Genomic DNA, 72,089 nt, shown 5'->3' on the forward strand with positions numbered 1-72,089 from the left:
ACTTAATACTGGAAGGGGTTCGGATGATAACCTGATGGTGGACTTTTTAGGCATAGATGCATGTTGGATAGTGGTCTATGTACTTTGTCGTAATGCCCAATTAAATCTCACAATACTCATCATAACATGTATGTGCATGGTCATGCCCTCTTTATTTGTCAATTGCCCAACTGTAATTTGTTCACCCAACATGCTTATTCTTATCGGAGAGACGCCTCTAGTGAACTATGGACCCCGGTCCATTCTTTTACATCGAATACAATCTCGCAATACGTGTTCTCGTTTTCGCAAACAATCATCATCCACACTATACATCTAATCCTTTGTTACGCAAGCGGTGAGATTGACAACCTCTTGTCACGTTGGGGCAAAGTAATTTGGTGTGTTGTGCGGTTCACGTTGGCGCGGAATCCCGGTGTTGCGCACTACACTCGCCGCCATCAACCTTCAACGTGCTTCTTGGCTCCTACTGGTTCGATAAACCTTGGTTTCTTACTGAGGGAAAACTTGCCGCTGTACGCATCACACCTTCCTCTTAGGGTTCCCAACGGACGCGTGCTGTACGCGTATCACTAGGCTCATCAAGCAAACCCAAATATTTCTGCGTGTGCAACATGTCTTACACCCGTTGTATGTGAACGTAGAATGTATCACATCCGATCATCACGAGATGCTTCAAAACAACAAACTTTTGCAACAGTGCATACGAGGGGAGAACACTTTATTATCTTGATATTAATATGAGGGATCATCTTATAATGCTACCGTCGCGATCTAAGCAAAATAAGATGCATAAAAGGATAAACATCACATGCATGGATAATGTGATATGATATTGCCTTTTTTCTTGTGTCTTTGATCTCCATCTCCAAAGCACACGAGCATGATCTCCATCATCGATCACCAGCATGGCGCCAAGTGACAAGGGATTAACTTATCAATGCCTACGTATTGTAGACTAGGGTTTAGTTGGAAGTAGAGAGCAAGTAGATCTCGAAGGTTTCAGCCGAAAAGTACTCGATGATTATGAAAACTAGGGTTGCGTGAGACAATGAATCGATCCTTTCTTTGTCCCTCGACTCCCCCTTATATAGGAGGTGGAGTCGAGGGATTCATATTGCACAAGTTACAGAGTCCGGGAAGGTTTCTAACTCCTCCCGCAAGATTACAAATAACGCTTCCTATTACAACTCTAGCTTTCCTTAATAGTATCTTGGGCTTCCGAGTCTTCTTATTCTTCGGGTAGTGGGCCTTCAGTAAACCCTGGGTACTATCTTCGGCAGGCCCATTGGGGATGCCTATGTCAGTAGCCCCCGAGATTTTGCTTGAATCGTAGAGTCAAGGAAAATCTCCACTGTTTATTTTTATTCGACAACCTGAAAACCTTTCTATATTTCTTCACATAAATTTCTATATTGTACAGGGATAATGGTAGTTGGGGCTAGTTCATCTGACGGATCAGGTACTAGTTAACTGCTCTAGTGGCAATCCGCAAAAACCTACTTCAAAATCACGTCCCTGGACATGATCTCGGGATACTTGGTGTAAACTTCGACGGGTGCCGCTTAAGGTCTTACCATTCAGTCGAGTCCCGGTCATATTTATCGGGTACCTAACGCGTCCGTTAGGATTTTTCTTCGTATCCGTTGATACGGATAAAAGTAGCAAAACCGACGTCGGAGACGGCGCCACGCCTCACGAACGGATCCGGGGTCTTACCTTCGCAAAGTTTTGCGGCATTCAGAAATTGATCGCAACTTTGGCGTTCTGAGAATATATTGTCGAGTGCTTATTCGGCTGTTGGAATGGCACATTTTATTGAGTCAAAGATGACTTATATTTCTCTCCCGATGGGAGTATATGCAGAGTTATTTATAACTCGAAATATACTCTTTTGTTCTTCTATCTTTCTTCTTTTCATTCTTTTTTTTTATAATTTCATCGGGTACGCGAACAGCGTTCCCGATGGGAGTAGCCCCCGAGGCTACATCCAAGGACTTGTGCTTGGTTGTAGGCTCCACGCCTTATGCCGCTATATTTTCTTTCTCTCCCGAAGTTTTATAATTTCTCGGGTGCGCGAACAGCGCTCCCGATGGGAGTAGTCCCCGAGGCTATGAACAAATATTTGTATTTGATCATAGGCTCACGCCATTTCTATTTTGTCTTTCTTGATCTTTTTCATTTCTTCAAAGTAGCCCCCGAGCATTTGCTCAAAAACTTGTATTTGATCAAAGGCTCTCAATATTTTTGCATGTCGCCTTTTTATGCAGCTATTGAGTCGAATTTTCCCCTCTGCCAGGGTGACATTATTGCTGACGATAGCCACGATTGCGAGTCCGAAAATTGCGAGAAGTTTTCTCCCGCTGCATTGCGGGCCCAAATTATCCATTATCTTGACACGTCGTGTAGGTGGGGGACACACGTCCTCCGCTTTTCCTGGCGCACGTACCGTAACTTCTCCAGTGTTAAAATACATTTTTACCCCTGTTTCCACGTGGTTATCATCTGCTACGCACTTTTCCCATCCAACGGTCCGCCGCTTCGCCGCACCTCTATATAAGATCTCCTTCTTCTTCCTCGAGCACTTCTGCTCGCGCCGTCCTCCTGCTCCTCTCTGCGAAACCTTCTCCTGCGCCCCACAACTCCCTAAGCTCATCTTCTCCAAGCTGCACTCATGCGCCATTGTTGATGCCACCGCGTCGATTGATCAAGCACAGCACGCCTGAGTCATCAATGGCCGCCGCAGATCTGGGAAGCGCGGAGTGGGAAAGGTCCAAAATTTCCACCCAGGACATCAATCTCCTGAAGAAGCTGGGGATCAGCAAGAAGCCCAAAGCGCTGTGCTTCCCTAGTGAAGAAAGCTACCCAACCCCTCCAATGGGGTATCGGGTAAGTTTCGTCGACCATCTCATCCGCGGTCTTTCCGCCCCTATTCATCCTTTCCTCCGTGGATTGCTTTTTGTTTATGGTCTCCAACTTCACCACCTGACGCCCAACTCTATCCTCCATATCTCCATTTTCATCACCCTCTGTGAGGCCTTCCTTGGCGTCCATCCTAACTGGGCGCTATGGAAGCGCATTTTCTTTTGTCGCCGCAATGGCTCCCCCAATGTCGCCTATAATATAGGCGGCGTTGTTATTTCCGTACGCCCCACAGTCGACTACTTCGACGTCAAACTCCCTGACTCAGTTCAAGGGTGGCGCAAGAAGTGGTTGTACATTCAAGAGGAGAACCATGGATGTGCTGAAGACAACATCCCTCCTTTCGATGGCGCCGAGAAAATCCTTCGCCGCCGCTCCTGGGACGCAGAGGCTACCGAAGAAGAAAAAACATCGACAGAGGCCTTGATGACTCGCATCCGTGAGTTGCAAAATACTCGCGGCAAAGAATTGTCAGGTATCCAAATCACAACGTATTTTCTAAGAACCAGAGTGCAGCCTCTTCAGGCTCGCAAATACCCTCTCTGGAAGTATGCTGGCGATAAGGACGCAGATCGGTTGTCTGCGGATTTGGAGGTCAAGGACTTAGAGAAACTTGTCCGAAAAATCTCCTCTCTCAGCAAAAAAGATTATGTCCCTTCTTCTTGTCGTGTAAAACCGTACAGCGCCACCAATGCGCTTCCTAAGGTAAACTTTGTTGATTGATTTGTTATTGCCTTGCTATCTTTTTGTAACTCCTTTTTTGACATCTTCCCCTGTTTTTTGTATAGAACCATCCAAATCTTGTCTCGCTTCCTCCCCTTCCTGAAGGTGGAGAAGTCGAGGAAAGAACCGTTGTCGACGACAACCAAGATGCCCCCTCTTTTGTGAATGAACCCGTAGATTCGCAAAAATCTGCGGGGTCTTCTGAAAAGGAGGCTGCCTCTGAAGGCACTGCATCGGCACAATCTCCTCCTCCTGCTGTTTCTCCAAGGAACAAAAGGAAAAGGAATGATGTCGAAGATTCCGGCACTTCCAAAGCCGAAGAAGCTGCTCCTTCACGTCAGAAGGCAACTTATGATCCATATCTTGAGTCCCTCATCAGTTCGTAAGTCACCCCTCTTTTCTTTTTTTTATATTTTTGTACTCGAAGATTTTTAGCCTATCTTGTTTTTTATGCTGCCAACATTTAATCGCAGTGATGATGAGGAAGAAATACCAGCTGTTGATGTGGCTGCTCGGACGAGTACGTCACATACTTTAGTTGTTTCGGAGACGCCAGTTGAAGGAGAGGAATCCTCGCCTCCTCAACAAAACGTCGGCGCTCCTACTCCTCCTTCAAGCCCCCTTGTTCCTTCACCAAAAAGGACAAGGATTGAAACAATCCCGGAGCCTACCCTCCAATTAAGTAGCTCCTCTAACCCTCTCTTGGATGATGTAAGTCCTTAATTTTCTTGTCACTGTCTATACTTCCTCTTGTTTGCTTCTTTATGTCATCACATTTTTTCCATATCGACATTTTCCTTCTTTATCCTTCTTTGACAGCCTATGATCAAAGAGCTTGTTCGCATCGGTGCCCAATTCATTGGGTACCGAGAATATGCCAGCAAGACTGAAGGTAATAATTCTTTGCTGGCCCTTGTTTATAACTTCTTGCTCCTGTTTTGTCGCAATTTTGACGATTCTTGACTATTTTGGCAGAAAAACTTGCGGAAGCTAGCAAGCTTGTCGACACGCTCACTCAGAAATTAGAGCAAAGTGAAGCGGCTCGCAAGAAGGCTGAATTTGATGCTGGCAAGGCCAAAGCGGAGGCTGATAAAGCCAAGGCAGAAGCTGCTGGTGTCAAAGATCTGCAAAAAAGGCTTGAAGACGCCGAAACTTCTTTGAATGAGCATAAAGCCGCGCAGGCTACTCGTGAATCGGCGATCATCAAGCGCTTGAACACGCAAAATCGGCGTTTTGTCGGTAATTTTGTCAATCCATTCTATTTTTTTTCTTTTTTTTACTGTGTACCAACATATATTTTCCGCGACAGGTAGGACAAACCAAGAATTTGAGCTTGAAGATCCCGACAACGATCCTCTTCTTGATGCGCTCGCTGTCCTTGAGTTTCATGGAACCGAAGCTCGCGAAGGCATTGAACAGGCTGACGCAGGATTGTTACGGCTGTTCCCCTATTTCTTCCCGAAGAAAGAGGAACCCAAGACTTTCCTTGCTCTCGCCAAGGACTTCAATCCACCAGAGGATCTTGGTCTGAAGATGCGCCAGGAGAACATGAAGATTGCTATCGAAAGTACTGTTGCCTTGGTCGCTGAAAGCCAACAAACTATCGACTGGGCGAAAGTAGGCGACACAGAACAAATAGAGCAATCAAGATGGCGATCGTTGATCAAGGCAGCAAAGCCCAACGCGAAGAAAATCCTGTCCTATCTCGGAATCAAGCCATCTTCAACTCCTAGCTCATCCAAGCCGGAGGTCTAGTTGAATGCCCCTTCTTTTTATTTTTCCTGTTTCTTTAGCTATTGTCGCCATATAGACTTTGGCGACAATTATCTTAGTAATCCTTTTGAAGAACTCCCTCTGTAATATCCATGTAAATTTCTTGAAGATCAATGGAATTTTGTCTTGTGCAATCCTTTGATATTGAATTTTCTTTTCCAGTTGATATTTGATAACTACTCTGCGAATCCTCATTTCGCCGATACTTCTCCTGCTTCCTCCTTCTCGAAGAAAACATTAGTGAATGATAACCTCATCGAAGGTTCTTCAGGACAACATTTGTCGCAAGATTTGCAAGAACTGCGCCAACAACTCCAATCCATGAAGAAACAAACTCTTGCGATGATGGAAAAAGTTCGACAAGCATCCGAGAGAGAGAATATTGCTCTTCAACAGGCAAAAGAAGCCATTGCTGCGAAGGAAGCCGCCGTTTCTGAAGCCAAGAAGGCAACCACTCGAGAGGATTTTATGCTCGACTTGATGAATGAAGCTAGTGCAGATATGTCAGGTATGCTTGTTGAAATCAAAGTTTCGTCTGTCTTCCTGTTGTATCCCCTTAAATTCCTGTGTTTTTGCCCAATAGGTTCCTTTCTTGACGTTGCTGCTGAAGACGAAAGGGTAAATGCCAGGACAAACCTTCTTGTCAACCTTTCTCTTGATCATGGTTCTCTATTCTGGGCCACTCCCGAGCAGACCCGTCAAATTGTCAGGTTTCAAGACCGTGCTTGCCAGGTTCGCGAGTTCCTTGATTCCTGCACTAAAACGCTGTCCCTGGTTTACAAGACAATGTTTCCTCGGAACGAAGCGCCCGACACCCTTCTTGGTTTGATGGAGAAATTTCGAGATGCTCCTCGTATTCACAACTTTGTTCGAGCTCAGTTATCTGCTGGAGCAAGATTTGCCATGATCATGATACAAATTTGCTATCGAAATTTAGACTTGACGAAGATTGTCTCCAAATGCCTGGCCAAGCAGTCGAAGCGAAAAAGGAACATCGACAAGATCGATGAAGTTGTAACCCCTGTAGCTGAAGAGATGATGGATGCACTTCTTCGGTTTGACTCTGAATTTTTCGTCAAAGGAAGCTATGTTGAACATACAACAACCGCTGCAAATAGCAAAGGTCTATCCATAGATAGTATATTAGGCACTAACTGAATTGTGCTATATTGCGAAAAATTATGTCTATATTTTTGTCGAATTCTTTGTGTTGCCAAAGTTGTCTATATTGTAAATTGAAGCCCCTGAGTGTTTCGGTGGTAAATCTCTTTGTTGTGTTATGCGAGGTTGTAAACCAAGGCACCCATATTATTTTTGAATAAACTATATTTGCGGGTACAAGCCCCCGAGCATTTTGTTCCTTTGCTGATTGCTGTTTTGTACCTTCTTTTTATTTGGCGAGGTATTTGATACCAAGGCGAAATATTTCTGGTCGGGTAAATTCATCTGTATTGTGTTTATATTGTAACTTTTGAGGTGTGAACCTCCGAGCCTGTCGAAGAAAAAGGATGTATCTCATCACTATCTTTTATTATATTGCAGCACCGCGAGCCCGCCTCATTAAAAACCTTTCCAGCCCCACTCGGTGCCCTGAAAAGGAAAAGAGTGCGTCTGAAAACTCGCGGGCGTTTCAATACATTGTATTTTTACAAGGGAGGACTATATTTTTAGCTCTAAGCGTAGAACCGCCTGAGCTGTGCCACGTTCCAGGGGTTTTTCTCGGGAGCCCCCGTTTTCTTGTCCTTGATCCTGTATGCTCCTCCTTCGATTACTTCTGTGACGACGTAAGGGCCTAGCCATGGCGACTCGAGCTTTTCAGTACTTTTTTGATTTAGCCGTAGGACCAAATCTCCGACCTGGAAGGATCTTGGCCTTAGTCGTCGACTGTGGTAGTTTTTGAGGTCCTGCTGGTACTTGGTGACTCATGAGAGTACTTCATCTCTAGCTTCATCAAGTGCATCGACATCGTCCTCCAAAGCTGTTCTTGAAGTTTCTTCATTGTACTCTGTCACTCTTGGGGAATCATGCTCTATCTCAATTGGTAGTACTGCGTCAGCTCCATGAACGAGGAAGAACGGAGTTTCTTGTGTCGCCGTATTTGGAGTTGTTCGGATACTCCACAAAACACTTGGCAATTCTTCTGGCCAGGTATGTCGAGCCTTTTCAAGTGGTCCAAGCAGGCGCTTTTTGATACCGTTGCATATGATACCATTGGCTTTCTCGACTTGGCCATTGGTTTGCGGGTGCCCAACTGACGCGAAGTGCAATTTAATGCCTACTTCCGCGCAGTACTCCTTGAATTCCTTGGACGTAAAGTTACTGCCATTGTTTGTGACGATGTTGTGAGGTACTCCAAATCGAAAAACGATGCCCTGCACGAATTTTATTGCTGATGTTGCATCTGGTGAGTTTATCGGCTTCGCTTCTATCCACTTCGTGAATTTATCGACAGCAACTAGCATGTACTCGTATCCTCCTGGCGAAGCTTTGTGTAATTTTCCCACCATATCAAGTCCCCATTGGGCGAACGGCCAAGATAGTGGTATTGGCATCAGCTCTGCCGCCGGAGAGTGGGGTCTGGCGGCGAATCTTTGGCACGCGTCGCAGGTTCGTACTATTTCCTTTGCATCCTCGATTGTTGTCAACCAGTAAAAACCGGCCCGAAAAACTTTGGCCGCAATAGCTCGACTGCTCGCGTGGTGACCACATATTCGCTCATGTACATCTTTTAAGATTATCCTTCCTTCTTCGGGTGTAACGCACCGTTGCAGTACGCCCGAAATACTTCGCTTGTATAATTCCCCTTTGACCACTGTGAAGGCTTTGGATCGTCGAATAACTCGCCTTGCTTCAACTGGGTCGTCAGGTATTTCTTTTCGTAGGATATACGATATGTACACTTGCATCCATGGAACTTCTACCATCATCACCAGCTCCTGGTCCTCTTCTTCGTCTAGAGCTTCTTTGAGAAGCGCCGAAGTTTTCTCCTCCTTCGTTTTCTTCTGCGCCTTCTTTGGCTTTGTGGATCTCTCGGCTATTTCTTCCCAAAACACTCCTGGCGGTATTGCAAGGCACTGTGATCCGATGTTTGCAAGAACATCGGCTTCGTCGTTGCTCAACCTGCTGATGTGATTTACTTCGCATCCATCAAACAGTTTCTCGAGTTCATTGTATACCTCCTTGTATGCCACCATATTGTCGTTGACTGCATCACATTGGTTCATGACCTGCTGAGCTACCAATTGTGAGTCGCCGAAGATTTTCAGTCGAGTTGCACCGCAGGCTTTCGCCATCTTCATCCCATGTATAAGGGCTTCATATTCTGCCTCATTGTTTGACGCATTTGGAAACGTCATCCGTAAGACATATTTTAATTTGTCGCCTTCGGGTGATACAAGTATCACGCCTGCTCCAGCTCCTTCTAACCTTTTGGACCCGTCGAAGTTCATAGTCCAGGTTCTCGATAAATCTGGAGGCCCTGTATTTTGTAGTTCCATCCACTCTGCAATGAAATCTAGCAGAATTTGCGACTTTATTGCCTTTCTTTTTTCATACGTGATGTCCCGAGGAGAAAGTTTTATTCCCCAAAGGGAGACACGACCTGTAGCCTCTGGATTGTTGAGTATATTGGATAAAGGCGCCTCGTTAACCACTATTATCGGGTGTACCGAAAAATCATGCCGCAACTTTCTTGCGGGTGTGAATACTCCATATGCCAGCTTCTGCTACTGTGGGTACCTCTGTTTTGAAGGCGATAATACTTCACTTATGAAATATACTGGCCTCTGTACTCCATGGAGTTTTCCTTCTTCCTCTCTTTCGACAACCAACACCGTACTGACCACCTGGGGTGTAGCCGCGATGTATAACAGGAGAGGTTCCTTCTCTTTTGGCGCCACCAAGATTGGTGGTGTCGAGATTGCACGTTTAAGATCCTCGAAAGCTCTATCTGCCTCTTCATTCCACTGGAACTTATCTCCTTGCTTGATTAAGGCGTAAAATGGTAACGCCTTTTCTCCCAGTCTGGCGACGAATCTGCTTAAAGCTGCGACTCGCCCGGTGAGCTGCTGTACTTCTTTTAACTTTGTTGGCTTTCTCATTGTGACGATAGCTTGGATTTTTTCGAGATTAGCTTCAATCCCTCTTGCTGAGACTAGGAACCCGAGGAGTTCTCCTGCAGGGACGCCAAAGGAACACTTCGTTGGATTTAACTTGAGACAAAATTTGTCGAGATTATCAAAAGTTTCCTTCAAGTCCTCGATCAATGTTGTCCCCTTTTTTGATGTTATGATGACATCGTCAATGTATACTTGTACGTTTTTTCCAATCTGTGTTGCTAAGCACTTCTGCATCATCCTCTGATATGTTGCTCCCGCGTTTTTCAGACCGAAAGGCATTGTTCGATAGCAAAACACGCCATAGGGTGTGATGAACGCTGGTTTGACTTCATCTTCTTCTTTCAGCCTAATCTGGTTATAACCAGAGTACGCATCCAAGAAGGAAAGACGTTCACATCCTGCCGTGGAGTCGATGATTTGATCGATCCTCGGGAGGGGGAAGTGATCCTTTGGGCAATGTTTATTGAGACACGTAAAATCGACGCACATGTGAAGGACTTTAGTGTTTTTCTTCGGTACCAACACTGGATTTGCTACCCATGTAGCCTCTGTATGCAGCTCTTTGATAAAACCAGCTTCTCGTAGTCGATCTATTTCTGATAGCATAGCTTTGCGGTTTGGCTCCGAAAAACGCCGCAAAGGTTGTTTGATTGGTCTCGCTAGTGGATCCAAGTTTAGGTGGTGCTCGGCAAGTTCCCTGGGTACTCCTGGCATGTCAACTGGACACCATGCGAAGATTTTCCAGTTCTCATGGAGGAACTCGACGAGCGCGCTTTCCTATGCGAGGTCCATGTCTTTTGCGATGGACGTCGTCTTCTTCGTGAAGGAGATATGCCCTAGAGGCAATAATAAAGTGGTTATTATTTATATCTTTATGTTTATGATAAATGTTTATATATCATGCTAGAATTGTATTAACCGAAACATTAGTACATGTGTGATATGTAGACAAACAAGAAGTCCCTAGTATGCCTCTTAAACTAGCTTGTTGATTAATGGATGATTAGTTTCATAATCATGAACATTGGATGTTATTAATAACAAGGTTATGTCATTGTGTGAATGATGTAATGGACACACCCAATTAAGCGTAGCATAAGATCTCGTCATTAAGTTATTTGCTATAAGCTTTCGATACATAGTTACCTAGTCCTTATGACCATGAGATCATATAAATCACTTATACCGGAAAGGTACTTTGATTACACCAAACACCACTGCGTAAATGGGTGGTTATAAAGGTGGGATTAAGTATCCGGAAAGTATGAGTTGAGGCATATGGATCAACAGTGGGATTTGTCCATCCCGATGACGGATAGATATACTCTGGGCCCTCTCGGTGGAATGTCGTCTAATGTCTTGCAAGCATATGAATGAGTTCATAAGAGACCACATACCACGGTACGAGTAAAGAGTACTTGTCAGGAGACGAGGTTGAACAAGGTATAGAGTGATACCGAAGATCAAACCTCGGACAAGTAAAATATCGCGAGACAAAGGGAATTGGTATTATATGTAAATGGTTCATTCGATCACTAAAGTCATCGTTGAATATGTGGGAGCCATTATGGATCTCCAGATCCCGCTATTGGTTATTGGTCGGAGTAAGTACTCAACCATGTCCGCATAGTTCACGAACCGTAGGGTGACACACTTAAAGTTGGATGTTGAAATGGTAGTACTTGAATATGGAATGGAGTTCGAATATTTGTTCGGAGTCCCGGATGAGATCCCGGACATCACGAGGAGTTCCGGAATGGTCCGGAGAATAAGATTCATATATAGGATGTCATTTTATGTGAATTAAAATGTCGTGGAAGGTTCTATGGAAGGTTCTAGAAGGTTCTAGAAAAGTCCGGAAGAAACCACCAAGGAAGGTGGAGTCCACATGGGACTCCACCTCCATGGCCGGCCAGCCCTAGGTGGGGAGGAGTCCCAAGTGGACTCCCCTTAGGGGGCCGGCCACCCCCACATGGGAGGTGGAAATCCCACCTTTGGTGGGAGTCCTAGTTGGGCTAGGTTTCCCCTCTTATGGAAGGTTTTTGGTTCGGGTCTTATTCGAAGACTTGGACACCAACACTTGGGGATCCACCTATATAATGAGGGGCCAAGGGAGGGGCCGGCCAACCCCAAGACCACAAGCTGGCCGCCCCCTTGAGTGGCCGGCCACCCCCTCCCAAACCCTAGCCGCCCCCTCTCCTCCATATCTCCCGCGTAGCTTAGCGAAGCTCCGCCGGACTTCTTCACCGCCACCGACACCATGCCGTCGTGCCGTCGGATTCAAGAGGAGCTACTACTTCCGCTGCCCGCTGGAACGGGGAGGTGGACGTCGTCTTCATCAACAACCGAACGTGTGACCGAGTACGGAGGTGCTGCCCGTTCGTGGCGCCGGAACCGATCGTGATCAAGATCTTCTACGCGCTTTTGCAAGCGGCAAGTGATCGTCTACCGCAGCAACAAGAGCCTCATCTTGTAGGCTTTGGAATCTCTTCAAGGGTGAGACTCGATACTCCCTCGTTGCTACCGTTTTCTAGATTGCATCTTGGCTTGGATTGCGTGTTCGCGGTAGGAAAATTTTTGTTTTCTATGCAACGTTATCCTACACTTCGGGTCTGTCGGGTGAATCTGTACCTCCTTAGAATTTTTCTCAGCGTTAAAAGTTGGTTCTTTGTTTGGCCTTCCTACATCTGGCAGCACATCATAGTCAGTCGTAAGCCTTGACTCCATGTATTCTGCTTGCATCCCGAAAGTTTCTGATAGTCGATGAAAATCCTTGTCGCATTTATCGGCCAAGGCGAAGCTTCCCTTGACTGTAATTGGTCCCTTAGGTCCAGGTAACCTCCACAACAGGTACGTATAATGTGGTACCGCCATAAACCTAGCATATGCTGGTCGCCCCAACAAGGCGTGATATTGTGATGGAAAATCCACGACTTCGAACTCCAGCTTCTCTATTCTGTAATTTTCTCGGGTCCCAAACTGAACGTCGAGATTGATCTTTCCCAGCGGATAACTTGGCTTTTCTGGCGTAATTCCATGGAAACGCGTGTTAGTTGGCTTTAAATTTGCGAGGGAGATGTTCATCTTCCTCGGCGTGTCTGCGTACATAAGGTTTAGGTTGTTGCCACCGTCTATGAACACTCGAGATACATCGAAACCCGCAAATACTGCTGGTAATATAAGTGCTGACTGCCCTGGTCGAGGAACTTGCTGTGGATGATCAGCTATTGTGAAGCCAATGTCTTGCCCTGACCAATTAAGATACTCGACTGTTGGTGGAGGCATCTTCTCTGCCATAAACACCTGTCGCGAGATTACTTTCTGAGCTCTATTGGATGGCCTGCCTTTCTGAATCATCGAGACCGCTCCATGAGAGTTGGGATCAACGTAAGGTGGTGGTGTTGGTGCTGCCGCTATTCTGAGCTGATGTCGATTTTCGTCCGTAATTGCGGGAGGAGGTGGCAAGTGAATCTCACTCCTGGGTCCTTGAGGATTTCTGTGTGCTGCCTGACCATTAGCATGCCCTGCCCATCTTATCATTGCCTGGAAATTTCGGCAATCCTTTTGCAAGTGTCCTGACTGTCTCTTGCCATTATTGTCGAGATAAAAATGCATCTGACATGGTCCGTTCATCATCTCTTCAGGGGACAAGAAAGGTCTCTGGAACCTTGACCATGTATTTTGCCTGTTGTTTCGGGAATCATCTCTATTGTCGCCTTGCTGCTCGTTGCTCCTTTGATAATTATCTCTATTGTTTCCTCCAGTATTTCCTCGAAAACCAGCCGAGATTTGGCCAGGCGTATCGTAATTCGAGTACTGCCGAGAAAATCGGCGCCTATTTTGAAAATTTCGGTTGCGATCCTCTTCTGGTGACCTATGCCTTTTGTTGTAAACAGCATCTTCTCCATCTGCCCATTTATTTGCTATTTCCATTAACGCGGATACTGTCCTTGGGTTAGTTCTCCCCAAATCCTCGACAAAATCTGCTCGCCGGATTCCTGCGACAAACGCATCGATCGCTCTCTCGTCAGATATGTTTTCTGCCGAGTTTTTGATAATGTTCCATCTTTGGATATACTTTCTCATTGACTCATCATGCTTTTGTCGACACGATCTCAACTCCTCTAGCGATGCAGGTTTCTTGCAAGTAGATCTGAAGTTCTTAACAAACACCTCCTCAAAACTGTCCCAGCTGTCGATGGAACCTGGGGGAAGCTTTTTTATCCACGATCTTGCAGCTCCACTCAGATGTACTTGGATGCTCTGCATAGCTGTTGCTCTAGTTCCTCCTATCAACTTTACCGTCTCGAGGTAATCGATCAGCCAGTCCTCTGGATCTTGCAGGCCATCGAATTTTTTGAAATTGTCGGGTAACTTAAACCCTGAAGGAACTCGAGTTTTCCGGACCCTCCTTGTAAAGCACGGCAGTCCGCACATATCCTCGTCGTTTAATTCTGGGGAATGCCGATGTTCCCTTCTATTTTGTCGTGCTCTGTCCACCCTTGCTTGTGCTGCTGTGTCTCTTGCTCCACTTGGTCCTTCAGGAGCTGCTGCTGCTGCTGCCGCAGGTCGTGGACTATTTTGCCTTGCTGTTCCTTCGGGAGGTGAAGTTGTGAACGTTGTTCCCATAACTCCAAACCCTGCCATAGCCATGTTGTATAGTGCTTCTTTTGGATCTCCGGGAGGTGGTCTATTTGCGAGGATAAAAGCTTGTGCCGCCATATACCCAGCTTCCGGTGTTTTGGGTATGATGTTCCCTCTTGTATCTATCGACATAAAAGACATGTCGAGGTTTTGAACCAAGTGCTCTCTTTCTCCTTCAGGTATATGTTGCAACCTTGATCTTGCTCTGTTCCGAGCTTCTCTATGGCTATCTCCCAAAGTTCCAGATTGTCGACTTAACTCCGCTCTTCGCCTGCTTGATGCGGAAGCTGCCTCCCTTCTTCTGTTCAAAGTAGCTGTCTGTTTTTCCAAGTCCCTTGCAGCTCGAGCGAGTCTATATTGATATGCTTGCAACTCTTCTGGCGTGGCTGTTGTGGCCATTGGTTCTGAGCCATCCATAGCTCTTGCGGCTCTATCCCATGCTGCTTGCGGGAGTTGCACCCTGTCACGAGGCTCAGGCCCGACGTATTTATTGCCTAGATCTTGCCGCAGATTAGAGGGATCAACGTATGGATTTCCCAAATCGTCGAAAGCCTCAGATGTTTCCTCCTGGTCGCGGCTTGGCTCTCCGATAGCGTAGATCTGGTGGTATTTTGTATTCCGATCTGTGCTATATTTGGTGACACCATCATAGAGATTGGTGAAGACCTTGCCCACTGTAGTGGATTTGTCGATGAAGTTAAAGCTGTCGACACTGCTCGAGTCATCGCTTATATAGGAGTCCGCGGATGACTCGAAGGACATGTCGCTGAAGATCTTGGCGAGCTTTTCGCTTGCCCTGGTGCTGATGAAGCGTGGCGATGAAGTCTCCTTCTCGCCTGACTCGACTGATGATGTCGAGTTTGAAAAATCGGAATCGACCGCCGATAATCCCGACGAGATCGGAATTTCGAGACGATACGCTCCCTCTTTCTCGACGCGAAAGTGGAATCTTCCGAATGTCATCTCCATAGGCTCCTCCAAATACGCATATGCATCCAAACGGGAGGGCGGGTGAGGAACAAAATCGACAGGACCAGTTGCGATCTGTTTACCTCGATCCATTGCGTTGCTTGCAGTTGATGAAGTCGACGATCTTGAACGTGCCATCGAGATCAGATCCTTGACGCCTCTAATTCCCACAGACGGCGCCAATTGACAAGGGATTAACTTATCAATGCCTACGTATTGTAGACTAGGGTTTAGTTGGAAGTAGAGGGCAAGTAGATCTCGAAGGTTTCAGCCGAAAAGTACTCGACGATTATGAAAACTAGGGTTGCGTGAGACAATGAATCGATCCTTTCTGTCCCTCGACTCCCCCTTATATAGGAGGTGGAGTCGAGGGATTCATATTGCACAAGTTACAGAGTCCGGGAAGGTTTCTAACTCCTCCCGCAAGATTACAAATAACGCTTCCTATTACAACTCTAGCTTTCCTTAATAGTATATTGGGCTTCCGAGTCTTCTTATTCTTCGGGTAGTGGGCCTTCAGTAAACCCTGGGTACTATCTTCGGCAGGCCCATTGGGGATGCCTATGTCACCAAGGTCCATGGCGCCGCTTCATGGATGTCCACCATCCATAGCAACTATTAGAACTACTAACTCATAGTAATGAAATAAAGCTATTATATGGTGATTGACACGCAGGTCATGGAACAATAACGACAACCATTAGGCTCCTGTCGGTTGCCACATTACAGTAAGGATCATCTCTTACATCAAATATAAACATAATCACATAATGACCATATCGCCCCTGCAAAAAACAAGTTAGATGCCTCTAATGTTCTTTGCATGTTTTACGTGGCTTGGGGCTTTCGAATAAGATCCGATCTTACCTACGAACAAGAACCACAACGCTGATACAAGTGTTGTCAAGTGCAGATTGTAAATTGGATCTTAACTATGGTGGGAGAAACTGACACCCGCTGAGCCACTTATGCAATACAAGTTACATGTCAAGCGTGGAGCATGTCTCATGAACGCGGTCATGTAAGGTTAGCCCGGGCCGCTTCATCCCCCCATCCCGCAAGATGCAAAGTACATGAAAAGCAAGCGACAACAAAAACATCAACACCCACAAAACCATTATGTTCTACTTGTGCAACAGATCTACGCATAGACACGGCTATGATACCATTGTAGGGTTCGAAGCATGGAAAACAAAAAAAATCTATTGCAAAGACGAATAAATCCAAGATCAAATCTATGGAAAAGCCAAGATCTAATATGTGAGATCGGAGCAACGAGATCGATGAGACACTAACCCTCATAGATCCAAAGCCTTAACGAGATCAGATCTCGTGGTTGATGTAGACGATCCTTCCAGTGCTGCAAACTGGCAGAACTTCCGTACTCGGTCACGCGTACGGTGTCAATGAAGTCCTTCCTCTCCCCGTTGAAGCGGGGTAGCGGAGGTGGTAGATCCCCTCGGAATCCCACCAGCGCGACAGCGTGGTGGTGGTGGTGGAGAATCCCTGCAGGAATTCGCCTAAGCCGGAGCAGGGAGAAACAGGAGGGACGAGAGGTGGCACCTAGGATTTCAGGTGGGAGCCTTGGCAGGCCACTCGTCCCCTCTTTATATAGTGGGGATGGTCGGCTAGGGTGCCCCCCAAGCCCAAACCCATCTAGGGTCGGCGCAAGGGGGCTTTCCTTCCCCCCAAGCCTACCAAAATTAGGGTTTCCCCTAAACCCTAGGGGGTATGGCCGGCTTGGGCCTTGAGGGCTGGTGCGCCTGGCCCATTAGGGCAAGGCAACATCCCCTCGGCCCAAGTAGCCCCTCCCGGGGTCGTGGGCCCATGGTGGACCCTTCGGAACCTTCTAGAAGCTCCCCGGTCTTCCACTGGAAAATTCCCGAACTTTTTCGACCCCAGAAAATAACTTTCCTTATATGAATTTTATTCTCGGGACCATTCCGGACCTCCTCGTGGTGTCCTGGATCCCATCCGAGACTCCGAACAACATTCGGTCTCCAACTCATATTCCATATGTACTATACAACATCGAACCTTAAGCGTGTCACCCTACAGTTCGTGAACTATGCAGACATGATCGAGACCCCTCTCCGATCAATAACCAATAGTGGGACCTGGAGATCCATAATGGCTCCCACATATTAAACGATGACTTTGTGATCGAATGAACCATTAACATATGATAAAGATTCCCTTTGTCGTGTGATACTTTACTTATCCGAGGTTCGATCATCGGTATCTCTATACCTAGTTCAACCTCGTTACCGACAAGTACTCTTTACTCGTACTGTGGTATGTCATCCCTTGTAACCATGTCACATGCTTGCAAGCTAATTAGATGACATTCCACCGAGAGGGCCGAGAGCATATCTATCTGTCATCATGATGGACAAATCCCACTCTTGATACATATGCCTCAACTCATACTTTCTGAATACTTAATCTCATCTTTATAACCACCCACTTACGCAGTGGCGTTTGATGTAATCAAAGTACCCATTCGGTAAAAGTGATTTACATGATCTCATGGTCGAAGGATTAGGTTACTATATATCGAAAGCTTATAGCAAGTTTAACTTAATGACTTGATCTTATGCTATGCTTACTATGGGTGTGTCCATCACATCATTCACCTAATGATATGATCTTGTTATTAATAACATCCAATGTTCATGATCGGGAAACTATGATCATCTATTAATCAACAAGCTAGTTAAACGAGAGGCTTACTAGGGACTCTGGTTGTTTACACAACACACATGTATCAATGTTTCCACTTAATACAATTATAGCATGTGATGTAAACATTTATCATGAACACTAAGATATAACAATAACTACTTTATTATTGCCTCTCGGGCATATCTCCAACATTAACAACAAAAACAACAACGACAACAACAACAACAAAAATAAAAACAACAAAAATACGTTATATGTGCCTCACCATAAGACTCCCCATCTCCTCTCCTCCAGTACCTCCCGCGCCAGCGACACCTCCAGGTTGACATCACAACAGTGGTAACCGGGGGTCATCGCGTCGTGGTAGCCGAGCAGTAGGAGGTGCAGAGCACGCTCGTCGGGGATGAGGGAGGGCACAACTAGATGGGAAGCAAATGGCGCTCGCCGGGAGGGGCAAGGGCCGCTCGCCGGGGGAGAAGCAAGGTTAGCATGTTTGCTGGGTGACGCGGCCGGTGGGGGGAGCAGGGCGGCGGTCGCCGGTGGAGGAGCATAGGCTCATCGAGGGAGGAGCAAGGAGGCTCGCTCGCCAGTGGAGAATCTAGGACAGCGCACGCCGGGCTGGAGCTGGGCAACGCGTTCGCTGGTGGAGGAGCAGGGGCTCGGCGGGGGTGGAGCTGGGGCGGCGCTATTGCCGGTGGAGGAGCATGGGCTCGTCGAGGGAGGAGTGGAGTGGCTCGCTCACCGGTGGTTGAGCTGGGGCGACGCTTTCACCGGTGGAGGAGGAGGGGCTCAACGGGGGTGGAGCTGGGGCGGCGCTATCAACGGTGGAGGAGCAGGGGCTCGTCGGCGGAGCAACAGCGTGCAGAACCTTGGATGGCATGCTCACCGGGGGAAGATCGCCATCGGTGGGAGCTGGAGAGAACGATGAAAAAAAGTCTGCGTGTGCAGCGTTAGGATAAGGATCGGCGGGGCCCAACCACATGCAGGTTGCGTGTCCACTCTCCATAGAGATTGCAACTACCAATTTTTGTGCGTTATCGGTGGGTTGATGGGAAGCGTTGTTCTTTTTCTAAGGCTTAGTTGGGATGTTTGTATTGGAGCTTGCCATTGTATTGGCTTGAATGTCACTAGGGCTCTGTTTGGATGTTTGTATTGAAAGGCTTGGCATTGCATTCGGTGGAATAACAATATCATGGTATATTCGCATTGAGACCAATGTCAATATTTTTGTTTGGATGTTTAGATATTCGTACCTAGAATTGAAATCCTAGTTGAATGTCAAATCCTGTTTGGATGGTCAAAGTGATGTATTGCATTTGTATGAGAATATGATCATGACACATGTTTGAAAATGATTTCTTGTGTAAATTTTGGATAAATTTGATTGATTATATGCATAAAAATTAATAAAAGGAAAAAAGACAATATATTATATAAAATTGTTACATCATCTTATAACTTCAAACAAACACATAGGAATTAACGATAGTTCAAAGGAGAAATAATAATATTCTTATACATGCAAGCAAATGGAGTGAAGAACGTCTTCTTCTTCCTGCGCGTGCCGCGGCAATTACAAAGAAAAATTAAGATACAGATATGGGGACAGGAGAGGGACTGAGGGAGGGCGCACGCTGGCGGCCCAGTACTAGTATGATTGTACTCGTGCGGTGTACCTAATCGTACTTGTGCTTAAACTGATAAGTACTTCTATTTTAGTGTATTTGGTGCAGCTTTTCCCTTTACTCGGTAATTGTACTCACTCGTGTGTGCGACTGTACATGTACTTGTTTGTGTGTGCCACTGTATTGTGTATCTGTACTTGCTCGTGTGTGTGACTGTACTTTTGTATCTGTACTCGCACGTATGCAGCTGTACTTTTACTTGCTTATATGTGCAATTATACTTATGTACTTATACGTGTTCGTGTGTACAGTTGTACTTCTGTATCTATAATCGCTCATTTGTGCATTTGTATTTCGGTATTTGTACTCGCTCGTGTGTAGTTATGCTTACGTAATTGTACTCGTGCTCTCTAAATAATTGTACTCGTGCTATATGTGTAGATGTATTTGGGTGTCTACTTTGTTGTATTTGTCATTCGTTGTACTCATGCTCTGTATATAACAATACTCGTGTGATGTATCTAACAGTACTCGTCGGGGCCCACACACTAGGCCGGCGCGGCCAGGGCCTGGGCCGCGCCGCCCTAGCGTCTGGCCGCCTCGTTGCCCCACTTCGTATCTTCCCCGGTGTTCTGGAAGCTTCGTGGAAAAATAAGATCCTGGGCGTTGATTTCGTCCAATTCCGAGAATATTTCCTTACTAGGATTTCTGAAACCAAAAACAGCGAGAAAACAAGCAATCGGCTCTTCGGCATCTCGTTAATAGGTTAGTGCCGGAAAATGCATAAATATGACATAAAGTATGCATAAAACATGTAGGTATCATCAATAAAGTGGCATGGAACATAAGAAATTATCGATACGTTGGAGACGTATCAGCATCCCCAAGCTTAGTTCCTGCTCGTCCCGAGTAGGTAAACGATAACAAAGATAATTTCTGAAGTGACATGTCATCATAATCTTGATCATACTATTGTAAGCACATGTAATGAATGCTGCGATCCGAAGCAATGGTAAATGACATGAGTAAACAAATGAATCATATAGCAAAGACTTTTCATGAATAGTACTTTCAAGACAAGCATCAATAAGTCTTGCATAAGAGTTAACTCATAAAGCAATAATTCAAAGTAAAGGCATTGAAGCAACACAAAGAAAGATTAAGTTTCAGCGGCTGCTTTCAACTTTCAACATGTAAGGTAAATACATCTTGGATGGGGTGGTCACTTTGCATGAAACAATCCATGAGATGCATCGTAAAATGTTGAATGGGTTCATACTCAAAATCGACTTTGAAAAAACCTATGATAAAGTTAAATGGTCTTTTCTTCAACAAACACTCCGCATTAAAGGATTTTTTGATGAGTGGCGCGCTTTAATTTATAACTCTGTTTTCGGTGGAAGTGTTGCCATAAAAGTCAATGATGACATTGGAAACTACTTCCAGGCGAAAAAAGGGTTGAGGCAAGGTGATCCCTCTCCCCAATGCTTTTTAACATTGTGGCGGATATGCTTACAATTATAATTGAGCACGCTAAGGTCGATGGCCAAATTGAAGGTGTGGTGCCTGATAACCCACAAGTATAGGGGATCGCAACAGTCTTCGAGGAAAGTAAAACCCAAATTTATTGATTCGACACAAGGGGAGGTAAAGAATACTTATAAGCCTTAACAACTGAGTTGTCAATTCAGCTGCACTCGGAAAAGCTCTAGTAACAGGGGTGATGTGAAAGCAGCAGTAATATGAGAGCAATAGTAACAAGTAACACGGTAAGCAGAATAGAGTAATACGTAGGCAATGGCACCGTAAAATAGTTGATACTACTTCTAATGACATATAGAACGAGTATATGATGATGAGAGATGGACCGGGGTTCCCAGCGATCTACACTAGTGGTAACTCTCCAATAACAAGTGACAAGTGTTGGGTGAATAAATTACAGTTGGGCAATTGATAGGATTGAAATAGCATTAAGACAGAACATCAAGATTATTAATCATGTAGGCATGTTTTCCGTATATAGTCGTACGTGCTCGCAATGAGAAACTTGCACAACATCTTTTGTCCTACCAGCCGGTGGCAGCCGGGCCTCAAGGGAATCTACTGGCTATTAAGGTACTCCTTTAAATAGAGCACCGGAGCAAAGCATTAACACTTGGTGAAAACATGTGATCCTCATATCACAACCTTCCCCTCCGGTTGTCCCAATTTCGTCACTTTGGGGCCTCGGGTTCCGGACAAGCAATATGTGCAAACAACTTGTAGATACAATCTAAGCAATAAGTATAGAGCTTAAATCTAAGATCATGCCACTCGGGCCCTAGTGACAAGCATTAAGCATAACAAGATTGCAGCAACAATAACTTCACAAACTTTATAGATAGACTAATCATAATGTATCATCCATCGGATCCCAACAAACACAACACCGATTACATCAGATGGATCTCAATCATGTAAGGCAGCTCATGAGATCATTGTATTGAAGTACATGGGAGAGAGAGTACCAACTAGCTATCGCTAGAACCCGTAGTCCATGGGGGAACTACTCACGGAGCATGATGGAGGCGGTGGCGTTGATGGAGATGGCTTCCGGGGGCACTTCCCCGTCCCGGCAGGGTGCCGGAACAGAGACTTCTGTCCCCCGAATTGGAGTTTCGCGATGGCGGCGGTGCCCCTGGAGTCTTTCTGGAGTTTCGTCAATTGGTATCGCGTTTTTAGGTCGAAAGGGCTTATATAGGCGAAGAGGCGGCGCAGGAGGGCGCCTGGGGCCTCCTCCCCATAGGCCGGCGCGGCCAGGGTGGAGCCCGCGCGGCCCTGGCGTGTGGTGGCCCCCTGGCCTGCCTCCGACTCTCCTTCGGTGTTCTGGGGTCTTCCGGGAAAAATAAGATACTGGGTCTTTATTTCGTCGAATTCCGAGAATATTGCCCGAACATCCTTTCTGGAACCAAAACCAGCAGAAAACAGGAACTGGCACTTCGGCATCTTGTTAATAGGTTAGTTCCGGAAAATGCATAAAAACATTATAAAGTGCGAGCAAAACATGTAGGTATTGTCATAAAACAAGCATGGAACATCAGAAATTATAGATACGTTGGAGACGTATCAGCATCCCCAAGCTTAGTTCCTACTCGTCCTCGAATAGGTAAACGATAAAAAGAATAATTTCTGTAGTGACATGCTACTTACATAACCTTGATCATACTATTGTAAGCATATGAGATGAATGCAGTGACTCAAGGCAATGATCTATAGTTGCTAATCAAATAGATAACATATAGCAAAACTTTTCATGAATAGTACTTTCAAGACAAGCATCAAAAGGCTTGCATAAGAGTTAACTCATAAAGCAATAAATTCAAAGTAAAGGCATCGAAACAACACAAAGGAAGATTTAAGTTTCAGCAGTTGCTTTCAGCTTTCAACATGCATATCTCATGGATAATTGTCAACACAAAGTAATATGATGAATGCAAATAAGTAAGTATGTAAGAATCAATGTACAGTTAACACAAGTGTTTGCTTCTAAGATGGAAGGAAGTAGGTAAACTGACTCAACATAAAGTAAAAGAAGGACCCTTCGCAGAGGGAAGCAGGGATTAAATCATGTGCTAGAGCTTTTCAAGTTTTGAAATCATATAGAGAGCATAAAAGTAAAGTTTTTAGAGGTGTTTGTTGTTGTCAACGAATGGTAGTGGGCACTCTAACCCCCTTGCCAAACAGACTTTCGAAGAGCGGCTCCCATGAACATTATCTCTCACATGTACTTTAGTTTAATTCATTTTTATTTTTGGGTGAGACTCCTTCCAACCTTGCTTTCACAAACCATGGCTAACCGAATCCTCGGGTGCCTGCCAACAATCTCATACCATGAAGGAGTGCCTTTTTATTTTAGTTTTATTTAGATGACACTCCTCCCCACCTTTGCTTTCTCAAGCCATGGCTAACCGAATCCTCGTGTGCCTTCCAACATTTCACATACCATGGAGGAGTGTCTATTTGCAAAATTAAGTTGCTTACCGACGAATCGAGCAAAACATGTGAAGAGAATTATTAATGAAAGTTGATTAATTGGGGCTGGGAACCCCGTTGCCGCCTCTTTTTGCAAAATTATTGGATAAGCTGGATGAAGCCACTAGTCCATTGGTGAAAGCTGCCCAAAAAGATTGAAAGATAAAACACCACATACTTCCTCATGAGCTATAAAACATTGACACAAATTGAGAAGCATTTTGAATTGTTTAAAGGTAGCACATGAAGTATTTACTTGGAATGGTAGGAAATACCACATAGTAGGTAGGTATTGTGGACATCAATGGCATAGGTTTTGGCTCAAGGTTTTGGATGCACGAGAAGCATTCCCTCTCAGTACAAGGCTTAGGCTAGCAAGGTTATTTGAAGCAAACACAAGTATGAACCGGTACAGCGTAACTTACATAAAACATATTGCAAGCATTATAATACTCTACACTGTCTTCCTTGTTGCTCAAACACTTTTACCAGAAAATATCTAAACCTTAGAGAGACCAATCATGCAAACCAATTTCAACAAGCTCTACGGTAATTCTCCACTAATAGGTTCAAACTACATGATGCATGAGATTAAACATGATCTACTTGAGAGCTCAAAACAATTGACAAGTATCAAATTATCCAAGATAATATGAGGCATTTTCTGTTTCCAACCAAATAACAATAAATCCAACAGCTTCCAACTTTTACCATTGAACGAAGAACACAAGTGTTCATATGAAAAAGCGGAGCGTGTCTCTCTCCCAAACAAGGATTGCTAGGATCCGATCTTATTCAAACAAAAACAAAAATAAAAGCACACAGACGCTCCAAGTAAAGCACATAAGATGTGACCGAATAAAAATATAGTGTCAATAGAAGAAACCTGATAAATTGTTGATGAAGAAGGGGATGCCTTGGGCATCCCCAAGCTTAGACGCTTGAGTCTTCTTGAAATATGCAGGGATGAACCACGGGGGCATCCCCAAGCTTAAACTTTTCACTCTTCTTGATCATATATCATCCTCCTCTCTTGACCCTTGAAAACTTCTTTCACACCAAACTTCTCATAAACTTCATTAGAGGGGTTAGTACTCAAAAAAAAATTAATTCACTTTTGTTCTGTAGTGACACATTGCAAGAACTCAATAAAACATTAGCTACAGCTCTCCACGTCTAGAAAGCCTTGCTTAAAGTCCACAAGAGACAATGCAAAAAAAAAAACAGAGACAGAATCTGCCAAAACAGAACAGCCAGTAAACACGAATTTTTAAGAGGTACTTCCGTTGCTCAAACCAGAAAACTCAAAACTAATGAAAGTTGCGTACATATCTGAGGAACACGCACGTAAATTGGCCGATTTTTCTGAGTTACCTACAGAGAATCTGACCCAAATTCGTGACAGATAGAAATCTGTTTCTGCGCAGAAATCCAAATCTAGTATCAACCTTCTATTAGAGACTTCACTTGGCACAACAATGCAATAAAAATAAAGGTAAGGAGAGGTTGCTACAGTAGTAACAACTTCCAAGACACAACAAAACAGTAGCAAAATAAACACATGGGTTATCTCCCACGAAGTGCTTTCTTTATAGCCATTAAGATGTGCTCAGCAATTTTGATGATGCACTCGCAAGAAATAAGAGTTGAAGCAAAAGAGAGCATCAAAAAGCAAATTCAAAACACATTTAAGGCTCACCCACTTCCTATGCATAGGAATCTTGTACACAAATAAATTCATGAAGAACAAAGTGACAAGCATTGGAAGATAAAACAAGAGTAACTTCAAAATTTTCAGCGTATAGAGAGGTGTTTTAGTACCATGCAAATTTCTACAACAATATTTTCCTCTCTCATAATAATTTTCACTAGCTTCATGAACAAACTCAACAATATAACTATCACATAAAGCATGTTTCTCATGATCCATAAACACATAGTTTTTATCAAGCTCAAAAATAGTGGGATTAAAACTTTCAAACTCACTTTTATCAATAATATAACATTATGATTGATCAATCTCAAGAGATATGGGACTCCTACATGAAGTCAAGAACTCTCCAATCCCATTTTCATTAGTAGTGCAATTAATATTATCAAGTAACATAGGACCATCATCTAGAGCTTTATCATAAACATTTGCCAAGCAAAACTCTTTAGTACCATGCATTTCGACATCAGGCACAAACAAAACATTATCATAAGATTTATCAAAGTAGCATGGATTATCATAAATAACAGTAGCATAACTATTCTCACAAGTTTTACTCATAGGTACTATTTCAAGAGAATCTACAGGAACATAACATTCAACCTTCTTTGGTAAGCATGGAGGACAATCAAATAGTGTAAGAGATAAAGAGTTACTCTCATTAGAAGGTTGGCATGGGTAGCTAATCCATTCTTCCTCCTTTTGTTCATCACTCTCCTCTTCTTTTTCATCCAATGAGCTTTCAGGTTCATCAATCTCCTCCTCTTTTTCATCCAATGAGCTTTCAGGTTCATCAATTTCTTCTTCCACAGGTTCCTGCAAATTGCGAGTGCATTCTTGTGCATCAATGAGTCTCTATTTATAATCAGTGATATAAGGATTATCACTGTAGCTTTCTATGCAAAAATTAAGGATAGAAGAGACATAATCTTTAAGGTCCTTACAAACAACACAAGTTTCATAATTTTTAACCATGAAGGATTCTATCTCAGAGGCTCCCATAAATAAGACAAATTGTTCTACCTCTTCGAACCCAAGATGAATATAGCTATTCCAATTATAGTTCTTAATTAAAGATTCTTCACTAAAGCAACATTGAAATTTCAGATGTTTAGCATCCTGTTTAGAGCAACAGTTTATATCATGGCGTTTAAGCAAAATTTTAGCAATTGTATTCAATTTTTCTATCACAGCACTCATCACTTCACCCGCTCTTGATTTTCTATAATTATTATATAATTCTATAAGCTCCAACATGGTCATGCGTTCTTCCATAACAACAGTTTTTAATTTTTAGGTTTTCCAAATTTTTATGGATTTTTGGGTATATGAGAAAAGTAAAACAAGACAAAAAGAAACTAAGCAAAAGTAAACTAAGCAAAATAATACTAGACAGAAATAAACTAAGCACAAATAAACTAGACAAAAGTAAACTAAGCAAAACAAAATAAAATAAAATAAAAACAGAGAGAGAGGTAGAGTGTACTCCCCAGGTGAACTTATGAGTAGAGCTATGCCTCCCCGGCAACGGCGCCAGAAAATAGTCTTGATAACCCACAAGTATAGGGGATCGCAACAGTCTTCGAGGGAAGTAAAACCCAAATTTATTGATCCGACACAAGGGGAGGTAAAGAATACTTATAAGCCTTAACAACTGAGTTGTCAATTCAGCTGCACCTGGAAAAGCTCCAGTAACAGGGGTGATGTGAAAGCAACAGTAATATGAGAGCAATAGTAACAGTAACATAGTAGCAGTAACAGTAACACAGAGGCAATGGCACCATAAAATAGTTGATACTACTTCCAATGACATATAGAACGAGTATATGATGATGAGAGATGGACCGGGTTCCCAGCGATCTACACTAGTGGTAACTCTCCAATAACAAGTGACAAGTGTTGGGTGAACAAATTACAGTTGGGCAATTGATAGGATTGAAATAGCATTAAGACAGAACATCAAGATTATTAATCATGTAGGCATGTTTTCCGTATATAGTCGTACGTGCTCGCAATGAGAAACTTGCACAACATCTTTTGTCCTACCAGCCGGTGGCAGCCGGGCCTCAAGGGAATCTACTGGCTATTAAGATACTCCTTTTAATAGAGCACCGGATCAAAGCATTAACACTTGGTGAAAACATGTGATCCTCATATCACAACCTTCCCCTCCGGTTGTCCCAATTTCTGTCACTTTGGGGCCTCGGGTTCCGGACAGCAATATGTGCAAACAACTTGTAGATACAATCTAAGCAATAAGTATAGAGCTTAAATCTAAGATCATGCCACTCGGGCCCTAGTGACAAGCATTAAGCATAACAAGATTGCAGCAAAAATAACTTCACAAACTTTATAGATAGACTAATCATAATGTATCATCCATCGGATCCCAACAAACACAACACCGATTACATCAGATGGATCTCAATCATGTAAGGCAGCTCATGAGATCATTGTATTGAAGTACATGGGAGAGAGAGTACCAACTAGCTATTGCTAGAACCCGTAGTCCATGGGGGAACTACTCACGGAGCATGATGGAGGCGGTGGCGTTGATGGAGATGGCTTCCGGGGCACTTCCCCGTCCCGACAGGGTGCCGGAACAGAGACTTCTGTCCCCCGAATTGGAGTTTCGCGATGGCGGCGGCGCCCCTGGAGTCTTTCTGGAGTTTCGTCAATTGGTATCGCGTTTTTAGGTCGAAAGGGTTATATAGGCAAAGAGGCGGCGCAGGAGGGCGCCTGGGGCCTCCTCCCCATAGGCCGGCGCGGCCAGGGTGGAGCCCGCGTGGCCCTGGCATGTGGTGGCCCCCTGGCCTGCCTCCGACTCTCCTTCGGTGTTCTGGGGTCTTCCGGGAAAAATAAGATACTGGGTCTTTGTTTCGTCGAATTTCGAGAATATTGCCCGAACATCCTTTCTGGAACCAAAAACAGCAGAAAACAGGAACTGGCACTTCGGCATCTTGTTAATAGGTTGGTTCCGGAAAATGCATAAAAACATTATAAAGTGCGAGCAAAACATGTAGGTATTGTCATAAAACAAGAATGGAACATCAGAAATTATAGATACGTTGGAGACGTATCAGTGCCCCACTTATTTGATGGGGGCTTGTCTATTCTTCAATATTCCGATGATACAATTCTATTTATGGGTCATGATTTGGCGAAGGCACGGAATCTGAAGTTAATTCTTTCATCATTCGAGCAGGTCTTAAGATTAATTTTCATAAAAGTGAATTGTTTTATTTTGGTGATGCCATATATGATGCCAACCTTTATGCCGAGTTATTCGGATATGGGATTGGTTCTTTTCCAATTAGCTATCTTGGTATTCTGATTCATCATCGGATACTAACTTTGGCTGAATGGAAAATAGTCGAAGAGCGACTTCAAAAACGTCTTAGTAGTTGAAAAGGAAAGCTATTATCTCTTGGGGAGATTAGTTCTCATAAATTCAGGACTCACAAATATGGTAGTGTATACGATTTCTTTCTTCCAGTTACCCAAAGGAGTCTTGCATAGATTGGATTACTTCCGATCAAGATTCTTTTGGCAAGGAGATAGTGAGAAGAAAAAATATCGGTCGACAACTTGGAGTGTTGTATGCCATCCAAAAGATCAAGGTGGACTTGGTGTTCATGATCTTGAAGTTAAAAACATGGCCTTGCTAGGGAAATGGTTGGTCAGGTTATTAACGGAGGATGGTGTATGGCAACAACTTCTTCAAAAAAAAGTACGTAGGCTCAAAAGCGATATCCCAGGTTATTTGGAAACCGGGTGACTCAAATTTCTGGGTTGGCATTATAGCAACAAAAAAATACTTTTTCCAATTTGGTTCCTTCTCCATTAGGAATGGGGTGGAGATACGGTTCTGGCTAGATCGATGGTTGGGAACAAGCACTCTTCGTGAATAGTATCCAGCCTTGTACACTATTGTTCGCTACAAGGGGAAAACCTTGCAGAAGGTGACGGGATCTTCTCCTCCCTTGGTAGCGTTCAGACGTGACCTTATTGGCCCCAGATTTGACTCTTTGGATGAACTGCTTCAGCGGTTTGATTCAATACAATTGACTCCGGGGGCCGATGAATTCCGGTGGAGTCTTACCAAGAATGGTGTATTCTCGGTATGATCCATGTACAGAGCTATTTGCATTCCTTCTCAATCGGTCGTAAATAACAAATCCATCTAGAAGATGAAGATACCTTAAAAAACAAAGGTCTTCGCATGGTATCTTCGTCGAGGTGTGATTCTTACTAAAGATAACCTTGCAAGACGCAACTAGCAGGGTTGTAAGGAATATGTGTTCTGTCACGGAGATGGGACAATAAAACACCTTTTCTTCAATTGTCGGGTTGTTAGGTCTATATGGCCAATCATTCAGATAGGTTCTACCCTACCCACCCCGTAGTATTGCTAATGTTTTTGGCAATTGGCTAAATAGGGTGGATTCTAGGTATAAGACGATTATCCGAGTGGGTGCGATTGCAGTTGTATGGTCGATGTGGCTGTGTAGAAATGACAAGGTTTTTAATGACAAAAATTGTTATATTATGCAGGTTATTTACCGGTGTACAACTATGATCCGTTCATGGTCGCCGCTTCAATGCTTCGAGGACCGAGACCTATTTATGAAGTGTCTACACGGTTGGAGAATACGGCCAAGAAGTTTATTTCCCAACATGGGTGGCTTCATAGCCGTAGTATAGAGACCAGTGTAGCCATGGACTAGTTGTCTTTTCTCCTTTTAAGCCAGGTTAGGTGTAATCCTTGATTCTTCGAGTAATAAAACACCCTTTATCGAAAAATACAATGATTAAAGGTACAGACTAAGTCAACACCTGATAGGTAATAACTCGTCTCTAGTTCCTCTATGAGCCATGCCAAGAAAATCTTTCAACATGAGAGTTCTGTAGAACGACGAGATGCAGATAGTGGTCAAAGAAAATTTGAAATGATCAACCATGTGTAATGAATTGACAATTGTTTTAAAAATTGGTTCAAATATGAACAAGAAATTGAAAATTTGCAGTCAACAAAACTTGGAATCGATTGGGGTGACATAGGGCCGCAAGAGATTAGGTCTAGAACAAATAATTAAAGATACGCCTTTGAAATCCCACATTTTTAGAGTAATCTTGTGTACATACATCGACACATATATGATGAGTTGTTCAATCAGAACTTATTCCATTCCAGATGGATTATGGCAACACAAGAGTGCACCAAATGAAGGTGCACTTAAAATTACATGATGACCAAATAATATTGATCTATACAAAATCTACATGGCGAGATCCCTTTTAACCCTTTTTGAGTCCGGAAAAAATAGCACAAGACAATAATGTTTATTGTTACATGGTGATTACGCGTCATCAGGTCATCACTTCTTCAGTAAAGCTCGAGAGTAGATCCTCTTGCAGTATGGGCTGGTTCTGAGTAGTTCCACATGAGGCCGCATGGCGTTCGTCAGAGCAGAGTGAAGAGCGCCCTGAAAAAATCATCACAGTTTACAAACAAAGACGAATCAGTTGTTGTCAAAATACTGTGGTCTATGGTTTGATGCCCTTTTGATTCAGATGTCATTTTACCTTGGAATTCTGAAGAGCTGCATAGACCACATAGTTGGCGTAAGGGTGCTGAAGCAACCGCTCGAAGTGCGGCGCAGCGAGGAGCTCTAGGATGATATTCGCCTTGTCAGCATCCTTGAAAACCTTGAGGCATTTCTCGACAACGTTGCTGCTGAACTTCTGCATGGAGAGCTGGACGTACTTGCCTTCAAACTGCTGTGCTAGACTTGCATTTGCAGCAGCAACCTTTAGTTCTATCACATACTGAACAACATAATTTCTGCGAAGATAGCACATAAGACACGTCAGTTTACAAGTACAGAAGCATACAGAAAATAACTAATATACAGAACGAAATTCGGTGAATGCATTCTCTAAATGTGTGCAAATTTATATCAAGACAGGATGTTTACCCATAGGCATCTTGGGCAAGTTCGAACCCATTCCGAGCAATTGCAGCAACCAGCCTGTCCTTGTGCTCGCTGGTCGAACGCGCAATACAACGTTGCAGGACGCAGCAACCATGGCACTGCATCCCGATATCGAGGCAATAAATCGCAGCAGCATCGAAGATCGGCTGAAAGTTAGTAGATTGTGAGTAAATTATGGCCAATCATCAGAAGACAAACATATCAGTTTTTTTTTTTTTTTTTGAGAACGACAAACATATCAGTTCAATACACAGTTTAATTGCTCCCTCAAAAAAAAAAATACACAGTTTAATCGCTAAAATTCAGTCCAGTGTTCAGACAAGGTAAAACGACTTTTCTGGACTGAAACATTCAGAACAATCAGATGCATTCACACATATATATTACGTACCTTGTTATCATCAGCCCCGAACGACTGCAGACACTTCTGCACGACATGGTTGCCATTAGGATCCTTGATGAGCTCCAAGAACCCGGGGCGCAGTGCGGCGACGACGAGCTGAATCTCCTCCTTTGTCCTGAGGCTCTCAATCAGCTTCTGCACTGCCCTAGTCCTGAAATCAAGACCAACATCACAGCACAGCAATTAGCAACAAATTTCCCGCAACAGAGCTGAATTACAAACCAAAGGGTGTAGCAGTTTAGCGGTCTTACCCATGTACATTGAGGGAGATCCTGACGAGCACCAAGGGTTCCTTGGTGAGCGTCAGCACGATGCCCATCCTCTGCTCTTCGTGGCAGACGGCGAGCAGCTTCTGCATGAGGTAGTTCCCGAACGGGTTCACCATGAGGTCCACGGCGTGGCGTGCGACGCCGTTGAAGATGAAGTCGACCTCGCGCTTGCCGTCGTCGAGGCGCTGCTGCAGGAACCGGCATCCGTGCTGGTCCTTGGCCACGTGGTACATGTACCCTCGCAGCCCGACGAGGCTCTCGTACTTGGACGGCTTCGCCGCCGCGCCGGCCTTCTTGGGGCTCGTCGCCTTCCTCGGCCTCGACGTCTTGCACGGCCGGGACCTCACCGCCGGCACCGCCTGAAAGTCCCAGTCTTCGGTCGCGGCGGCGTCGAAGCAGGTGCTGGAGAACGGGAACGGATCGAACAGGGACATCTCGCGGCGTCTGTCCGTGGAGAAGGGGCGCGACGCCACGAAGTTCTCGGCGTCCATGAAATGGAGGTTGCTCGTCGGGGACGAGCTGGCCTTCCTGGGGTAAAGAAAGCTCGAGAAATCGCCGTTCTCGTCTTCGTCCTCGTCGTCGTCGTCGACGAAGCCCATCTCGCCGAGCTCTTGGATGAGGTAGGAAAAGTCGAAGTCGGCATCGGCGCCGTCGGCCACCCCGGCGGCTGGCTCGCCGCAGCCGAGGAGGTCGCCGTGGTGGAGGAGCGGGATCTCGTCCAGGAGCATCTCCATCTCCCTGTCAAGCTTCATCTCGCACCGCTACGTACCTTGCGCGCCTTGGTGGATGAATTGTGATGGAATCTTGATGGGGAAGAAGATGAGGAACTGAGTGGGTGATTTGGGTTGGATTGGTTCGTGGAGAGGATTGGTTTGGCCGGGGTGAGGTGGTTTCTTGGAGATGGTTCGTTGGGGCATGCAGGAGTGGGAGGAGGAGAGACCAGAGGAGGAGGTTTTATACATGAACCATAGCGCGAAAGTAGTGACGACTGATGCCGGTGAGGAGTCTGGTGGTTCTTTTATTTTCCCTTTTTTCCCAACAAAGGTTCTTACCAAGTCTAATTTTCTTTTTTTGGGGTGAGCATTTCCTGTCTTCCCAATAGATTTTTAGGCAGCTGCGGAGCCTGATATTTGACTTGAAATAGTGATATCTGACAAATAAGCACCGACTTGCGAAGGTATACCTTTGTCCTTTTTCGTCAATGTCGTATTTGATTCAAGCAAAGAACTCGGTGCATTGTACGAGTGCACAATTAAGCAAATGCACACGCGATTGTATTGAAACGGAATATCGAGAGAGATATGCAACAAAGGTTGTCGGTCTGGTATATGAGGTGTGATATAAAAAAAACATCGACACTTGGCGACCAACCTCGCCTCGACACACACACCAGCTATGGATGATGATCTTCCCGCATTGGTAGAAGCGAGGACATATTACAAAGACCGGAGAAGGGTTTTCAAAAGTTGGTCGGTTGGAGATGGGATTTTGAATTGAAAGATGGGGAAGTTGATAACAATTTTATTCAGGTTGAAAGTATTTATCCCTGGAAAATTCAATGGTACATGGAAGTTTTCATTCTTGCTCACTTGTTGCTCTTAAACTTGTGAGGTATTGTACAATGATTTTTTCCATCATTCGTCCATGATTCACTTGCCCGGTGGAGGTACTTAGCTAATAACATGTACTCTCGACCCTAGTATCTATATCTATACATCCCTAAAAGGAGAAACAAAAGTTACCACCACAGATCCCGTTTTCTAGTGAAAATGCATAATATCTCAGCGAAAAAATATCTTTGGTGATGTACTACAAATTTAGACACACCTATTTCAAGGCTAACGGTGGCACACACGACTTGGCCCACTGCCCTCCACTCTTGAGCGACCTTTTCCCACGGTCCAGGGGCGCCCAAGTGCTACACTTTTGTTGGGACTCGAGAGGCAGACACCTGGTGCACTTTTGGCCCCACCCCTCAGTGACCCAAGCCAGCACCTTTTCTTCCAGAAAATATCTCTCCCCGTGATATTTCTTGGCACTTTGGGTCCCCAGTGAGGGAAGAATGGGATATTTGCGTTCGCGCTTCCATCCAAAAACACCAAATGGAGGAAGGGATGGGCAGGCGTTGGTTGGGTTATCTATCTATCCATTGCTTGCATGTAGGATGTGAGCCATATGGTTGGCTGGGCATGGACCAAAGATCCTGCGCTTTTTGGCACACTCGGACAAGCTGTGCTGCTGCTGCGTGTGTACTTTTTGGCTTCTTATCGTATCAAGCGAACCAGATCTTTGCTCCTGACTCCTGAGCTTGGGAGGAAAACATCTAGGCTAGATATGATGGCAGCCTGGCCCTGCCGAGATATCTTCACTTTTGCCACCTCATCGAGCTCCAAGAGATGCAAGTCGGCTTCAGAAAAGCCAATTTCAGCAATCCAGTTGATATGAAAATACATCAGATGCATAATAGGATCACACAATATTTGCACATTCTCTTCTTTTCTCAAGTTCATATTTTGGATTGAAAATGGCAAATGGCAGGTTTGTACCATCCAAAAATGTTCAGACCAAAAGAAACACAAGACTGACCAACGAAACTTGACAAAATCAACATGATGAGGGAAAAGGTTTTAGTCCGCAACTTTGAACACTCGGTTTGCTTCTAGTGGGTAACTTCTGGCAGCTTGGTCTTCCATCAACAATGTTACCACAATACATGCAGATTGCAGAATTTGCACTTGACATTCTCTGTTTGCTTGGTCGCCCAAATCATCTTGTCTGTGGCATCCTTCCAAGATGAGGTATGGAAAGATATTTCATTCGGGAGTAGCATTGTTCTCCTCATTCGAGGCAGCTTGATCTGAAGATACAGCCGTGTTTCCTGCATCTGTACTTGTAGCTGCAGTCGCAAGAGCATTCTTCGCATCTTCCTGACTACCAGTTTCAACATCCATGCTACTGTTTGCCTTCTCCTGACCATCTGATTTTGACGAGTCAACCTTGTCACAGGCTCCATCATCAGTTGTAACATTGTCACCAGTCTGAGCACTGGAAGTAGTACCCTGTTCAACTGAAGCATCATCATTATTATCCGCCTGAGTGTTAGGTACGGGAGGAATAGGGCCTACAAGTTCTTTATCTGAATTGTCCATATCCATTTGATCCCCATTGACATCTTTGCTTCCTGCAGGTTCTTCATCAGTAACCTTAGTCATCTGTGCTGATTCCTCATCAACACTATGACTCTTGCTCTCATTTTCTACCTCAACAGCATGACTTTGAACTGCGGCCTCCTCCTCTTTAGCACGTTTTTCTGCCTCTATTGCCTCCTCTTTAGCACGTTTTTCTGCCTCTATTTCCTCCTCTTTAGCACGTTTTTCTGCCTCTATTGCCTCCTCTTTAGCACGTTTTTCTGCCTCTATTGCCTCATTAGCACGTCTTTCTGCCTCCATTGCTTCCTCCTGTAGCTTAAGTTGCCTCTTGTGCTCCCCAAGTTGCTCTTGGATCCTCTGGTAACCAGACAAGAAATCACCATAGCGGCTTTGAAGAGTACGTTCTAATGCTTTCTGTTTATCCACTTCTTCACCCAAATTTCTCACACGATAGGCACCAGCCATCTGTTCTTGTTTCTGCAACTCTTGGAAGCATTCAAGTTCCGTTGCTGCAGTGTTCATCTGCTTGAAGGTGTCTTGGATCTGCGACCCCAATTTTGCAGCCCGTGCCTAACAAATCAAAAAGAAAGTAAAGAAACCATCAGGGCAGCAAATCGACATGGAAAAGCTAGAAACAATTTGCGTTCAGTATCATAAAATTTTGTTTCAGTGGAACTAATCCGTTACGTCAAGTAAAAAAAGCAAAGCCAGAAGCGATCACTAAAGAGATGTATTCCCCTGACATTGTGCAAGTTTGGTTTCGGATGGCCCAATAGTATGTCATAGTCTTGGGTTGCTTCCACTTAGTGCATTTTAAATTGACAACAAACAAAATGGCCTAATGGGGGCAGATGGAAGAGAAGTGACCTTATACTAACTACACAGAAGCATTTAGCGTAGCCAGGCTAGGCTGTATGGCATGTTGCCTGAACAAAAGTCAAAACTAATAGAAATACTACAAAGAAGACGACGTATCATCCCCAGCTAACCTGGTATCCTTGTGTCAGCAGTTTGATCTTCTGCTCAAGCCGAGAAGCTTTCTTTGCTTCATCATCCATTCTCTTCTTCACAATTTCAAACTCATGTTGCAATGCGGAAACCTTATCAGCATTTCCAGCAACACTGGCAAGACCATAGCTGTTATTCGTCGGGAAAAACATAAGGTCTTCTTGGCATGCATCATGAGACTTTATGAAATCCTCAAAAGATTCATTTTCATGGCCCATAGCCACACGAAGATACTGAATCTCCTCCTCAACCATAGAACTTGCCTGTCAACAAAGAAAAGAAGCGATTTGAAAAAGGTAAACAGGACTGACACAAAGAACAGAAATAAAAAAAGTAAAGCATGTAAATAAAGATGAGGCAAGAGACTAACTCCAGTACAGTTAAGTAAACCACTGAGAACACACAGCATTCTATTAAAAGGTAAAAAAGTTCATTCTTGGATGATTGCTATAGTAAGTGATTACTAAATTGTCAGACACAGTGCTCTAGAGGAAGTCCTTCAAAAATACAACATATGTGTATCCGAAATTTTATGCAGAAAGAATGCCATCAAATTGTCAAAACTATTGCAAATAAATACTGCATAGTTCTCTACAGTGTGTATGGCCATGTGCCCATATACATAACATGACCATTTTAACTTACACAAGACTTTAGATGATAACATCTTCTACACTTCAGAGTAACATGTTTTCAAACTGTGCAATCTACCTATTAATTATTTTGCTGTTTCGGACAATCAGACTTACAACATTTTTACAACACCGCTAGCTATGATTCCCTAACCTCATATGAAACCAAAATTCTCGATCCGGTGCTTAATAAAACCTTGATTGATGCCAACCTAAGCTGAGTCCATAGCTAGAAAATCTAAATATATGAATGGAAATTTAGTTAAACCTAAAGAAGGAATTAAGATACTTCAATGGAATGTTCATTTTGTCACAATTATCCAACAAAAGTTCACAAGAAATATCCAAGGAAAAACTATAGTGCGTAACAGTAAGAATTGACTAAAAAACTACCATAATTCTTCTATGAACCCTACATCTAAACAGTAACATTGTTAGTGCTGTAATATATAGCTCCCAGTACCCACTATATAAACTTATATTTACCCTTCTCTTGCTATCTCAAGGATAGCAGTCAATGCCAAAGGATTAGTTATAGCCGACACAGACGATTAGAAGATCGGAATGGTTTAGACCTGCTACTATGATATTGCTGTGTTATTCACTGAGGTATATATAATGATGAACCCATGTGATTTCCAGTTATTATTGATGTACATAATACTACTAAAAAAATGGATGCATGTTATCGTTAAATTGTATATGCAGTTCAACACTTTAACACAAATACAAACAATAAAGAGGACAGGTGTACCTCTTTCAGTTCATGCTCATCGAAACATTCGATTTCAGGAACCGAAGCTGGCCCATTTGCCTGACGCTTACTCCCTTTCTTTTTTTCTCTTTGAGTTTGTTCATCAAGAGGATATTTAGCATTATCGTGCTCAAGGAGCCTAAGGAGCTCCTCATTTATCAGCTCATCAGCTTGTTCAAGTGATGTAGGAGGCACAAAGGTACTTCTGTTTTCTCCACCTTTAATCAGAGATTGACGGAGAATCTCCACAGAAGCAGCAGGTGGCCTAGGCAAACTCCTCTGTAACACTTTTGATCTCTTCCTGAGCAATGCCTCCTGCCTTGCTTGTTCCTCAGCCCTCTCTCGTGCTAACCTGTCTGACATATCCTCTTCAATTTTCTCTTCGGCCTCTTCCTTCTCCTCTGTGATGGGTGGCATAACTAGCTGGTACTCATTCTTAGGCTGTGGAATTGAAGCAAAACCAGATCGCAGACCTCTTCTCAATTCAGCTTGCCTACGAAGCTCAAGCTGAGCACTGTCCTGCATGTCTACCTCTTCATTTATGCGGAGCTCATCCCGGAAAGGGGTACCTTTTGGAGTTAAACCAAACGAATTTCCATCTCTGGAGGGTGTCATGCCAATCCTTGGGGTAACACCAGGGCCAGGGCTAGCCAGAGGCGTTGCCATTGGATTTGGAGTTTGTATCTCCTTCTTACGTGGTGTAACACCAGAAAAATCTGATGGGTGAAGCTCTGGGTTATCGCCTCCCAAAAGAGGTGTTTGTGATTCCCTTAGACGTGCAAGATTCTCTGCTTCCATCATAATAGCGTCCCCTTTCCCACCTGGAGTTCGTTGCGGTGTTCGCAATGGTGTCATACCAAGCCTTGGAGTCTGGGAGTAACTTGCAAGCAATGTCCTAGTAGCAGTACTTCCTTCACCAAGCTCCTCAGCTAGAGCAGGATCGCCGGCATTACCCATCTTTGCGATCTCCTCCAATTCATGATCAGAAATTTGGGGTGGTGGAAGCATTAGTTTGGACCTTCTTGTGACTGCTTCTGGGTCATTGAGTTTATTTGCTTGCATTATTGCGGCAGGGGCATCCTGCCTCTGCAGAATTTTGTTCCTGGCAATGTCTTGCTTTCTCAATTGAGCCTCTACATCCACTCTTCTCTTCCCTTCAAGCTCCTCGATAGTGGTTGGAAACTGTACATTCTCAAGTGGCCTGTCTTCACCCACAGTATCATAAAAACCTGGAGGAGGTCTCTTTTCAAAAGGGATCTCAGCATTATAGTCAATTCCCTTTCTCTTTCTTTTTTTGTGCCGGTTGTCAATACCAGCTGCCTTGAGTTCTCTTCTTTTCTGCAGTGATGCAAGTCGTCTCGCCTCTTCAAGTTGTTTCTCTCTGGCCTTTCGCTTTGCCTTTTTACCCCTGGTGTTAGCTAAGCGAGCCCTTGCCTCGGAAAGCATTTCCTTTTCATCTTCGTCCATGTCAACAGGATCTGGACGTGCAGGTTTTGACTCAGGGTTTGGATCAATCTCCCCAGGCCGCAACTTTCTTGGGTCATCATTAGGCTCATAATTTTCATCCTTAGCACAGGCAGCATCAAGCAGTTTTTCATAACGCTCGAGGCACTGAGATGGCGTCCGACCTACAATAGGTGCAATAGTCCTCCATTGCGTAGGCATGAGCTTAGCAAGGTGGAGTAGCTTCTCATCTTCTTCCCTTGTCCACTCAGTCTGGAGTCAACAGACACGAGTTAATTGGGAATTGGGAAAACCATTATTATACGAAAGACAACTGAAAAAGGGCCAGATCTATCTATGGCATAATAGAGCAGATAACCAATTAAAAGAAGCATGAAGCATCATATCACATGTGAAGATTGGCGCTTATTTTGAAAGATTCGATTCAGTTTGTATGTAAACCACAGAAGCTGAAATACGGTTCAGTTAGGTTTTATATGGATTTTACTAAATGTTGAAGTTTCAAGAATTAGAAGACAATGTTAATACAGAAGTAAACATCCCATTTAGAGTTGTCAGCTGGGTTGTATTAACATTGTTACTATAATAACTTTAACAAGTCAGGGTTCATATTCCAGTGATATGATACGGCAGAAAACATGTTAACAGCTTAACATCTTGCAAGGACAAATATTCATCGCCACATAATGAGTATATGAGGACAACCCAAGGATGATGTACTTTTCCCATAGTATTAACCTTCCTAACACGAATATTAGACAGAACACAAATAATTAGTTGGCTCCATCTGGGGGAAGTTTACTGCACAACAGTTTATGATATAATATCACTAGATTTTCGCAGCCAGTGCGTAGGCTTATAGCATGGTATGGCATGAAAAATCGAAGAACCTAACCTGTGAGTGTACATGTGAGTTGTATTTTAAATCTGGCCGTAATAAATAATACTAAAGGTACACTATACAGTACAAACTGAATAAGCATTTCACAGGGCTATATATGAAATTGCACTTTCAGATCCTAACACATCAGAACCGCGGATCCTCTAATTTGTAGTCGGTTCATAACGGCCTCCAATCGCAGTTCCCACGCTAACAAAGCAGGACGACATGGCAAACTCAAAGAAGCGCGCGGAGCCGCGAGCAAGCGAAGGCTAGAGGGGGTGGGCAGTTGGCTCGTTACCTTCTTGATGGAGGGGTCGAGCCACTCGTACCAGCGGGCCTTGCACTGCTTGGCGGACTTGCGGACGAGCAGCGAGGAGATGCGCGCCCACTGGTTCTTGCCGTACTTCATGACGGCCGCCTTGAGGATCTCGTCCTCCGTGTTCTTCCACACGCCGCCCTTAATCATGATCCTCATCTTGGCTCCTCCCTTGCGGCCTCGCCCGGCCGACTAGATCTGGTCTCCTCCGCAGAGGGCCGCCGTGGTTCCGCTTCCGCCGCGCCCCCGGCCGGGCGGCTCCGGCGAGACCTGGGCCGTTCTAGGGTTTCAGTGTGCGGGGGGAGGAGGGGGTTTAGGGTTACTGGGTCGGGGCTGGGTGGCGCCGCGATGCAGAAGAAGGGGATTTCGTGGTTCTGTGTGTTGTCAGGGGATAGGGATGGAAGAGGCAGAAATTAGATGTCTGGGGGGTTTTCTATAAAATGCATGGTGGTCTTTTTTTTAGACAATGGGCAGCACCCTTCTCATTCATTCATAAGAGCATCTCCCCCTTCCAAAAAAAAAAAAAGCATCTTCACCGGCGCAACCCCAAATAATCGCCAGCCAGAGGTGTCAGTACTTCCGTATGGGGGTGCCGGCACTGCATCCTCTATTTAGGGGAGTTGTTCCGACATTGGCGTCCCCAAACCGACGGCCCGATAGGAGTTTGAACCGTATTTATACTTGTAGTTTCATTTTAATGCCATTCAGGATCGAGTAATGAATAATATTTTCGGGCAAATCCGGTAAAACATTATTCACTCCTCGATCCTGGATGACATGTGAAACCTGCTTATCTCTAGCCTACTACCTACCGGCCACCCGACTCTGTAGAGGTGGACGATCGCCCGCAGCTCTCTCCGATGCTCTCTCTCCCCTGCTCTCTCAGCTGCTCCTCCGTTGCCGATCACCCGTTGCTCTCTCCGCCACGAACGTCAAGTAGGCGGATCTATCTGCGGCCACCGCCTCCTGACGCAACTGCTGCTCCAGCTCCTCCCGTTGCCGACAGTGATCCAACTCCTGCCTCTGTAGCCGAAGTTGCATCTCCGCAAACATCGCCGCTTGTAGACTTCATCATGACTGCGTCTCCTCCCGCATCAACTGCCGCAGCGCAAGCTCCTCCCACCCTTGCTGTTGGCGCACCTCCCACCGGCGTTGCCACTCCGCCTCCTGCCGCCGCCGTGCCTCCTCGCGCTCCCGCCGATCCGCCTCCTCGCGTTGTCGCTACTCCGCCTCCTGGCCCTACCGCTCGTCCGCGACAAAGGCATCTACGGTCGCCGCTAGCGCCACCTCCTCCCACACCTCGTACTTTGCGAGCTGCGGGTCCGCCTCCACGACTTCTACGGCCGCCTCTAGCGCCGCCTCCTCCCACGAATCGAACATTGTGTTATTTTCTAGGGTTTTGCACCAATGAGGCGGGGGAGGAGAGACAATATAGACCGACGGCGAGGCGAGAAACCTCCCGCGCGCCGTCGGGGCTGGTGAATTTCCCGCGCGCCGTCGTGGCGGGAGAGTTCCTAGCCCGGCGTTGTGGCGGTAAAATATCCCGCATGGCGCCCTGGCATCACTGACATGAGGCTCCCACGCCCAAAATTTTCCGCCACGCGAGGCGTCGGCGCGCCCGATTTGCTCCCTTGGCAAAGGGTCGGCACAGGGTTGCCGGATGAAAGAGCAAGATCTATACCCCGTGTTTTGTGTGTTTGATAACAACACTTGAATGAATTTTACCGTGTGCACAGTTTGTATTTGATAGATTTGTAGGTGCACGGTGCCCTCGCTGAACACGTCATGATCGGAGGACTGAAGCGTAGCTTGTAGGTTTTCTGGTTTTGTGTGCGTGTCGCGAGGTGACGTGGCTGGAGAGGGGAAGAGGAAATCAGCAGTTTTTGCCTGACCGGTACTACCGGTATCAGTAGCGGTAGTACCGCTACCCCTACTGGTACCGCTCTGGGATTTTAACTGAATTGACCCACAGAGTGTGTTAGGGTACCTCTACGGTACAATGAGCGGTAGTACCGCTTGCAAGCGGTAGTACCGCCTTGGTACCGCTTAGGTACCGTAACACAAGTTACGGCACTACCGCGTTGGTACCGCTAAGGTACCGCGAGGAGTACGGGGCTCACAGAGGCCGTTGCGGTACCTCGAGCGGTACCGTCAACGGTACTACCGCTGTGAGCCCACGTGGCGAATCTGTGGAGAGCATTCGAACCCAGAGCGGTACTACCGCTTGCCCAAGCGGTAGTACCGGTCGTGCGGGAACTACACATAACGGTTGGATTTGAAGGGACCTATAAAAAGGCCCCTTCTTCCCAAGCTAGATTTCATCTCTTCTCTCTCTCCTCCATTGTTGCTGAGCTTAATCCTTGAGGATCTCCTCACCTATCCAACCAATCTTGCTCAAACTTTGTGGAGCGGTGGAGGAGGCCCCGATCTATAGTTCTACCAAGAGAGAATTCACCAATACTTGCTAGTCCTTAGTGGATCTTGGAGTTAGGGTTCCTATGGTGGGATCTTGGAGGATGTGCTCCTATGGAGGCTAGCTTGGAGTTGTGCTAGCCCCATAGGGTGTTTGGGAGCCTCTGGTGTTGTGGAGCTCGCCCTAACCTTATGAAGGAACCGCCACCTCGACCGGCTACTTAGTGGAGAAGGGGAGGCTCCTTTGTGGAGTTTTCTTGAGGAAGAAAGTGAGGCCTTCCTTCGTGGTGTGGTCGTCTAGCCTTCGTGGCTAGCACCTCCTCAACGCAGATGTACTCCCTCTTGTGGGAGGAACTGCGGGAAACAAACCTCGTCTCGTCTCCGCGGCCCCCGGTTGTCCCGCTCCCTAACTTTATTATCTTGCTTGGTTTCTTTGCTTGTTGCACTAGCCTAGGATCATACTAGGAACACCTCTACCACTAAAGCTATCACCTTTACCTTCCGCATCGCATAAAAAAACTGAAAAAGACATAAAAAATATGTAGCGTCCATTCACCCCCCCCCCCCCTTGTTCGCTACGATCCATTCACCGGCACTTCCATTGGGCTCAGAAAAGCGCTAACGCTATTTGGGGCGCGCTGGTGTGAGCCAATTTTTGCTCCCGACCCCTATATCGGGGCCGCTATGGGGCGCGCCGGTGGAGATGCTCTAGTTTGTTCAATACAAACAATGGTCCTAATGATAGCAGGTACCTCATTGAACCAGCACGAACCAACATCATGTTCTGCAGATTTTCCCAGACCATGGTTGCCGCATTACAACACCGATTTACATGAACGAAACTACATGAAACAAACTTTGTAGATCTAGATTTAATCTCCTGGACAATGCCTCCTATAGCAGATCTACTAAATTCAGAGCCATTTACTTTGTTTATCAAGGAAAGATAATCCGAGGCAACCTGTATCTTCTGAAAACCGGTACTCCCAGCAAAGATTAAGGCCTGACGCATTGCAAGGGCTTCAGCCACTTCGTATGCACATGCTCAAGAGCGCCCCAATTTGCTGCCAGCACTGTCCCCTTATGATCGCGGGCAACGATGCCAAAACCAGCTTCTCCTGATTGGGCAAAATTCGCAGCATCAACATTCATCAGCACAACACCTTCCGGTGGAGGAGACCATTTCTGGATTGAAGGCGAAGTCTCACGCCTGTTGGAAATAGATGAACTGACATTATGAAAAGTAATAAACTCAACATAACCTTTGATTTTGACCGAAATGCGATTAGGATGAGGAAGTACCTCACCGTTGCGGATATTGTTTATGTTCTCCCAAATGTGCCAAATAGCTACTGCTTGAATTGTAGAATGAAAACCAGAGGCCGCAGTAATCCAATCAAGTAGCCATTGCCTAACATTGACAAAGCATTTTAGATTTAATTGAATTCCTTATTCATTTTTCAATTCCTTCCATATCTCTTTTACATATTGACATTGCAGAAGACAATGTTCAACATGTTCCACACTATTGCAAACGTAACAATCATACCTTGTGAGAATTGACTGTAGCTGTAGTTGTGCTCCTGTAGGGAGACAATTATGAGCCATCCTCCAGAGCACGAATTTCGTTTTATTTGGACATTGTATTGTCCACAATGTTTTCCATGCCTTCTCCATAGACTTATGACATGATGAAGAGCCTTTGCCTGAAGAACTACGTTCAAACCAGAATTCGCATGTTCTTGCCAGGTTGTATGCTGACTTAACAGTGTAACTCCTGGTCTTGGAGCAAGGCCAGGAAGGGAAATCCTCGCAGCATTCAAAACTGAGAGGGATGCTTAAAATTATTTTATCAGCAACCTCCTCCGAAAGACTTCCTGGTTGCAGTTTCGTTCCACTGTCGTTCATTCCTTTTTAGTAGAGAGATGACAGTTTGATAATCATTTATGGACGGGGAAGCAAGGAGTATACCATGTGTTACCTCGGGATCCAACGATCCCTTAGAATATTTATGTATTTGCCATCTCCTACTCTCCATAAAATTCCCTTGTCAAGCAACTTCTTGCCATGCATTATACTTCTCCATATTTATGAGGATGATCTTGGGCATTGGGTTGTCCAAAAGTCTCCATTGGGGAAATAGCGTCCTTTTAATACCCCGGCACACAGTGAGTTCGGTTCAGTTAGTAACCACCACCCTTGTTTCGCAAGCATTGCCTGATTGAACATGGCGAAGTCACAGAAGCCCATTCCTTCCAAATATTTTGGTGATGATAGCCATTTCCATGATCTCCAATGAAATTTCTTCTTCCCATCCTCGACTCTCCACCAAAAATTGGAGATTTCTTTCCTCATTCTCTCGCAAATAGATAAAGGTATTTGAAAGAGGCTGTAAGGGTATATTGCCCACATGTGTGGTTTTGGTAATTAGCACTAATATAGCTCTATTAATACTACAACACAACTCAATGCCACACCTAATCAATCTAAATGAGCCAATATCGAAATGTTGTCATGTCGGTGGTCTCCGATTTTACATATTTCCGAAATTAAACTTAAATCGTTTATAATTTGCAAAAATGTTCAATATGAAAAATCTGCGCCTAAGAAATATCTTTCCAACGCAATATCATTTAGAACATTCCGATGAGTGGTTCGGAAACAAGCCCCAAAAAACAGTATGAAAAACCGGCAAGTTCGAAAAACGCGATCACGTATTTTCAAATCTGCTCTTAAACTGTAAAGAATTTAGAAAAGTGTTCTTCATGAATAAGGTGCGCCTAGTCACCAGCTTTCCAACGGCATATTGTACGCATCAATCCGATAAATGGTTTGAAAATTAGAACTCCAAATCTGCACGAAAATAGAGAAATCCGCGAAAACATTGTTTTGTATATTTAAAATTAGTTTTAAATAATACAGAACTTGAGAAAACAATAAACATGAAAAAGTTTCGAAATTTCCGTACAAATCCAACGGTGTATTATACACATCAATCTGATAAGCGGTTTGCAAATCAACATGAAAAAACTGTCCGCACAAACATACAATTCTGGTATTCCGTCAAGAAGTTCACTAGGAAAAGGCAGGAAGTTCACAAGTGGTTCGAGAATAGCTATTCTCGAACTCGAACCGGTTCGAGAATAGCAGACCTATATATATATATATATATATATGGGAAATAGCCACATGCCTTGGTGCATAGCTATGCACACCCCCTAAGCCACTGGATCATACTATAGAGCAATTTCCACCGCAGATCTAGTTAACGCCGTTAGCCACGATTTCCTCCCTCTTTCATGAAACAATACCACCCCACACGCTCCACCTGAAGGCTGAAATCACCGAGCACGGTCATCTCTCTGAACCACTTCTCCCTGGCCTGGCTTCCTCCATAACCAGGCAAGGTTGCCCGCCCTTCCGCTTCCTCCTAGTTCTGACCCCGGTGACCTCCATTGGAGACCGCCCCCATTCGTCGATTTCGCACCCTAGCTGCCCTCGTCCCCGGCCAGCTACCGCCCAGATCTCTGGATCATGGAGTCCCTCCGCCCGCCTCATCTCCCTCCACCGCCGCCGGTTAGCCCCGCTCCTTCCATGGCGTGGCCGCCTAGCCCACTCCGTCCGCAGCTCGGTGGCCCTGCCCCATTTCCTCCATATCGCTGCTCCCGTGCGTCCCCGATTTTTCTCTCTCTGTCCCGATTTTTCCCCAAATCCCACACCCTCCTGAGCTCCTCTAGATCTCGCCGGCCACCGACGTCCCCGTTCCCTCGCGCGCGCACCGCCCGGGTCACTTCCATGCGCACAGACCGTCGGGCAGCCCCTCACGCAGGTCTTCTCCCTGTGGAAAACTCCTGCTCCCTGCGCCGGCCTTCGTTGTCCATATTTCTTCTCTCTCTTGCTCCCTGCGCCGTCCTTCGTCGTCCACCTAGGATGCTCAGATATGTCTCAACGACAACCGTGTTGCAAGATCGGGATCTGAAGCACCAGGTTGGAAATTTCAAGATCTAGATCTGTTTCAGCCAAAAAATCTCTTTCTCTGTCTCTTGGATAAGTCCTCTCTCCTGATTTTGTTTCAGTTTGTTGTAGCAACAAGAACGATTTCGTCCATGTGGATGTCATTTGGTTATTCCTTGATCTATTTTTTATCCAAGTCTTGAGATTAGATATGTCTGTACCGTCCAGGGGAAGATAAATTTCTTAGATTTTTGGTACAGTTTTTCTGAACTAGCACCCGTTCTTCTGTTAGCAGGTTAATGGATTTGAGGAGTCTGCTTCTGTACAAAGATGAGGGCGCTGTCCATCGGGGCGCAATGGATGAGCATCTGTTCCGTCACCCATGGTGCTTGACGCCGGGAAGGGCGAGAGGATGGCGGAACGGCGGGGATGGCTTTGGTGCGCGAGGCAGCAGACTAGGGACAAGAGACCACGTTAAGGCTGCTATTGATTTTCGATTTGATTTTTGGAGTGATCTAGATGAACATGTTTGCTGTAGTTCGGATCTTTATTTCTCTGTCCTCTTCTTGGATTTTCCTCTCTCTCTCTCTCTAGCTCATTAATTCTTGTAATGGGAGCGCTGGTTTCTTGGATTACTAACGAACTTCTCATCTGTTTCTATTTTAGACAAAATTAGTGTTCATCTGGATGACTTGCACGGTTGTTTTGGTGGATGGCCTTCTCTGCTCTCAGCCCCATGTGGTTCTCGCGTTCACAGTGCAGCCCGTACCAAGGAGCACGATGGCTCTACGACCTGCTCAGGCAAACCTCGTCTGGTTTGGTGGCCAGCAGCCGCGTGGAGGGATTTTTTTCCTGATCTAGATTAGCGGATTTCTTTTTGTTACTTTTTCTTGTCCTGGATTAGAGCGAGGTCGCCTATGTTCCCAATCCAGATTCCATGTTGATTTCCCTGTTCTCCCAATCTAGATCGAAAGTTTGTCGTGCGGGTCTTGATTTTTATGTGTTCCCAATCCATATTCCATTGTAATTGAAACAAACAGTGTGAATTTTGATCAGGATTTGCATCACCACTGCGATGTTGATTTTGTTTTGGTTTATCTTCTAGGTTGCTGGTAAAACACATAAAATATGTTTGGCACCATTTTTTGTTACAGGGCATCAATTATTTTTTGGCATTGGTTAAGTCAAACTTGCTGGAGACTATGAGCAACAATTGTAAATATCGCGGTGTATAAAATTAAAAAATATATTTATAATCCCTGTGCATGACACCCATGGCCGTAATGTTCTCAATTCTAGGGAGAGGTAGTGTTGTAAATATCGCGGTGTATAAAATTAGTGTTGTTAACCATATAAATCTGTCCACAACTGTTCGTGCTTTTGTTTCCTTGCGGATCTATGGATGTGGAGGGACCCACAGCTAGTTTCAAAGAAAGAGTACAGAGTACTATTTGTATCGGAGGCTCGCGGAAGGACCGTGAAGTGTCTGTCTATCGCCACGTTAAGATGGGCAGAATCCAACGATGGAAACCGCGTGCGTAGCTATCATCCTGGTTAGAAAATCCGCGTCGATATATATATATATATATATATATATATATATATATATATATATATATATATATATATATATATATATATATATATATATATATATAGTGGAAACTACCCCGAAGGTTAATCTTGACAATTTATGCAATGAATTCATGTTCATCACACGTGCATACATTATGGGGCAGTTTGTTCTATATATGTTGGTTCTACTCACATCCCTTGCATTAGTTGTAGCTGTGTGAGTAGAGCTAGTTTTGATATGGACTAGTAGCTTTGTGTTACTTGACCATATCAAATAAAACCTCTTGTATACAACTTATTCTCGGATAAGTTGCTTTCGGTTGGGTAACTTGATCACATCGTCTTAGGGAGCTCAATCCTTTACATGCTTTGCATATCCCTATTCTTGTTTCTTCTTGGTATTTCTCTGTGTGAGGTTCTTGAGCTTGTTGCTAGCTTTACAACAAGCTCAAGTTCATCAAAAACATAATCTGTATGCATCTTCTATTGCGTTTTCGAGTTTGGAGGTTTTACCGGTGTCTCTTCTATAGATAGGTCAAAACATTCATCTTGTGTTTTTTACTCAGTGGGTGAACAATTATGTTTCTATACATCAAGTTGTAGGGCTTGTTGTTCTGATTCCAACAAGTCCAGGATCATCGAAATCGGAGTCCGGACGCAAAATATATCATTGTTTTTGTAAACATGTTTTCCTGTTGGCGAGGCTCCTGGTCGACCAGCTGCCCCACCGGCCCACCCGGCACCATGCTCGGCGGGGCCGGCTGGCTCACCGGCTGGCCCGACATAGACCAATCCTGGTGCTCGTGGCAAGTGGGCAAAATCCAGAAGGTGCCCGGTCTCCGCCCGGCGTCTCGCCCGGTTTCTACCGGCTTGGTCCGGCGCCACGCCCGGCGTGCCGACTCTCCCCCCAGGTTGCCCAGCGTCACGGCCGGTGTGCCAGCCCTCCCGCCAGGATGCCCTAAAACTCTGAGGTTTGCCCCAAATGGTCATATTTATTTTGGCTATAAAAGGGGCTTCTTCACCAACAATTTTCTAGGGTTCCTGAGCACATTTTTTACCTCCATTGTTGAACCTCTTGAGCTTACTTCCTCTCCCTTCCTTCCTATGATTCTTGCATATTCTTGGGGGATTTGAAAAATGAGATCTAGATGTAGGGATTCGTTGCATAGAAAACAAAAAATTTCCTACCGCGAGAACGCAATCCAAGCCAAGATGCAATCTAGAAGATGGGAGCAACGAGGGGATGAACGAGACTAACCCTTGAAGATTTCCAAAGCCTATAAGAGTAGGCTCTTATTGCTGCGGTAGACGATCACTTGCCGCTTGCAAAAGCGCGTAGAAGATCTTGATCACGGTGCCACGATCGGGCAGCACCTCCGTACTCGGTCACACGTTCGGTATTGATGACGACGTCCTTCTCCCCGTTCCAGCGGGCAGCGGAAGTAGTAGATCCTCCTCGGAATCCCGGCAGCACGACGGCGTGGTGGCGGTGGTGGTGGAGAACTCTGGCAAGGCTTCGCCTATGCGCTGCGGGAGTTTGTATGTGGAGGAGGGGAGGCTAGGGTTTGGGGAGAGGGGGCTATGGGCGCCGGCCTCAAGGGGGCAGGGGTGGTGCAGCCAAGCCATAGGCTGCCCCCTCCCTCTCCTCCTCATTATATAGGTGGAACCCCAAGGGTTTGCCCAAAGTCTTCGAATAAGACCCCAACAGAAAAACTGCCTTATGGACGAAACCTAGAGGGACAGGGACTCTCCCCTTCCCCCTTTTCTTGGCCGGCCAAGGAGGTGGAGTCCACCATGGACTCCACCCTCCCACTTGGTTGGCTGGTTAGGGTTTGTGGAGTCCCTCCGGGACTCCTCCTTCCATAGTGATTTATTTCCGGATAATTCTAGAAACCACCTTCCATAAATTCACCGGATCATTTCCAAACTTGGAAAGTGACTTCCTATATATGAATCTTATTCTCCGAACCATTCCGGAACTCCTCGTGATGTCCTGGATCCCATCCGAGACTCCGAACAACACTTCGAACTCCATTCCATATTCCATATCTACTTAAACGACATCAAACCTTAAGTGTGTCACCCTACGGTTCGCGAACTATGTAGACATGGTTGAGACTTTTCTCCGACCAATAACCAATAGCGGGATCTGGAGATCCATAATGGCTCCCACATATTCAACGATGACTTTAGTGATCGAATGAACCATTCACATACGATACCAATTCCCTTTGTCACGCGATATTTTACTTGTCCGAGGTTTGATCATCGGTATCTCTATAACTCGTTCAACCTCGTCTCATGACAAGTACTCTTTACTCGTACCGTGGTATGTGGTCTCTTATGAACCATTCATATGCTTGCAAGCTATTAGACGACATTCCACCGAGAGGGCCCAGAGTATATCTATCCGTCATCGGGATGGACAAATCCCACTGTTGATCCATATGCCTCAACTCATACTTTCCGGATACTTAATCCCACCTTTACAACCACCCATTTACGCAGATGGCGTTTGATGTAATCAAAGTACCTTTCCGGTATAAGTGATTTACATGATCTCATGGTCATAAGGACTAGGTAACTATGTATCGAAAGCTTATAGCAAATAACTTAATGACGTGATCTTATGCTACGCTTAATTGGGTGTGTCCATTATATCATTCACATAATGACATAACCTTGTTATTAATAACATCCAATGTTCATGATCATGAAACGATGATCATCTATTAATCAACAAGCTAGTTATACAAGAGGCTTACTAGGGACTCCTTGTTGTTCACATAACACACATGTATCAATGTTTCGGTTAATACAATTATAGCATGGTATGTAAACATTATCATAAACTCAAAGATATTGTAATAACTATGTTATTATTGCCTCTTGGGCATATCTCCAACAGTCTCCCACTTGCACTAGAGTCAATAATCTAGTTTACATTTGTAAAGATATAACACCTTGGCCTTCCGGTGCTTTATCATGTTTTGCTCACGGGAGAGGTTTTAGTCAACGGATCTGACACGCTCAGAAACGTATGTATTTTGCAATTCATTTGCGTCTCAACGCATCACTCATTTTCAAATGAGTCGGCATTAAATATGTTTGGTCTTCTGGTGGAACCTCAATTCCTTGGTCTGAAATAAGTCACTAATATTGTCATACACAATATGGCTTCAAAGTTCTGACACTATTGGAACTACACCAAGTTCTCAAAGAACCTCTTGACTTTAACATCCTTTGTCATTGTCAAAACAATGACATACTCTGCCTTCTTTTGTAGAATCCGTCATAATATTTAGAACTCTTCTAAATCTAGCATAGACAACTTCTAGCTCATTGTGCTACCTTTTAAACAACACTTAGTCTAATTTGAGATTGAAATTTTTATTTTCATATGTGACAAAAACAAATATCGGTGCAACACCTTACAGCGATGTGTTTGTCATTTCTCCATACAAAACTATATATATATATATATATATATATCCTTGGTTCTTCTTAAGTACTCAAGAATATTCTTACTGTTTTCAATGATCATCACATGAATCATTCTGGTACATGCTCATTACATTTTTAAGAGTACATGACATCTGATTGTGTACATATTATTTGTGATCTATAATCACTCATGTGTTTTTACTCATTGAGTGTCAGATACACTCAAGTCTTGTAAAAACTTCACATGACAAGAACATTTTCTCAATATTTCTATATTGAACTACTTCAATATCCATTCTATGTACTTTGACTTAAACTTATTATGTGTTTCAATCTATCTTCATAGATCTTGACACTAAATTTGTTTTAGTCCATATCTTTTCATTGAAGTTAATTTTTCAATGAAACCTTTTTAATCAAGTATATAATTACATCATTTATAACCAACTATATGTCATCTACATAAAGTATTATAAATATGTCTCAACACTCCCACTTAATTTCTTGCAAATGCAAGCCTCTTCATCATTTCTGATGAAATCAAAAACTCTTTGACTATTTCATCTGGTGAAGATTCCAACTCCGTGATACTCACTTCATCCAATTGAAGTTCATATACCTATCTAGTATTCTACGGACTAGCAAAACAATTGGTTGTATCTTGTATACACCTTTAATACACACTTCTGTTAAGTAGTGTATTTTGCCATCCTACTAGCATATCTCATAAAAGAAATATGTAGTGATTACTAGAATAATCCACATAGACTATAAGCATTGCTACGGAAGATCTAATCTTATCGTAGTCAACTCTTTGAACTTTGTCGTAAACAACTTTTCGACAAGTTGAGCTTCTTCAAGGATATTTCATCCAAGTCCATCAATTTCATAGATCCATTTACTTTCAAAAAGTATTCATCTATCTTGGATTTCATGGCGTATAGCCATTTTAACGGAGTCAGGGCCCATCATAACTTCTTTGTTTGTAGTTGGTTTATCATTGTTCAAAATCAATCCTTTGTCCACAAATCATTTATTTGATCACAAAGTAAACCATACCTACAAGGTTCAATATGTACTTCGATCTCCATGGCTAAAACACTTTGTAGTCATGGGAGCCATGATCGTCGTGGCCGCTTCCGAAACCAATTCCGATGCTGCGCTACTCGATCATTATGCTCGTGTTCATAAACCTTATCAAATTATATTGTCCTCCCACTCAAATACTTCACTAGAAACAATTTCTCGAAAATAAGAAACATTGACAAACACTTTTGTCTTTGTCTCGTGGGAAGAATTCCCAATTAAATCTCTCGGGATAACCAACAAAGACATTCATCCGATTTTGGTTGTAAACTCTTAGACCAAAATTTAAAGAAAAGACTATTAGGGTTTATACCCATACCATAACTTGTATGGTGTCATTTCAACGGATCATGATGATGCTCTATTTAGTGTAAAATTGGTAGTCTCTAAAGCATAATCCACAAAAATATAATGGCATTAATATTTTATCTCATCATTGACCCAACACGGTTTGGATACATCTCTCGGATACTTCATCATCACTATGATACTCCAAGAAACGTGAGTTGTACAACAATTTCATAACTCTCTTAGATGTTCGCTAAAACTAGTAATTCAAATATTTCCACTATGATCCAATCATAGATATTTGACTTTTCTATTACGATGATTTCCACTTCATGCTGAAATTTATTTGAATCTATTCAAATGTTTCAAACTTCTTCCTTATGGAATATATCCACATATATATACTCAATTCATTGTTTGAAGTTTTCATGAAGTAGAAGAATCTCCCGCACACAACTATGTCCCAGTGAACCACATACATCATCATGTATGTTTTTACTAAGTTAGTTGTCCGTTCAACTCTTGGCCTATGAACGGTATTTTAGTCATTACTTTTAGAAAAGATTTTGCAAGCGCCAAACGATTCAAAAATCAAATGACTCCAAAAATCCATTTGCATGGAGTTCCTTCATGCGTTTCTTTCTAACATGACCTAAATGGCGGTTCCACAAATAAGTGGAATTCAAATCATTTGCCTTATGTCATTTTAGCATCAGTGTTATGTATGTGTGTTTCACCATTAAGATTTATAATAACTTATCCAACGTACATGGAGCAATGTCATAATTTGAACAACTCATTGTTTTCATTTGACTAGAGCAAAATAACAATTATGAAGTTCTTTATTATAAATTCTAAGGGCTAGATAGAATGCTAACGACGAACATAATAACACTTTATTTTGTTCCAGACGTGCATTCCTATTATATTCCTTGTCAGTCACTTGGCCATTGTATTCTTGTATTGCGTTGTTTTGTATGACACTTCATATCAACCAATATAGTACTAATACCCAAGAATTTCATATTGTGACTTAACTAAGAATACAACCATAACATGTATATCATTTATATACACCTGAGTTAGACTTTCTAGTCTTTTCTTTTCTTTTTGCCAAAATATCTTTTGCAGTTTCTCTTTTAGCTTTCCTCATTATTCAGAAAAACACTTTAACATTATTAACTTCTAGGTTTGTTGGACAAATACCAATAACCTTGATGTTCTTACTTTAAGTTGATCATCATATGACAAGTTTTTCAGATTTCACTATTAGTAACTTTGTAATATGATGAACAATTTCACTCATAATTTTATCCATCATATCATGAAGACTTTCCGAGACCATGTATGTACATGCTAGGCTCATAAAGTTTTAACCTTGGTATTCGCATGTGCAAATCTGGCTTGCACCCATTGTATGCACACGTAGAATCTATCACATCCGATCATCACGTGATGCTTCGAAACGACGAGTCTTAGCAACGATGCATACTAAGGACGATTACTTCATGGATATGCGAATCTCGTTAGTGCCCCAATAGTTGGAGGATTGGGACGCCTTGCGTCTTCAACCTTCGTACATTCCCATAAACCTTATGAGTTTATGTAGTCTCACCAAATTATATTCTATCATCTTGCAATAAGGTCTTAGATATCACATATATCCCATACCTTGATTATTTCTGAAAACTAAATTTTCAGCTCCTTACTTTTCAAACATATTTGAACTTTCAAGTTTCACGGAGACAAGATAACTTTAGGTACTAATTGAAACCATAATTCTTTGAATCAAGAATGTGAGGTTTACTAAAAGTTTGCAATAGAACTTAATCAATTCTTGATTCTTTAACAATACGGTACCAAACTATGCATAGACACGGCTCTGATACTCGTGCAACCATCTATGCATAGACACGGCTCTGATACCACTGTAGGGATTCGTTGCATAGAAAAAAAAAATTCCTACCGCGAGAACGCAATCCAAGCCAAGATGCAATCTAGAAGATGGGAGCAACGAGGGGATGAACGAGACTAACCCTTGAAGATTTCCAAAGCCTATAAGAGTAGTCTCTTATTGCTGCGGTAGACGATCACTTGCCGCTTGCAAAAGCGCGTAGAAGATCTTGATCACGGTGCCACGATCGGGCAGTGATACGTCTCCGACGTATCGATAATTTCTTATGTTCCATGCCACATTATTGATGTTATCTACATGTTTTATGCACACTTTATGTCATATTTGTGCATTTTCTGGAACTAACATATTAACAAGATGCCGAAGTGCCGGTTCCTGTTTTCTGCTGTTTTTTGTTTCAGAAATCCTAGTAACGAAATATTCTCGGAATCGGACAAAATCAACGCCCAGGTTCCTATTTTCACCGGAAGCATCCAGAACACACGAGAAGGACCAGAGGGGGGCACTGGGCCCCCAGACCATAGGCCGGCGCGGCCCAGGCCCTGGCCGCGCCGCCCTATGGTGTCGTCGCCCCTTCGACCTTCCTGCGCCGCCTCTTCGCCTATATAAAGCCCCTGGATCGAAAACCCTATGACGTTCGACGAAAACCACAGAAACCTTCCAGAGCCGCCGCCATCGCGAGGCCAAGATCTGGGGGACAGGAGTCTCTGTTCCGGCACGCTGCCGGAACGGGGAAGTGCCCCCGGAAGGCTTCTCCATCGACACCGCTGCCATCTCCACTGCCATCTTCATCACCGCTGCTGCTCCCATGAGGAGGGAGTAGTTCTCCATCGAGGCTCGGGGCTGTACCGGTAGCTATGTGATTCATCTCTCTCCCATGTACCTCAATACAATAATCTCATGAGCTGCCTTACATGATTGAGATTCATATGAGTTTTGTATCACTACTATCTATGTGCTACTCTAGCAATGTTATTAAAGTAGTTTTATTCCTCCTGCACGTGTGTAAAGGTGACGAGTGTGTGCACCGTGTTAGTACTTGGTTTATGCTATGATCATGATCTCTTGTAGATTATGAAGTTAATTATTGCTATGATAATATTGATGTGATCTATTCCTCCTACATATGCATGAAGGTGACAAGTGTGCATGCTATGTTAGTACTTGGTTTAGTCTTTTGATCTATCTTACACTATAAGGTTACTAAAACATGAACATTATTGTGGAGCTTGTTAACTCCGGCATTGAGGGTTCGTGTAATCCTACGCAATGTGTTCATCATCCAACAAAAGTGTAGAGTATGCATTTATCTATTCTGTTATGTGATCAATGTTGAGAGTGTCCACTAGTGAAAGTGTAATCCCTAGGCCTTATTCCTAAATACTGCTATCGCTGCTTGTTTACTGTTTTACTGTGTTACTACTGCTGCAATACTACCACCATCAACTACACGCCAGCAAGCTATTTTCTGGCACCGTTGCTACTGCTCATATATATTTATACCGCCTGTATTTCACTATCTCTTCGCCGAACTAGTGCACCTATTAGGTGTGTTGGGGACACAAGAGACTTCTTGCTTTGTGGTTGCAGGGTTGCATGAGAGGGATATCTTTGACCTCTTCCTCCCTGAGTTCGATAAACCTTGGGTGATCCACTTAAGGGAAAACTTGTTGCTCGTTCTACAAACCTCTGCTCTTGGAGGCCCAACACTCGTCTACAGGAAAGGAGGGGAACGTAGACATCAAGCTATTTTCTCGGCGCCGTTGTCGGGGAGGAAAGGTAAAAGGTACTCACACTCCGGATCTCGGCTACTAAGCTATTTCCCGGCGCTGTAAGTACTCGAAGCTATTTCCTTTAGATCATGCAATTGCAACTTTTTGTTTCTTGTTTACACTAGTTTGGCATAATGGACAAGAATGAGCTTCTATTTCTGTTTCCTGATTTAAAACATGGATTGTTTGATGCGAAAATTAAAAAACCTATGGAATCTTATTTGCATGCTGGTAGTAATATTAGTATGAACGCTTTGAACACCATTGTTGATAATAATATATAAAGTTCTAAGCTTGGGGAAGCTGGGTTTCATGATCTTTTTAGTCCCCCAAGCATTGAGGAGAAAATTTTCTTTGATGATACTTTGCCTCCTATTTATGATGATTATAATGATAGTGGTCTTTTGGTGCCACCTACTATGGAGAGTGAATTTGATTATGATTACAATATGCCTCCTACACTTGATGAGAATAATAATGATAGCTACTTTGTTGAATTTGCTCCCACTACAACTACTAATAAAATTGATTATGCTTATGTGGAGAGTAATAATTTTATGCATGAGACTCATGATAAGAATGCTTTATGTGATAGTTATATTGTTGAGTTTGCTCATGTTGCTACTGAAAGTTATTATGAGAGAGGAAAATATGGTTGTAGAAATTTTCATGTTACTAAAATGCCTCTCTATGTGCTGAAATTTTTGAAGCTACATCTGTTTTATCTTTCTATGCTTGTTGCATTATGCTTCATGAACTTGTTTCTTTACAAGATTCCTATGCATAGGAAGCATGTTAGACTTAAATGTGTTTTTAATTTGCCTCTTGATGCTCTCTTTTGCTTCAAATACTATTTCTTGCGAGTGCATCATTAAAACTGCTGAGCCCATCTTAATGGCTATAAAGAAAAGAACTTCTTGGGAGATAACCCATGTGTTATTTTGCTACAGTACTTTGTTTTATATTTGTGTCTTGGAAGTTGTTTACTACTGTAGCAACCTCTCCTTATCTTAGTTTTGTGTTTTGTTGTGCCAAGTGAAGCCTCTAATCGAAGGTTGATACTATATTTGGATTTCTGCGCAGAAACATATTTCTATCTGTCACGAATCTGGGCTGTTTTCCCTGTAGAAAAAATCAGAAAAATATGCCAATTTACGTGCGTGTTCCTCAGATATGTACGCAACTTTCATTAGTTTTGAGTTTTCTGATCTGAGCAACGGAAGTATTTATTAGAAATTCGTCTTTACGGACTGTTCTGTTTTGACAGATTCTGCCTTTTATTTTGCATTGCTTCTTTCGCTGTGTTGGGTGGATTTCTTTGTTCCATTACCTTCCAGTAGCTTTGAGCAATGTCCAGAAGTGTTAAGAATGATTGTGTCACCTCTGAACATGTGAGTTTTTGATTATGTACTAACCCCTCTAATGAAGTTTATGAGAAGTTTGGTGTGAAGGAAGTTTTCAAGGGTCAAGAGAGGAGGATGATATACTATGATCAAGAAGAGTGAAAGCTCTAAGCTTGGGGATGCCCCGGTGGTTCACCCCTGCATATATCAAGCAGACTCAAGCGTCTAAGCTTGGGGATGCCCAAGGCATCCCCTTCTTCATCGATAACATTATCAGGTTCCTCCCCTGAAACTATATTTTTATTCGGTCACATTTTATGTGCTTTACTTGGAGCGTCTGTATGCTTTTATTTTTGTTTGTGTTTGAATAAATTGGATTACATCATGCTTGTGTGGGAGAGAGACACGCTCCGCTGGTTCGTATGAACACATGTGTTCTTAGCTTTTAGTATTCATGGCGAAGTTTCTCCTTCGTTAAATTGTTATATGGTTGGAATTGGAAAATGATACATGTAGTAATTGCTATTAATGTCTTGGGTAATGTGATACTTGGCAACTGTTGTGCTCATGTTTAAGCTCTTGCATCATATACTTTGCACCCATTAATGAAGAAATACATAGAGCTTGCTAAAATTTGGTTTGCATATTTGGTTTCTCTAAGGTCTAGATAATTTCTAGTATTGAGTTTGAACAACAAGAAAGACGGTGTAGAGTCTTATAATGTTTACAATATGTCTTTTATGTGAGTTTTGCTGCACCGGTTCATCCTTGTGTTTGTTTCAAATAAGCCTTGCTAGCCTAAACCTTGTATCGAGAGGGAATACCTCTCATGCATCCAATATACTTGAGCCAACCACTATGCCATTTGTGTCCACCATACCTACCTACTACATGTTATTTCTCCGCCATTCCAAAGTAAATTGCTTGAGTGCTACCTTTAAAATTCTATCATTCACCTTTGCAATATATAGCTCATGGGACAAATAGCTTAAAAACTATTGTGGTATTGAATATGTACTTATGCACTTTATCTCTTATTAAGTTGCTTGTTGTGCGATAACCATGTTTACTGGGGACGCCATCAACTACTCTTTGTTGAATTTCATGTGAGTTGCTATGCATGTTCGTCTTGTCTGAAGTAAGAGAGATCTACCACCTTATGGTTAAGCATGCATATTGTTAGAGAAGAACATTGGGCCGCTAACTAAAGCCATGATCCATGGTGGAAGTTTCAGATTTTGGACATATATCCTCAATCTCAAATGAGAAAATTATTAATTGTTGTTACATGCTTATGCATAAAAGAGGAGTCCATTATCTGTTGTCTATGTTGTCCCGGTATGGATGTCTAAGTTGAAGAATAATCAATAGCGAGAAATCCAATGCGAGCTTTCTCCTTAGACCTTTGTACGAGCGGCATAGAGGTACCCCTTTGTGACACTTGGTAAAAACATGTGCATTGTGATGATCCGGTAGTCCAAGCTAATTAGGACAAGGTGCGGGCACTATTAGTACACTATGCATGAGGCTTGCAACTTATAAGATATAATTTACATGATACATTTGCTTTATTACTACCGTTGACAAAATTGTTTCATGTTTTCAAAATCAAAGCTCTAGCACAAATATAGCAATCGATGCTTTTCCTCTATGGAGGACCATTCTTTTACTTTCAATGTTGAGTCGAGTTCACCTATTTCTCTCCACCTCAAGAAGCAAACACTTGTGTGAACTGTGCATTGATTCCTACATATTTGCATATTGCATTTGTTATATTGCTTTGCATTGACAACTATCCATGAGATATACATGTTACAAGTTGAAAGCAACCGCTGAAACTTAATCTTCCATTGTGTTGCTTCAAATGCCTTTACTTTGAATTATTGCTTTATGAGTTAACTTTTATGCAAGACTTATTGATGCTTGTCTCGAAGTACTATTCATGAAAAGTCTTTGCTTTATGATTCAGTTGTTTACTCATGTCATTACCATTGTTTTGATCGCTGCATTCACTACATATGCTTTACAAATAGTATGATCAAGGTTATGATGGCATGTCACTCCGAGAAATTATCCGTGTTATCGTTTTACCTGCTCGGGACGAGCAGAACTAAGCTTGGGGATGCTGATACGTCTCCGACGTATCGATAATTTCTTATGTTCCATGCCACATTATTGATGTTATCTACATGTTTTATGCACACTTTATGTCATATTTGTGCATTTTCTGGAACTAACATATTAACAAGATGCCGAAGTGCCAGTTCCTGTTTTCTGCTGTTTTTGTTTCGAAATCCTAGTAACGAAATATTCTCGGAATCGGACAAAATCAACGCCCGAGTTCCTATTTTCACCGGAAGCATCCGAACACACGAGAAGGACCGGAGGGGGCACTAGGCCCCCAGACCATAGGCCGGCGCGGCCCAGGCCCTGGCCGCGCCGCCCTATGGTATCGTCGCCCCTTCGACCTTCCTGCGCCGCCTCTTCGCCTATATAAAGCCCCTGGATCGAAAACCCTATGACGTTCGACGAAAACCACAGAAACCTTCCGCAGCCGCCGCCATCGCGAGGCCAAGATGCTGGGGACGAGAGTCTCTGTTCCGCACGCTCGCCGGAACGGGGAAGTGCCCCGGAAGGCTTCTCCATCGACACCGCTGCCATCTCCACCGCCATCTTCATCACCGCTGCTGCTCCCATGAGGAGGGAGTAGTTCTCCATCGAGGCTCGGGGCTGTACCGGTAGCTATGTGGTTCATCTCTCTCCCATGTACCTCAATACAATAATCTCATGAGCTGCCTTACATGATTGAGATTCATATGAGTTTTGTATCACTACTATCTATGTGCTACTCTAGCAATGTTATTAAAGTAGTTTTATTCCTCCTGCACGTGTGTAAAGGTGACAGTGTGTGCACCGTGTTAGTACTTGGTTTATGCTATGATCATGATCTCTTGTAGATTATGAAGTTAATTATTGCTATGATAATATTGATGTGATCTATTCCTCCTACATATGCATGAAGGTGACAGTGTGCATGCTATGTTAGTACTTGGTTTAGTCTTTTGATCTATCTTACACTATAAGGTTACTAAAACATGAACATTATTGTGGAGCTTGTTAACTCCGGCATTGAGGGTTCGTGTAATCCTACGCAATGTGTTCATCATCCAACAAAAGTGTAGAGTATGCATTTATCTATTCTGTTATGTGATCAATGTTGAGAGTGTCCACTAGTGAAAGTGTAATCCCTAGGCCTTATTCCTAAATACTGCTATCGCTGCTTGTTTACTTGTTTTATTGTGTTACTACTCGCTGCAATACTACCACCATCAACTACACGCCAGCAAGCTATTTTCACGGCACCGTTGCTCTTGCTCATATATATTTATACCGCCTTGTATTTCACTATCTCTTCGCCGAACTAGTGCACCTATTAGGTGTGTTGGGGACACAAGAGACTTCTTGCTTTGTGGTTGCGGGGTTGCATGAGAGGGATATCTTTGACCTCTTCCTCCCTGAGTTCGATAAACCTTGGGTGATCCACTTAAGGGAAAACTTGCTGCTGTTCTACAAACCTCTGCTCTTGGAGGCCCAACACTGTCTACAGGAAAGGAGGGGGAACGTAGACATCAGGCAGCACCTCCGTACTTGGTCACACATTCGGTATTGATGACGACGTCCTTCTCCCCGTTCCAGCGGGCAGCGGAAGTAGTAGATCCTCCTCGGAATCCCGGCAGCACGACGGCATGGTGGCGGTGGAGGTGGAGAACTCCGGCAGGGCTTAGCCTATGCGCTGCGGGAGTTTGTATGTGGAGGAGGGGAGGCTAGGGTTTGGGGAGAGGGGCTATGGGCGCCGGCCTCAAGGGGCAGGGGTGGTGCGGCCAAGCCATAGGCTGCCCCCTCCCTCTCCTCCTCATTATATAGGTGGAACCCCAAGGGTTTGCCCAAAGTCTTCGAATAAGACCCCAACGAAAAACCGCCTTATGGACGAAACCTAGAGGGACAGGGACTCTTCCCTTCCCCTTTTCTTGGCCGGCCAAGGAGGTGGAGTCCACCATGGACTCCACCCTCCCACTTGGTTGGCTGGTTAGGGTTTGTGGAGTCCCTCCGGGACTCCTCCTTCCATAGTGATTTATTTCCGGATAATTCTAGAAACCACCTTCCATAAATTCACCGGATCATTTCCAAACATGGAAAGTGACTTCCTATATATGAATCTTATTCTCCGGACCATTCCGAAACTCCTCGTGATGTCCTGGATCCCATCCGAGACTCCGAACAAAACTTCGAACTCCATTCCATATTCCATATCTACTTAAACGACATCAAACCTTAAGTGTGTCATCCTACGATTCGCGAACTATGTAGACATGGTTGAGACTTTTCTCCGACCAATAACCAATAGCGGGATCTGGAGATCCATAATGGCTCCCACATATTCAACGATGACTTTAGTGATCGAATGAACCATTCACATACGATACCAATTCCCTTTGTCACGCGATATTTTACTTGTCCGAGGTTTGATCATCGGTATCTCTATACCTCGTTCAACCTCGTCTCATGACAAGTACTCTTTACTCGTACCGTGATATGTGGTCTCTTATGAACCATTCATATGCTTGCAAGCTATTAGACGACATTCCACCGAGAGGGCCCGGAGTATATCTATCCAGTCATCGGGATGGACAAATCCCACTGTTGATCCATATGCCTCAACTCATACTTTCCGGATACTTAATCCCACCTTTATAACCACCCATTTACGCGAGTGGTGTTTGATGTAATCAAAGTACCTTTACGGTATAAGTGATTTACATGATCTCATGGTCATAAGGACTAGGTAACTATGTATCGAAAGCTTATAGCAAATAACTTAATGACGTGATCTTATGCTATGCTTAATTGGGTGTGTCCATTATATCATTCACATAATGACATAACCTTGTTATTAATAACATCCAATGTTCATGATCATGAAACGATGATCATCTATTAATCAACAAGCTAGTTATACAAGAGGCTTACTAGGGACTCCTTGTTGTTCACATAACACACATGTATCAATGTTTCGGTTAATACAATTATAGCATGGTATGTAAACATTATCATAAACTCAAAGATATTATAATAACCATTTTATTATTGCCTCTTGGGCATATCTCCAACACTAGATCTACAACCTCCTCCAATCCATTCCTCCTCTAAGTGAGGGGAACTCTTGGGATCTAGATCTTGGAGTCATTTATTGATTTCCTCCATTGTTCTTCCTCTCTAATTCCATCCCAGCATTTGTTACTTTGGTGGGATTTGAGTGTGAAGGTTTGAACACCTTTAGTGTTCTTGCTTTACATCATTTCATAGTGTTGAGATCTTCACCATGATTTGTTTGAGTGAGAGACTGTGAGCTTGTTACTCTTGGAGGGTGACCTCCTAGTTATCTTGGTTGGTGTCCCGGTGACCTCTTCGTGGAAGATTGTGAAGAGGCCCGAGCTTCTCCTTCGTGGAGCTTGTGAAGTGGTTTTGGAGCTTGCTATCTCCAGAGTGGAGGAAAAGCTAGCTATAAGGAAAGGGCCATTATCCTTCGTGGAATTGGCTCGGAGAAGAAGGTGAGCCTTCGTGGTGCTTGGGAAATCCTTCATGAGATCCCACACCTCTCCAACATGACGTACCTTCTTCCCAAGGAAGGGAACACGGGAATACATCTTCGTCTCCGCGTGCCTCGATTATTTCTATACGCGAGTTTACTTTCCTTTGTGATAGCCATCAAGCTTGAAGTTCATATATCCTGCTATCACTTGTTGTTGTTATATGTCTTGTGCCTATCTTGCTTAGCTTTAGTTGTTGTTGTTGTTGCACTTAGTTGAGCCTAACATATTTAGGTTTTGTGCTTGTAAAATAAACGTTAGTTTAATTCCGTATTCTTACAAACCAAATCCATGGGAGTTTTTCAAGCGCCTATTCACCTCCCTCTAGGCGACATCTCGTCCTTCCACCAAGTCACTGATATGCTATGATAAATTCTTCATAATTAGTAGCAAAATATCTTTAAGTGCTAAATTATATAAAAAACCTTTGATCATGAGAATATTGTAGTAACTCATATGGCAGGGTATTCTTTGATCTTATCAACCCTCACCAGTTACCCTACATGTTGGGAAGGTTAAGACTTAGATATATTTGAAGATATGTGAAGCTTAATGATTTAAGACTGTGATTTGCTCCCCCTAACAAAGGACATATATGAACTAGGCCTTCTCGATCGATATTGTGATGTTAAGTAACATGTCTGTGCAAACACATTGTGATAGTGATCACATGACATCATCAATATACACCAAATGGAAAAAGGAGCATTGATATTGTACCGAGGGTAACAGGTATAGTGATCAAAGGAGTTGATCATGGGTATAGCGAAGTCCCGCCTCGGGTTATAAACATATCATGTAACAAGGGGATTAACATATGACCAATATGGAAGGTTCGTCGAAGTTCCAAACTTCGAGTATGCAAAGGAGTCAACGTGGATGTCAAGATCCCAACATTGGTTATTAATCCGAATGTGTTTGAACTCATGAATGTGCTACACTGAACCTATTAGGTTACATGCTTAAGGTTGTACAATCTGTTATGAGAGATCTATTTATGGTATGTGGTTGAGAGTAAGCTGCTCGAAATAATTCCGGCAGCATCTGGAATGATTTTATGAATATGAGAGAAACATTTGAAGTCTATTCGAGCTTGTCGTAAGTGAGGTAACATCGGAAGTATTACGGAGTTACCATATATATGAATTTATTCTCAGAATCATTCTACTGATATTTCGTATTGGGGAGATCTCATTCCGATGAAGTCGATTGTCTGAAGGCCGTCGAAATAAGAGATGGAAGAGTTCACGAGAAGGGGAGACAGGAAGGTGGCCGGGCACTCCACTAGGACCCTCCCGAGTTGATGGCCCCTCCTCCACCTATAAATAGAGGTGCGCCACCTCAACTGGTATTCAATTTTATTCGGAGTTTCTCCCGGCCATTTGGTTGGATATGTCTCTTGATGCTTGCTGAGCACATGTATCAAAGTATCCTCGTGGAAGTATGACTTCTGGTTTATTATCGACCCCAACGAGAAGCTTTTGCGGTGTTTCCAAGAGGGTGGTGTCGTGTCGGCACGTGGGTCTCACCTCATGGCCCATGCATGGCATGCTTGGTAAATGGGTCGACACGTTTAGCCCTTTTAGGTTGTTTCCGGTTTTCTTTGCCTTTTGGGACAAATTTTACAAGAAATAGAAAAAATTAATATATATATAGGGGCCGTGTACCTCGTCCAGGTGGATGAGCATGGCCCATGACGTGCTACAGGCTAGGCACACCTGTTTAGTCGGGTGTCGGACTGACACACACGTGCTCCGGTGCCGTCCGTGAAAATGCAGCCAGTTGCCCACGCTATCGGCCCATTTCACGGGATCCCATATATCCCGCCCTCCCAAAGATACTTTATTTCCATCTGCATTCCTATTTGGTGTGGGCTTTGGCGTCCAACATTTCTCTGTCTCATTTCTTTCAAAACTAGCCTAGCTTTTCACTCGTGCGTAGGGGGGGAGATTTGGAAAAGTTCAGATTCCGAAAAACTTCAGAAAACGCGACGGCACCGGATAACCTGATAAAAAAAAACCTACAAAACAAAAAAAAACCTACAAAACCAACAGAAAAATGAAGAAAACCGGAAACCCTTTTGCTAAACAGGCCGGCCCATGTGGGGCACATGCGCGCATTGGGCGTTATATAGGGTTTCAACCATTTCACGGCCACCACCGACCACATCGCCGCCTGATTTCCAGTCGCAATGGCAAAACCCCCCAAAATTCCCAAGCCCTCGCCTTCCCCTCTCCGCTCCTCCTCCACCGCCGGAGCACCGCCGCCGACGACTCAGCCTGCCAAAATCCCCAAGCCCTCGTCTTCGCCTCTCCGCTCCTCCTCCTCCACCGGACCTCCGCAGCCGACTCAGGGTGAGCGACCCCCTCCCCCTCCCCCTCTCCGGAGTGGGGTTTTTTCCCCCTCTATTTGCGTTCTTTCCTTTCTGGCGCGTCCATGCTTTACTGCTAATTTTGTGAGGATAGTGGTGTGCTCGTGGAGATTTTCGCCAGTTTCCTCCCCAATTTCAACCGCCGCGCTCCACCATTGTTGTCTGTATTTCGCGATTAAGGAACCTCCCCACCGAAAACCTACTTTTGTATTTTGCTGGGGGTGTCTCTCCCTTTTCCCCTTTGTTTTCTTGCCGGTGCTCCATGCTTTGTAGGTTTGTAAGGATCGCTGTGCCATCGGGGATTTCTATTTTATTCCCCTCTATTTCCGATGCCCCTTTCCTTCTCTATTTCGCCACCAAGAAATTTCTCCGGCCAAAATCTTGATTTTTTTTTTGCTTTCTTGATTGCTGGTTCTCTGTAATTCCATGTTCCCTGTGCTTTGAATTGCTGCAAAACCTGGTGTCCTGGTTTAGAGCTTGCTTGCAGGTTGAAATTTTGTCTCAGCTTTTCCTGGCTATTTCATTGAATAAAAAATTCCTCTGCTCGTTTTCTACAGATTTGTTCTTCATTTAACTCTCATCTCGCTTGTATCAAGTATACCTTCACAATACATCTGTTGAAACACCCGAAACCTATGTACTTATTTACAAATAATCTAATTTTATATGGAAATGAATTTAGCATAGTCACAGTTTACTTGTGTGCCTGCTAAGCCGCTACTGTATGTATCATGTGTGAGTTGGTGACCGTACCTCTATCTGTGGATGTTTTGTACCATTTTTGTCCACAATGTGGCTCCCCTCTGTTGCTAGAAGCCCTACACCGAGCTTGGTGATACTTACGTAAAAGGGTGCTGTTTATTTACTTGTTAGAACAAATGTCACTTGTATGTAGAGAGATACTTAGTCTAATCTGGTGCACGCACTATGGGTATACTCTGATGCACGAAGAGATGTTTTGGATGATGATGGGCTTTACTAGGCACATTCACCCTTTTTGCGGTGATTGCACTTTTTAATAGCTTATATAGTTTTGTACTAAAAACTGGTACATTTGCTTACTTCAAAAATGTGCTGCACTAGAACTTTGATGAAATTTTGTGCTTTTAAGTTGAACTTACACTTTAATGTTGAGGGAAATGCGTTCTATGTATCTTGAATGTACACATCTGTGTTGTACCAAATGCATAACTTTGCAACTGTGAGTGCACAACTTCGTTTCACTTGCTAAGTGCCATAGCAGTAGATCTGCACATGCTAAGTGCCATTGCTTATAATCGTTTTGATTTTAATCCTTTATTATTGAGTGCCACTGTCTTGCTTTGATTGTACTCTTACATCGTTGAACCCTCATTTCTTTTTGTGGCAGATAAATATATTGTCCCAATCATGAGTGCTGCTGGCAACAGCAGCAACCTGTGTTCTTCTCGTGTTGGAGAAAGAGATAAAAACAGTACTGTAAAATTACCGTCGTCAGCTGCTGGTGAAATGCTAGTGAATCCCGACAATGCTGGTTTATCTTTGACTGATCTCAAGCTTCAACATTTAAGGTCAAGTGTAAAAGCTTTCCTTGATGAATACATCGCTTCTGAGGATCTTGATCTGGGTTCGGAAAAGGAGCATGTTGGATCAGATGGGTTCCCATATGTGGACTGGGCTGACCTAAGGGGTATTGCATTATACAGCTTACACGCGTTCTTCAAAACTGCAGTTGAGACTATATCACAGGAAGGGTACACGGAGGATGCTGTTATTCATGCCATTAGGGACTCTGCACTCTGTTACCAGTTTGATGGACCTATCACAAAGATCGCAGATAGTGCACGTGCAATGCTAAAGAGTGGTCGACAGGTTGATTCTCCTCTGAGTGAAAATCTTGACATGCATTTGCACATGCTGGGCTTGTATGTTCTTAGTTGTGGATCAAGTTTGCTGAAGAAATATTTTCCATTCTTCACTTGGAGCGACGCATTATGGTGCATTATGCTCTGTGACATGGATATCTCTATTGCTCATGCTTTTTCTGTTGATATGAGTTCTTATGGAAATGAACAATCGGACTGGCTTGTCGTGAACAATCAGAACATAAATGATCCTTCAGGAAGTTATTCTTCTAGTCCCTCAGAGTCTCCTGGAGGAGCTGCACTGCCTCAATCTGAACAACTAGAACAGTGGAGAGCTGCACTAGCTCAATCTCCTGAAAGGATGTGGAGCAAAGTTTTAGCAGATTATATAGCAATTCACAAGTGTGCAGGGAGGGATCACGTTTCTTCTTCTGGTCAAGACCATGTTTCTTCTTCTGGTCAAGACCACGTTTCTTCTTCTGGTCAAGACCATGTTTCTTCTTCTGGTCCAGGACATGCTTGTTCTTCCAGTCAACCGGAGAAGCCCTCTTCACTGGCTAGGACTGTTGTTACGCATAACAAAAAAGCAGCTAAAGGCACCAGCAGTAAGAGAAGTCTTAAAGAGAGTAGATCAGTGATGGCATTTCTTGAAGCTGCTAATAGCACTTTGACAGCCACATCAAAGGCAGCAAAAAGCCTAAAATCATCCACATCATTTACAACTATGCATCTTTCTAATCTGTCCTTGCTCAAAAAGATAGATGCACCAACAGTGGTTTCAAGTCAGCCAGCTTCTTCTCCTGCTAACCACGCTTCCAGCTCATCGTCTACTGGGAAAACGGTAACTAAGCGACAAGCTCAACCTGGTGACCTCGTATACTTTTCTCTCCCACCTGTTAACAACTCTTCCAGCTCATCGTCTACTGGGAAAACAGCAAGTAAGCAACAAACTGAACCTGGTGGCCTCATACACTTGTCTTTCCCAAATTCTCCGGCAGATGGCTTTGATTTTGAATTCTCACATGATGGGATGCGGACGTCTTGGGTTCCAAAAGATAGGAAAGAGGAGATTGCTCTGGATCTAATTAGACGTTTGGGAGAGCTGAAGCTGGAGGTGAAAGTTTGGACAGACTGGGCCAGTGAAAGGTTACTGCAATCACTAAAGAGGCTTGCAATTGAGCAACCTTCTCTTGCATTGCTCAGAAAGGAAAAGGAAACATCTGAGTGTGGTGTGCTTACACAGAAGCTTGAGGAGACAAAAAAGTCATTATGTGATATTTCAGTGGAGCTTGATCGTGTCGATTCTCTTGAACTGAAGCTTACTGATGAAGTTGAACTTTCTAAGCGTGAAAGGGATTCGGGCAAGTTACAGGAGGAGCAATCAGCAGCTAGGCTTGCTGACATTTTGAGGAAGGAAAATGCGTCCTGTGTGAAACTGAAGTCTACTGAAACAGAGAAGATCCTTTTGCAAGAGAAGCTTGCTGCTGAAAGGAGTAACTTATGTAGGCTACTGAAAAATCTAGAGCAAGCTGAAGGATATAAATATGTATTAGAGGTATGCCAATTCCACTCATGTTTGCTTCAAATTTGATGCATGCTCAGCTTAGTTTTATGGCTAGAATGACAGCACGAGCATCATACTCTTCTAATACTTTTCTGTTGCATGATATCCTCCTCTGTATGCGAAAGGAGGCCCCTTTATTGGTACCCATAATCCCATATGTATAACATATCCTTTCCCAAATGGATGTTAACTAGCATTAGAATTCGGTTCATATATTTTTCTGTTTGTTTGTGAAAACTTTTTTTTAGAGGAACAGGCTCAATGGCCCTGCTTTTATAAAGCCAAACGGTTTTGGTACAACGTCGGACTGGGGATACCAACTATTACGATACTAGCTCAACAGCCTCCTGCTGGATGAAACACCTCCAAAACCACTTCCAAAAAGAACCCCAGGGCACAAGAAGAACAACCCCAACTCTAGCAAAACACCCTCTCACAAACACTGCAGGGACTACAGAGCTAAAAGATGAGACAAAAGCAGAAAAACAAACTGGAACCCACACCACCAGAAATCACACAGATCCTCCTCTGCTTAAAGTTCGTAATTGTTTGTCAAAACTCGTCTTGTTTATCTTTGTTGTCATGTGCGGGTGCAGGTATTGCACATGGGAGGACATGATTCAAAATCACATTCATGCATAGCTAATCCATGTATTTTCCTAGATAATGTATTTTCTTTCTTGCTTTAAACTATGCCATCGTTAAATACTACAGAAAAAGCTCGAGGGAGGAAAGAAGATGATGGATGAAGCTCTGAAGCAGGTTGACATTGCAAGAAATGAAGTGGAACGGGTCAAGTTGTCAGCAAGAAGAAAATCTAACAATGTATTGGTGAATGCAGAAAATGAAAAGAAAAGGTTGCAAGCTAGTGCTAAGGAACTCCAGAAGCACATAAAAGATTTGGAGTTTGATCTGGCTCGTGGTAGGCCCCAGAGACTTGCCGTGCTTATGGGTTCTCCAGTGTTACTGCCTGATTCCGTAGAGCAGGAGCGTGAATGTCAAATGTGCTTGGACGAGGATGTTTCAGTAGTTTTTCTCCCATGCGGGCATCAGATTTTCTGCATAAGCTGCAATCAGCTTCACCAAGATAAAGGTGTGCCAGACTGCCCATTCTGCAGATCGCCCATCCAAAGGAGGATATGCGCTCAGTTTTCTGACAGTTAGGGCTAAAACCAGTTGTGCTGCTAGTCAAAGATCAAGTTTCTGACAATGTCAGCTCCTAGCCTCAGTTAGATTGCTTTAGAGAACTTGCAAGTCGGAAACAATGCACGTTTTGTTGTGCTAGTTACAAGTAGAACTGGTACCTTTTATATAAATATATGGTTACATTCGTAAGCTTAAGCTGGCCTCAGTTTATATTTCTAAGCGACGTATTATATCTGGGAAATATGTGACACAACTTTGGTAGTACAAAGTTGGCACCGGTATACTGAATTTCTTTCTTACATAAAATGTGCTAGGAATATGTGTTCGAACTTGAACTTTTTCATGTCTATATAACATTACTCCCCTAACATTTTGGCTAAAAATGTTTTTAGAACTCCTGCAACGGATACTTTCTCATTTTGGGCCAGATGCAGAGCATCTGGTATAGCAGATAGGGCCAGCTCTTGTGGGTGCTATTGAGCAGCTTCTCCGTCAAAACGAGCTTTAGTGAAAAAAAAACTCATTTTAAACCGTTTCCCTTAGCAACCTGTTTCACCTGTGGGACAACACAAACAATAAGCTGCTGGGACTGTGAACTAACTACAGTTTCTCATGAGCATACTTCCACTGCTCTCTCTCAAAGGATCCGATCACTTATCTGAACCCATCTCAAGGATAATACAGAGAACACTATTTTTGGTATGATTTTCGGTTTATACTACTGGAAATAAAAGAGCCAAATCCACATATAGAGTGGAGGGTAGGGTTTGTACAACCAAGGGAAAACGAGATAAGATCCAGATCGATTACAAGGGTGGCTTTATAGCCAAACACTCAGTTGAGGTGGTTGAAAAGCAGAAAGGAGAAGGAACAGCGGAGAGACAGCCGAGCGCCAAAGTTGGAAGCGTAACAGCGATGTCTCGGCGCGTCTAGGCCATTGGATGTAGAACAACGGTCGAGATTTATTCACTTAGGCGCGAGCGATGCGAAGCCACAAGCTTTCTTCAGATATCTTGAGTGTCAGTTCTGACAATTCCCCCCTGTTAGGACCAGACTTGTCCTCAAAAGTCCTAAACTCTGGAAAGATCTTCTGAACAAATGTTGCATCTTCCCAACTTGCTGCTTCTTGAGGCAGATTCACCCATTTCACTAGCCAACGAACCACTGGTATGCTTATATTTCCTTGAACCCTTGGAATCAGCTTCCGGACAACTTTGGGTGTGACCATTTTCATCAGTGAGTGGGAGGTGTGGTGATGGAATAGCATATTTGCCTAAGTGTTTCTTCAGTTGGCTGACATGGAAGGTCGGATGTCGGATGGAGCTTGCATCCTTCCCGGAATAAATAGTGTATATGCAGTAGGGCCAATTCTGGCGATCACTCTGAATGGACTATAATATTTGGAGTGGAGCTTGAGATACCTGCAGATGCTCAAGGAGGTATGAAGGTGTGGCTTGTTTTTCAAGTAGACCATGTCTCCAATGACAAACTCTTTCTCCTTCCTGTGTTTATGAGCATAGTGCTTCCTTCTGGTCTGTGCTTTTACCAAGTTGTCCTTTATTATTTCCCAGTAACTTGTCTTTGCTGATTGTTAATGGCACTCTCGGATTCTGGGTCAATTGGGAGGTTGAATTCAGCAATCAAGGAAGGAGGAAATCCACAGAGAAACTAG

At 43.8% G+C, this 72,089-nt stretch overlaps 2 protein-coding genes across 3 annotated transcripts; both read right to left on the reverse strand.

The window, feature by feature from the left end:
- Positions 1 to 30,342: 30,342 nt before the first annotated feature.
- Positions 30,343 to 32,672, reverse strand: LOC124655528 (putative pumilio homolog 7, chloroplastic). The gene is made up of 5 exons (XM_047194404.1): positions 31,832 to 32,672; positions 31,569 to 31,731; positions 31,160 to 31,323; positions 30,768 to 31,026; positions 30,343 to 30,667 (listed from the first exon to the last, which is right to left on the reverse strand). The coding sequence occupies exons 1-5, from the start codon at positions 32,599 to 32,601 to the stop codon at positions 30,560 to 30,562; spliced, it is 1,464 nt and encodes a 487-aa protein (XP_047050360.1). The 5' UTR covers positions 32,602 to 32,672; the 3' UTR covers positions 30,343 to 30,559.
- A 1,918-nt stretch (positions 32,673 to 34,590) lies between these two features.
- On the reverse strand, positions 34,591 to 40,359 carry LOC124655526 (cell division cycle 5-like protein). 2 transcript variants are annotated; one of them, XM_047194403.1, is made up of 5 exons: positions 40,038 to 40,359; positions 37,393 to 39,108; positions 35,988 to 36,269; positions 35,197 to 35,568; positions 34,591 to 35,163 (listed from the first exon to the last, which is right to left on the reverse strand). In XM_047194403.1, the coding sequence occupies exons 1-5, from the start codon at positions 40,212 to 40,214 to the stop codon at positions 34,663 to 34,665; spliced, it is 3,048 nt and encodes a 1,015-aa protein (XP_047050359.1). In that variant the 5' UTR covers positions 40,215 to 40,359; the 3' UTR covers positions 34,591 to 34,662. The 2 variants fall into 2 exon arrangements, with proteins under 2 accessions (XP_047050359.1, XP_047050358.1); XM_047194402.1 differs by having other exon boundaries at positions 34,591 to 35,568; positions 40,038 to 40,358.
- Positions 40,360 to 72,089: the final 31,730 nt, after the last annotated feature.

This window comes from Lolium rigidum, chromosome 5 (genome assembly GCF_022539505.1).
Source record: "Lolium rigidum isolate FL_2022 chromosome 5, APGP_CSIRO_Lrig_0.1, whole genome shotgun sequence".
Lineage (NCBI taxonomy): Eukaryota > Viridiplantae > Streptophyta > Magnoliopsida > Poales > Poaceae > Lolium > Lolium rigidum.

Coding starts and splice junctions, on each gene's coding strand:
- LOC124655528 (XM_047194404.1), bottom strand. CDS start 32,601: ATGAAGCTTGACAGGGAGATGGAGATGCTCCTGGACGAGATCCCGCTC. Junction 31,324..31,568: donor TCGGGGCTGATGATAACAAG/GTACGTAATATA, acceptor ACTAACTTTCAG/CCGATCTTCGATGCTGCTGC. Junction 30,668..30,767: donor CAGCTCTTCAGAATTCCAAG/GTAAAATGACAT, acceptor TGATTTTTTCAG/GGCGCTCTTCACTCTGCTCT.
- LOC124655526 (XM_047194402.1), bottom strand. CDS start 40,214: ATGAGGATCATGATTAAGGGCGGCGTGTGGAAGAACACGGAGGACGAG. Junction 39,109..40,037: donor TCGACCCCTCCATCAAGAAG/GTAACGAGCCAA, acceptor TGTTGACTCCAG/ACTGAGTGGACAAGGGAAGA. Junction 35,569..35,987: donor TGCTGACACAAGGATACCAG/GTTAGCTGGGGA, acceptor TTGATTTGTTAG/GCACGGGCTGCAAAATTGGG.